Source organism: Gracilinanus agilis, chromosome 6 (genome assembly GCF_016433145.1).
Source record: "Gracilinanus agilis isolate LMUSP501 chromosome 6, AgileGrace, whole genome shotgun sequence".
Lineage (NCBI taxonomy): Eukaryota > Metazoa > Chordata > Mammalia > Didelphimorphia > Didelphidae > Gracilinanus > Gracilinanus agilis.
The window spans coordinates 235,652,197-235,724,285 of NC_058135.1; the positions used below are offsets into that span (position 1 = coordinate 235,652,197).

At 38.0% G+C, this 72,089-nt stretch overlaps 2 protein-coding genes across 2 annotated transcripts; both read left to right on the forward strand.

Annotated features, from left to right (window-relative positions):
* The first annotated feature begins 25,468 nt into the window (after positions 1–25,468).
* PSMA1 (proteasome 20S subunit alpha 1) lies at positions 25,469–39,151 on the forward strand. The gene is made up of 10 exons (XM_044680709.1): positions 25,469–25,543; positions 27,252–27,296; positions 27,559–27,660; positions 27,795–27,898; positions 33,621–33,709; positions 34,799–34,869; positions 36,179–36,308; positions 37,015–37,094; positions 38,284–38,394; positions 38,789–39,151. Exons 1-10 carry the CDS (start codon positions 25,541–25,543, stop codon positions 38,843–38,845), a joined length of 792 nt encoding a protein of 263 aa, XP_044536644.1. The 5' UTR covers positions 25,469–25,540; the 3' UTR covers positions 38,846–39,151.
* Positions 39,152–42,832: 3,681 nt separating this feature from the next.
* COPB1 (COPI coat complex subunit beta 1) lies at positions 42,833–71,635 on the forward strand. Its single transcript, XM_044682291.1, has 22 exons — positions 42,833–42,868; positions 44,589–44,738; positions 47,731–47,960; positions 48,478–48,647; positions 50,060–50,174; positions 50,411–50,503; positions 51,528–51,665; positions 52,876–52,995; positions 53,948–54,055; positions 54,135–54,281; positions 55,646–55,791; positions 56,996–57,092; positions 58,597–58,757; positions 61,350–61,470; positions 62,075–62,302; positions 62,434–62,613; positions 65,653–65,797; positions 67,066–67,185; positions 68,095–68,240; positions 69,247–69,336; positions 69,805–69,960; positions 71,247–71,635. Exons 2-22 carry the CDS (start codon positions 44,648–44,650, stop codon positions 71,304–71,306), a joined length of 2,862 nt encoding a protein of 953 aa, XP_044538226.1. The 5' UTR covers positions 42,833–42,868; positions 44,589–44,647; the 3' UTR covers positions 71,307–71,635.
* Positions 71,636–72,089: the final 454 nt, after the last annotated feature.

Consider the following 72,089-nt stretch of genomic DNA (forward strand, 5'->3'; position numbering starts at 1 on the left):
CAGATCCCCTCCAACATGTATCATATTCCTTTACTGTCATATTGGTCAATCTGATAGGTGTGAAGTGGTACCTCAGGGTACTTTTAATTTGCATTTCTCTAATCTAGTGATTTAGAACATTTTTTCATACTATGCTATTATTGATAGCTTTGATTTCTTCATCCAGAAATGCTAGTTCATATCATTTAACCATTTGTCAATTGAGGAATAACTTGTATTCTTATAAATTTGAGTAAGTTCTCTATATATCTGAGAAATGAGATTTCTTTATCAGAGAAATTTGTTATAAAATTTTCTCCCAGTTTGTTGTTTCCTTTCTTGTCTTGGTTACATTGGGATTTTTTGTAAATTTAAATTTAATATAGTCAAAATTATTTATTTTATATCTTGTAATATTCTCTCTTGTTTGGTCATAAAGTCTTCCCTTCTCCGTAGATCTAACAGGTAAACTATTCTATGTTCCTATAATTTGTTTATACTATCACCCTTTATGTCTAAATCATATACCCATTTTGACCTTATCTTGGAATAGGGTGTGAGATATTGGTCTATACCTAGCTTCTGCCATACTGTTTTCCAGTTTTCCCAATAGTTTTTGTTAAATAATGAGTTCTTATCCCAAAAGCTGGGGGTTTATCAAAAACTAGATTACTAAGGTCATTTACCCCAGGAAATTGTGTATCTAATCTATTCCACTGACCTACCATTCTTTATTAGTTAGTATCAGACTGTTTTGATGATTAGTTATAGTACAGTATCTGATACTGCTAGGCTACCATCCTTCACATTTTTTTCATTAATTACCTTTATATTCTTGCTCTTTTGTTCTTCCAGATGAATTTTGCTATTATTTTTTCTAGTTCTATAAAATAATTTTTGGTAGTTTGATTGGTATGGCACTAAGTAAATTAATTTAGATAGAATTATCATTTTTACTATATTGGCTCAGCCTAACCACAAGCAATTAATGTTTTCCTAATTGTTTAAATCTGACTTTGTGTGAAAATAGTTTTGTAATTCTGTTCATATAATTCCAGGGTTTGTCTTGGCAAATTGATTCCTAAATATTTTATTTTGTCTAGAATTACTTTAAATGAATTTCTCTTTCTATCTCTTGCTGCTGAGCCTTAATAATAACATATAGAAAGGCTGATGATTTATGTGGATTTATTTTGATTCCTGCAACTTTGTTAAAGTTCTTAATTATTTCAACTAGTTTTTACTTGAAGCCCTAAGATTTTCTAAGTATACCATAATATCATCTGCAATGAGTGATAGTTTATATTCCTCATTGCCTCCTTTAATTCCTTCAATTTCTTTTTCTTCTCTTGTTGCTAAATCTAGCGTTTCTAGTGCAATATTAAATAATAGTGGTGGTCATGGGCATCTTTGCTTCACTCCTGATCTTATTGGAAAGGCTTTTAACTTATCTGCTTTGCTGATGATACTTGCTTATGGTTTAGATAGACACTACTTAATTTAAGGAAAGGTCCATTTATTCCTATACTTTCTAGTGTTTTTAATAGGAATGGTTGTTATATTTTTTCAAAAGCTTTTTCTGCATCTATTGAGATAATCATGTGACTCCTTTTGGTTTGGTTATTGATGTGGTCAATTACACCAATAACTTTCCTAATATTAAACTAGCCTTGTATTCCAGGTATAAACCCCACTTAGTCATAGCGAATGATCCTTGTGATATAGTGCTGTAGTCTCTTTGCTAGTGTTTTATTTAAGATTTTTGCATCTTTATTCATTAAGGAAATTGTAATTTTCTTTATTTTTGCTCTTCCTAGCGTAGGTATAAGCACCACATTTGTGTCATAAAAATAATTTCATAGGATTCCTTCTCTGTCTATTTTGCCAAATAGTTTATATAATATTGGGATCAATTGTTCTTTGAATGTTTGATGGGATTCACTTGTGAATCCATCTGACCCTGGGGACTTTTTTCTTAGGGAGTTCCTTGATGGTTTATTCAATTTCTTTTTCTGAGATGGGATTATTTAATTATTCTTTTTCCTCTTTTGTTAGTCTGGGCAATTTATGTTTTTGTAAATATTTATCCATTTCACCTAGATTGTCAGATTTATTGTCATATAATTAAGCAAAATAGTTCCTAATGATTCCTTTAATTTCCTCTTCACTGGTGGTGAATTCACCCTTTTCATTTTTGATACTGGTAATTTAATTTTCTTCTTTCTTTTTTGTAACTAATTAACCAATACTCTAACTATTTTATTTGGTTTTTCATAAAACCAACTCCTAGTCTTATTTATTAGTTCAATAGTTCTCTTATTTTCAATTTTGTTAATTTCTCCTTTGATTTTTAGGATCTCCAATTTACTCTTAAATTGTGACCCAGCAATACTATCCAAAGAGATAAAAAACAAAAGAGAGGAATACATGTACAAAAATATTTAAAGCAACTCTTTTTGTGGGGGCAAGTAATTGGAAAGTGAAGGGATACTTGTCAATTAGTGAATGGCTGAGTAAGTTAAAGTATTTGGTTGTAATGGAACACCATAGTGCTGTAAAAAATGACAAGGATCCCAACTTTTTGAATAAGACCTCATTATTTAACAAAAACTGCTAGAAAAACTGGAAAATAGTATGGCAGAAGCTAGGAATAGACCAATATCTCATACCGTATAAGAAGATACAGTCAAAATGGATATATGATTTAGATATAAAGAATGATACCATAACAAAATTTGAGAAACACAGAATAGTTTACTTGGCAGATCTTTGGAGAAGGGAAAAATTTATGGCCAAACAAGAGATAATATTATAATATGTAAAATTATTAAATTAAAAACTTTTGCTCAAACAAAACTAATGTAACCAAGATTAAAAGGGAAGCAATTAAAAGGGAAGTAGGGAAATTTTTTATAATAAATATCTCTGTTATATAAAGGTCTAATTTCTCAAATTTATAGAGAACTAAATTTTATAAGAATAGAAGCCTTTTGACCCTTTTGACAAATGGTCAAAGAATATGAACAAGCAATTCTCAGATGAAGAAATAAAAGCCAACAATAATTATGTGAAAAAATGTTCTAAATCACTCTTAATTAAAGAAATGCAAATTAAAACAATGCTAAAGTACCACCTCACACCTATCAGATTATCCAATATGGCAGTAAAGGAATGTGGTTAATTTTGGAGGGGATCTGGCAAAATTGGGACACTAATGCATTGTTGGTGGAGTTATGAACTGATCCAACCATTCTGGAGGTCAATTTGGAATTATGTCCAAAGGACTATAAAACTGTGATAATAAAAAATGGGAAAGGACCTACTCATACAAAAATATTTATAGTAGCTCTTTTTGGGGTGGCAAAGAATTGGAAATTGAGGGTATGTCCATCATTTGGGGAATGGCTGAACAAACTGGGATATGATGGAATACTAGCATAGTATAAGAAATGATAAAGCAAGATGATTTCAGAAAAAGCTGAAAAGATCTATGGAAACTGATGCAGGGCAAAATCAACAGAACTGGGAAAACATTGTACATGATAACAGTAATATTGGACAATGATTATCTGTGAAAACTTGGCTACTCTCAGAAATGCAATGATCTGAGGTAATCCTGAAAGACTTGACAGGGCGCTATCCACCTCCAGAGAAAGAACTGTTGAAGTTATCTTTCACATCAATGTATTTATTTATGTATTTATTTGGGGATTTTGTTCATATACTGTTCTTACAACAATGATCAATATGGAAGTGTTTTGCATGACAATAATTAAAATGTTTTTTAAAAAGAAAAGAAATGACAAACTTTGTAAAAGCATGAGTGAAATGTAACTTAGCTATTCTCAGCAATACAGTAATACAAAACTCCTAAAATGACTCATGATAAAAAAAAAAAGCTATATAATTTAAGAACTGATAGAGACTGAATCCAGACCAAAGCAAACTTTTTTCATTTTCTTCATTTTTTATTTGCACTTCCTTCCACAAAAAGATTAATATGGGAAAATGTTTTACATAACTGCACATGTAAAATCTATATGAGACTGATTATTATCTCAAGGAGGTAGGGTTGAGAGGGAAGGAAGGAGGAAGATAATTTGAGATTCAATATTCTTTTTTTTGAGATTCAATATTCTTTGAAAAATGTTAGAAAGTATTTTTATACATGTAACTGGGGAAAAATAAAATAAAATTTAATTTTTAAATGCTATTATGAACCTCCACTCATGTACCTCTCTATTGTTTATTAGTTTATATAAATTAGCTGGTAGCCTTAATTAGCTTATCTTCTCACCTGCCTGTCTTCCTGATGCTGCTACTGCTGTAGCTATAGCCACTACCTTCTTAGCCACCACTTCTGTTTCTACAGTCTTTGCGTAGTTCTAAGATGGCACAATTTTCAAGGCACTGGAAGGAATGGATAACTTGGACTGTCTGGCAATCAAATCACTATAAGGGAGCAGCTAGGTAATACAGTGGGTAGAGCACCAGGTCTGAAATATAGAGGACCTGGGTTCAAATCCGGCCTCAGATACTTCCTAGTTATATGACCATGGTCAAGTCACTTAACTTGATTGTCTAGCCAGTGATGGGCAAACTACATCCCATGGGCCAGATGCAGCCCCCTGAAATGTTCTATCCAACAGCTTGACATTATTCCTAATCTGATGAATACAAAGAATAGGATACAATACAATGAAACTTCGAAAGAGTTGCCTTAGAAACAGATTGAGAGATGAGCATTTCCTTTCCTTTGGCCCCCTCTTTAAAAAGTTTGCCCATCACTGGTCCATGCTGCTCTTCTGTCTTAGACAGAGGGTAAGAGGATTTTTTTAATCCCTACAGGATAGTCAAGGGATAGTTCTTAATCCAACTGCTGACGGGTCACATACCACCACTATCTAGTCCTGGATAATGTAGATGAGGTTTTTTTTTCCCCTGTGGGGGAAAAAAGCAGTTTAGGTCATTGTCACAGTAACTTCAGAAGGAAGCTGTGCTGTGTAGGTCCAGACACAATGAAATCTTACCACCTACAGTGTAGGGAGAGCCTTATGTACCCTAGCCTCAAGCACCTCAGAAGCAGGGTTTCAAACCCCAAAAAACAATCTTACCCACCTCCTTGACCAGTTTCACCAGAGATAATGACTACTCAATTCCACCCAACATTGAGGCCTCGATGCCCCCAAAGTGATGATGGCTCTAAGAAGATAAACTATATTGGCAGAAACTCAAGAGTACCCACCATGGCAAGGCATTCAACAAAAACTTTCAGTTGCAGTACAGGAAAAAAATTCTTCCAATGCATTTCTTGAGGCTGAGCCTTAAAGAAAAGTCAAATGACAAGAAGCATGTGCAGAAATAGCCACCAGGAGATCAGTACGTCATCTCTCATAATTCATTGAATCTGCAGGTCAAGGCACTGAACTCCACCCAGCAGAGAGATAAAAATCACCCAGGAACTGGCCAATATTCACTTAGGAGGGTTCTCCAGCCTTAGATCTTGGCTACAGTTAATGAAAGTGAAGCAGGAAAGCTAGAAGCCTAGGAATTAATCCTTATAGAAAGCTCTTACCAGTATCAATTTTGCCCAAAGAGTTTATTACATACTTCCAACTCAAAGTAACACATTACCCGGTATAAGAAGGAACAGTTGTACAAATGTGTCACGAAGAGCTAAGCCTGGAAGTTTATTCCAGGGGAAATGGGGTCAAGTTCAGAGTACATGATACAGGAAGAGGGGTCACTCATATCTCCTGGAAGTCCTTTTCTTCCCATCATGGAGCCATTACAAAATTGCCCTTAGGCATGGAATAAGGGCTTCTCATAGAGTCCTGAAGCTGCCTTTTCTTCAATACCTCTAGTTAATCCTCAGGTCCTGATTTAGACACTATGATCATTGCTGTTTGGGGGACACTACTAGGGTGCCGATGAGAAGTTTACATCTTTTGAACCTTTCAAAATTCCTAAAGTCTTCCTCTAGTCAGGGATGGGGACAACCAACAGAGGCTCTTCTCCTCATCCCACAAGTGGTTTGGCTAGAATTGCTCTCTCCTAACTCACCACAGGAATCTGAACTTATTTGCTCTTTTTATACAAGTTCCACAGGGCATAACAGAGTCTTCTTAACTAATTTAACATGCTTCCTATGTAGTATCATTATATTTTATAAAGTGGCTGGAAGCATTCTAGTCCTTCCTAATTTGATTCTTGGTTGTTCCTTTTAGTCCATGCCCATTAACTGATTGATTTAATGGATATGTTCTCACCTGACAAAAGTCCTAAGACATAGCATCCTGTTAGCTTTTCAATTAAAGTGAAGGTGATTGATTAATTCAATCAAACTCAACCTTCATACAAGTTTATATATATATATATAAAATATTCATTGTTTATTACCACTTTGAGATTCTACTTCTATCACTCAGCAACCTTTCCTTCTTTAAAGTTCACAAAATCCAAATATATCCCCCAATTCACATCCTGGTAGTTATTATCTATGGATCCCCAAGATAATCTCCTCCTTGATCAATGAGTTTGGTGATTAGTTCTGCAGTCTTTAAATTCATTCTAGGGCAAATACTTTAGTGAAACTTTTCTTACTATGCTTTTTCATTTAATTATTTTGCTTTCATCTGTGTCCTCTAACTGATTAGATTAGAAAAACATACTAGTTGGGGTTTGTGAGCTATGGTTCTGAGTGTATAGAAAACTCTAGAATATCTTGAGCCTTTAAGTAAGTAACATTTTCTGTTTCATCCACTACATATGATGATGCCCCTTAGGTCTACATTCATATTTCTCCCAGCACATTAGGAGCTTAAAAAATGGTTGTTGAATTTAACTGGACTATGTAATTGTTAAATTTGAATTCCCTGATTACAGAGAAGGTTTTATATATATATATATATATATATATTGTGTGTGTATTATGTATAATATATATTTATAAATTATATATATATATATATATATGGCCCAAGTCTTAGAAGAGTAGTCTCAGCAAAGCCAGACCAGTCAAAAATCAAAAGTGAAGAGGCTGATCATCAGAGGAATGGGAAGGTAAAATCTCCTGAAGCTCACTGGCATCTAATCTCTATTTCCTGAGTCAATATTGGGTTATGCACAATTCTGTGTTCCTCTGAACAAAAAAAAAAAGGAGGAAGAAAGGAAGGAATAATGAGAAAAATCCTTTAAATGCTTTTCAAAATGAAAACATAGTTTCATAGTTTTAATATTTATCATACAGATAAAGATCCAGAGTCAGGTTTCCTCTGAGGATCACAGGACAGAGGGCAGAGATGACACAGAAGAACCGGTATCTGCTGCCAGCAAAAGCTTTCAGGGTTATTTTGAAAGTCTAGATCTAAATAAAGGTTTCTCTTAAGCATAGGGTTACAGTTGTGAAACATGGTCAAAGGGATTTGTGAAAGGATTCTTCTCTTCTTCAATGTGCAGGGGACATCAGATGACAAATATATATGTGTAGTTAATTACAGGAGTAGAATAATCCAATTTTTAAATTAATCCATTTCATTTTTGTGTCCTTTGTTCTTTACTGTGATGTGTAGAGATTGCTTTTAAATTTATGACCAGCTCTAAAAGAGAAGTCAAATTCTCTTTTAGGAAATTATATATGTATATGCACACATATATATGATATATATGTATATCATAAGTAACTGAAGTTACTTATGATATTTTTTAAAAAGATATTTCTAGTAGGCAGAATACTGAATCTGGACTCAAAAGAATATTATAATGGATAGAGCCCCAAACCTAGAGTCAGGAGGATCCCTGGGCAAGTCACTTAATCCCAGTTGCCTAGCTGTTACCACTCTTCTGTTTTAGAATTCATACTAAGACAGAGAATAATGGTTTAAAAAAGAATATTATAAAAGGCAAAAAAAAAAGGTGAGCAAGAGAACATCTGCAAACTGTATGCCTACTTTTCCATCAATATAAAATTTTTATGACAATCATCTATATAAAATATCAAGGGTATCCTTAATTAGGGCATTCATAAGGAACTGGGATGGTTTTGCAAGCAATACTCCATAAAATATCACATTTTTACCTCTAGAGAATACAAGATTCCATGTTGCTATATTGTTTCTTGATTATTAAAAAAATTTCTATTAGGTATAAAAAAAATCTCTTCCATCAAAACATTTCTATCCATAAAGTAAAATTAGTCCATTCTTTGAAATACATAAGAATAGAGATAGCTTTATTCACTGACCACTCTGATCATAAGTATGAGGAGAGGAGGCAATAAAACAAGATGTATGCTTGCCAAAAGTGTCCACCACTTTAATGGAGAAATTCCAGTCAAGTCCAAGTGGGAAAGGGATTCCCTATGGATACTTAAGGTCTTCCAGATTCTCTTGTTTGTGGATGAGATTATGTCGGTTGCATTACACTATGGGACATTTCAGAGTTTCATGGAAGAGATCCAAAATCATTTGAAAGAGTTTGGCCTAACTAGGTGTAACTGAAAAACCAAAGCAGATGAACAATCTCTTTTGTTCAAATGCAGCTGGTGGACAATTTATAAGCTCATTTACATGTGCGTGCACGTGTTTGTGTGTGTGTGTGTGAGAGAGAGAGACAGACAGACAGACAGACAGAGAAACGAAGGAAGGAAGGAAGGAAGGAAGGAAGGAAGGAAGGAAGGAAGGAAAGAGAGGGATAGAGACCGGGAGAAGGAGAAAGAGAGGGAGAGAGAGAGTATGTATGTGTATACACATAAATCCTGGACAGATAATATAAACACAATGAGTTGAGGCTAAAAGTTCACAGAAGTGAGAGCTGAATTAATTCCTCTGGGAAAATTGCAAAATTCCTTTAATGACCCCAAACTTCTCCCAAAAACAAAAGCCTTTTTTATTAACACCAATATTCTTCTGTTATTCTTATATGGTTCTGAGACATAGAATACTCATATTTGTAAATTCTGAAGAGAGAACTCTCACTTTGTTTATTCTTCTCATATGTATATACATGTAGATATAGATTATATATGAAACTTTACATTGTATTGTTTTCATTTGTGGACATTGAGCCCCTTGTGAGCAGATATTTTATCTTATTCATTTTTTATATATGTCTTAGTACCTAGCTCAAGCTTTTAATAGTAAGAAATTTTAAATTGTTTGCTAAGTGAACAAATTTGATATAATCTGAACTGAATTGGAAATAATAGTTTAAATCTCATTGTAATATGAATAGCACTCAGTCTGGAGTCAAAGGAACGAAGTCTGAATCCTAGCTTGGACAGAGAACTTCATCTCCTGTGCTCTCAGTTTCCTCATTGGTAAAATGGGTGAAGTAGATTAGAAGACCCTAAGATTCCACCTGCTCTATACACTCTGATCCTATGAAGTAGTTTTCTATTCAATTTCTCTAAAAAATAAAGTCCTCTATATTCATCTGGTCACATGGTAAGGGGATTAGAGTATGAAATTTCAGACAAAGAAAAAGTGATATAGAATAAGAGGGTAGAAAAGGACTTTTAAAAGCCCACTCTTTTAATATGGCATCCCATCTGGGCTGCCTCTCCAACCTCACTCTCACAAGTTTATAGATTTATTGTAGGGAGGAAGAGATTGAAGGGCACCAGAAATGGGGTTACTACTCTCTCACAAGTCCTAAAACCATAGTTTGCAAGCCCCAGCTTCCCATGAACAGTGAACAAGTAGAAAAATTAGCTCAAAGATCTGGCATTTACTAAGATGACAGCAAAAACCATAGCTAGAAAACATTCATCCCATAAATATATCCAGCATTTGAAGGAAGACTGGGAACAAAGTTAGAATGTAATGTAATGAGGCAGTTATATAGGGAACCCACATGATCTGGGCAACTCCCATCTCTAGTACTGTAAGACTTCAAAGTCTTTTCTCTACTCATGGAGTTCCCGTGCTGCTTCTGCTAGTGAAGCATCTCTGCTGAGCTCCCTGGGTGTACTCTTCTTTGAAGATTTGCTCCTACCTACAAAACTAACTCTCCCTTGAGCCATAGTTGACTTTCTTTTTTTTGCTACCAGAAGTCTTTCTCCCTGAAACTACTTTCAGAGTCAAATATTCTGCCTCTCTATGTCTGGATTGTGTGCCTCCCCTCCCTGCTGCATGCGATGTCTCCTATCAGATAGTTGTATAGTTATGATTAAAAAGTGATGTTATTAGGGGCAGCTGGGTGGCTTAATGGATTGAGAGCCAGGTCTAGAGACAGGAGGTCCTAGGTTTAAATCTGGCCTCAGACACTTCCTAGTTATGTGACCCTGGGCAAGTCACTCAACTCCCATTGCCTAGCTCTTACCAGTCTTCTGCCTTGGAACCAATTCACAGTATTGATTCCAAAATGGAAGGTAAAGGTGTTTATTTTTTTTAAGTGACATTGTAGATGGAGAAGGATGGCAAACAGAAAAAAATAAAAAACCCTTCTTCCCTCCAAAGGCATAGGGGGTTTCACTTCACAAAACTGGATCCCTGCCTAGACTGCCTCAAAGACAATGAGCTCAGTTTTTAAAGGATAACAGAAGCATGGCCAATCTTTGCCCGACCAGTGGTTATTTACAATTAAGCCTTACAATTCAATCACAGGAAAATGTTTCACACTTTGGAATAACAGTATTAACACATCTTTATACTTTGTTAACACATTAATACTTCAATACCTCTTTTGTCTTCTTTCTTTTAGTGATTACTTTAACTGACAGAGGGAAATTAGGTTGGTCAGAAATCAAATTACCCCTACACACACACACACACATACACACACACACACACACACACACATGCACCCACGCACGCACGCATGCACGCACACACACACAGAGAATTTACTAAAAAATAAAGTACTACCACCACACAAAACAAAAGAATTGCTGTGGATTTCAGAGTAAATGTTTCAGGAAAACAGCAACCAAGCATTAGTTGAAGTGATGGTATGAATCACTCATGATCAAAACATGTTCTTGCTTTGACAGACATTGCTTCACTTATAAGATGTCTATGTTCTCTTTCCAAACTGTGTTTCAGAAAAATCAATTAGCTCATTCTGCTACTTTGGCAAAAAAAAAAAAAAGTAATATAGAAGGGATGGGGATAAGTAAGATAAACTGAGAATATCAAAATCCCTTTACCCTTAAAGTCAAATCTATATTTAAAGTCTTATTTCTACTTAAATTTCTTGAACAGTAAAATAGCTAAATGGATATGGTAGCTGGTGTAGCAGAAGGCTGTCATCAAAAATTAGCAAAAATGAAGGCAATAAGAAGGTTTTGATTCTTGTTCGTCTACAGACAAGCTATCTAAATGAAAGAAAAGCTAAGAAAATCAGAGAAAGATTTTCTTTTTATTGTTAGATTTAAAATCCAATTTGGAAGAAATCCTTTGGCTTAAGATGTCAAAATAATAACTTCCTATGGATAGTAATTTGTCATTTGGGGATTTATATACACATTAATAAACAAGACCATATAAATAACAGTGCACAGTTAATCTCGTAAAACCTTTTCCTAAAAATCCAGATTCACTGATAATTTTGCTAGAAATATGCTAAATACAGATTATTGCCTTAAAAGTGATACTTTTATATTATCCTCTGCCCCTGACCCTTCTTCTGAGTCAGCAAAACCAAAACTGTTGTTTACATGAAGTTTTTTTATTGGTTCTTTAATAATCCACTTAATCTAGATAATTTTTAATAAGGATAATTGTTTTATTTCTTAATTGCTACTAAAATCTTCACTTTCAAATCAGACTCGATAGAATTAAATTACAAGAAACCTCAGAGGTCACATAATCCACCCCCTTCCCAAAGCAACATTCCCAACAAATATCATTCACCTCCACTTAGAGACCTCCAATGACAAAGATCTCACTACCTCTCTAGAGAGTGCATTATTCATTTATTGTTGTTCAGTCCTGTCAGACTGTTTGTGACTCTATCTGGGTTTTTCTTGGCAAAGATACTGTAATGGTTTGTCATTTCCCTCTCCAGCTCATTTTACAGATGAGGAAACCAAGGCAAACAGGGTTAAGTGACTTGCCCAGAGTCATACAGTTAATAAGTGTCTAAGGCCAGATTTGAACTTTGGAAGATTGACTCCAGAGCTGGCACTCTATCCATCGTACCAGCTAGCCACCCTACGCTTAGATACCTACCATTATATGTTTGGGTAGCTCTTCTTTCACATGCATGTGGATCGCATTCATGGACTGTGGTTCTTCAGTAGGAATAATATGGTTTCAGGGGCCACCACTAGGGACCGCGTGGAGTTTGAGCTGCACCAGTTCACTCAGACAGAGCCCTTGCAGAAGCATTTGCAGTCCTCTCCCTCCCTCTCCCCTATATCTGCCTTACTGCTCTGGGTTTTGTGGTCCAGTCTAGAAGTATGAATCCTGCCTCTCCTGCCCACTGATGCCCCCAATCATAAATAACTCTTTAGCTTTTCGCCTCTACTCGCTTAAGGTCGCCAATCTTACTTCCCTTCTTCGCACAGCTCCAAAGAACTCACTCAGCATATAGGTTAAATACTTTTAGGAAAAAGGAAATGAAATTGAAGGTAAAATAGAACACCTTGAAGAGCCAAAGTAGTTGAGCTACTTCCCATGAAGGCTTACTTTCTAATCCTCCCACACCCACAGACCCGCATCCTCTCTTCTACAGCTAGACCTTTGTTCTCAAAGCAGGAAGGGCTGTATGTCCAGAATCCATTTTTGAGAAGGTGAGTGCCATCCAGCATTCACACTTCCCATAAACCAAAAGCATAGACATGAGGGGGTGGACATTCTCCCCCTCCAGTCCATCCTGCCTTCCTCTGCTGGGGCTGATCATTGATCTGGACTCCTGGCCAGCAGTCTTGGAGGAGGGAGGGTGGGGACTCCAGGCTTAGAGGACACGCAGTCTTGACTGTATTCCGTGTAGTTTTGGGTCACGAAAAAGGGGAAGGGAAAATAATGCTGATCACTGTAAGAATCAGAATCCCCATTCTGGGAATAAATAACTTATATAGCAATTGAGTTTACAAAACTCCTACATTGTTATTTTTGATGTTGCCATATTTGATATGGATGTTTGATCTCCGTAACAATTCTACGAGTTTGATGTCAACGTGATCCCCATTTTACTGATCACAGAAGTGAAACTCAGAGAGTTTACAGTAGTTAGGCGGTGCAATGCAGAGAGCACGGGGACTGGAGTTAGGAGTTCAAATCCCACCTCACTTGACAGAGGTGACCCTGGGAAAAACATTAAACCTGTCTGCTTCAGGTTCCTCAACTGTGAAATGGGAGTTTTCATGGCATCTACTTTTTTTTTCTTTTTTTAAACATTTATTAATATTTGTTTTTAACATGGTTACATGATTCATGCTCCCACTTTCCCCTTCACCCCCTGTGCCCCCCCCCACAGCATCTACTTCTTGAGGTGGTTGTGAAGATCCAATGAGACCGTATTTGTAAGGTGCCTGGCACTTTATTAGCACAGTGCCTGGCACATGGTAAATGCTTATTCCTTTCTCTTCCCCTTAAGAGTCTTGGCCAGAATCAAGCAGCTAGCAGGTATTTGAGATGGGATTTGAGTTCAAGGTCTCGCACTCTCTTCAGGAGGGGCAAGGAAGCAAGGTCTTAACAGACAATCAATAACTCTCCCCACTTCCACCCGGGAAGACACAGCAGAAGATAACAAGTGCCAAAGGACTGCATTTTTGCCGGTTCACACTGAGGCAGAGGAACATGATGGCAGCCAGCAGCGAGGGGAGCCCAGGTCCAGGGACCTACAACAGGTAAGAAGTAATAAAGCAGGGAAGCTCAATGTCTCGGTGCATAGAAAGTGAGGCCTGGAGATAGGAGGTCCTGGGTTTAAATCTAGTTCAGATATTTCCTAGCTGTATGGCCCTTGGCAAATCACTTATCCCTAACTGCCTAATCCTTTACCATTCTTCTGCCTTAAAACTGACATTTAGTATTGATTCTAAGACAGAAAGTAAAGGCTAAAAAAAATCCTGTTTAGCTTTGCTAATCCAGTTCAGTAGCTATCTCCTCCATAACAATTTCCCTAGTTAGAAATCATCACCCCAAAAAAGCATTAAGGTTGCACATCTTTTACCAACTTATCATGTATGGGAGGCTCCGTGGTACAACTGGAAGCATGCAATATTAGAATTAAAAGACCTAGATTCAAATGTCATCTCTTCCTCTTACTGCCTGTGCAACCTTGAAAAAAAAAATCATCTGATCTCTCTAAGGTCTCAGTTCTTCATCTGTAAAGGGGGAACAGGCTAGGCTACATGACTGCTGAAGTTCCTTCAAGCTCTGATCCTATTATTCTATATTACATTGATTTGTGACTGTGTCATATCCCCATTTCTCATCGTTATAAATCTTCATGAGAGTGATTTACACATATAATGAGGGCATTCTTGATGAAAATTTGAAAGTGAATATGCAAGTTTCCAAAAAACTTTCCCAAAGCAGACATCTTTATAGTGTCATAATTGGCTAAAAAGTACAGGAAATATATGATCATTTTTCTTAATTATAATTCTTAATTATAAAACCACAATTGACCCAGTAGAACAAAACACAGCCTAAAAGGCTCTCCTATAAGAAGAAATCTACATATATGTTAAGATCCCACAAGATTCCTTGGTAGATGGAACTGTTGAGATAATGCTGACTAGTGACCTTCTCATTATTGTCAAGCAAAGCACAAAATGGAATAATGTATACTCACTAAGGACATTTGCCACTGTCGTGGAGAATATCTATCAAGGTACAAATGGAAGGTGGATTCCTCTTAGATGATGCTCCTGTTCCTACATAGTCTTGGGCTGTTTGTTTCAAACCCAAGAACATTACAGAGCCTCTTCAATGAAGCATATCATTACTCAAAGGTGACCAGGTCCATACCTGTCCATACCAGGTCCAACAATCCATATAGAAAAACTAAATGGATGAAAAATATCTATTATGTCCAGGCTATGATATTACAGCACGTACAGTCCATTGGGTAAGTACTTTAATATAAATATCTAGCATAGCTCTAGCAGATGCACAAGTAGATCAAGAACTGACTAGGATGGGGGCAGCTGGATAGCTTGGTGGATTGAAAGCCAGACCTAAAAACAGGAGTTCCTGGGTTCAAATATGACCTCAGACTCTTCCTAGCTATGTGACCCTGAAAAAATCACTTAACCCTCATTGCCTAGCTCTTATCACTCTTCTGCCTTGGAACCAGTACATAGTATTGTTTCTAAGATAGAAAGTAAGAGTTTAAAAAAAAAGAATTGTGGTTTATGTTGGTGATGGGATACTATTGTGCTTTAAGAAATAAGCAAGATGATTTCAGAAAAAGCTGGAAAGATCTGCAGGAACTGACACAGAGTGAAACAAGAAGAATTGGTAGAACATTGTACATGTTGTATGATGATCATCTGTGAAAACTTGACTACTCTCAATAATGGGAAAATTCTGAAAGATTAATGATGGGGGGAATACTATTCAGCTCCAGAGAAAGAACTGAGGATGGATGCAGATCAAAACAGACTCTTTCATTTCAATGTATTTATAATTTTATTTTGGTTTTGGTTTTGTATGAGTGTGCTTTTACAATAATGACCAATATAGAGATGTGTTTTACATGTTAATAATACCTGCCTGGCTCTGATCAAATTGTTTACTTTCTCCAAGTGGAAGGAGGAAAGAAAGCAAGGAGATGGTTTGAATCTTATAGTTTTGGAAAAGATATGTTAAAAATTATTACATGTAGTTGGGAAGATAAAATATCTTTGAAGAAAAACCTCCCCAAAAACTTTACTGGCAAAATAGCTGTTTGCTAGAATCTTCAGTTCCAAGGACAGATAATATGGCTGCATATAGCATTTTCTGAGGCATCAGGCCTTAACCAAAGACTGAGAATGGGACCTATAAAGAATTTTTTTAAAGAAAAATAAGCTATTATAGTAGAATGAAGCTCCCATTTTTGCATTATTTGGTAGATGGTTATTCCAATTTTTAGTGCTTAAGGAAAAATAAGCCCTAAATAAAAGTCAAGTTGTCCTTTTTTTTATGACCATGTAATACTTGTGTTACTCAACTGTCTACATGACATTCTGTAATACTTGCTTCATTTCTCGAAAAAAATTTCTAAATAACTTTACTGTCTGCCAATGGCTTTTGTACAGGCCTCTCTTTTGGTTCCCAAATGAGAAAAAACAACTTTGAAACAGTTTGCTGAATTATTTTTCTTCCACAATCACCTTTCTTTCAGAGTGACTCATGCTCTAGAGTCCTCCTCTTTGAGCCTTGCCATAATCCTGTGAGGTGAGCAAAACTGGGATTATTACAACGTGATTAAGATTTAGAGAAGTGAAGCAATTTGCCCAGTGTAAACAGAGAAGCAGACTCCATCCAGATCTGGTTCTAAACCTAAGTTCTCTCCATTGTACTCTACTGCCTCCCTGTGTTTAGAAGAGCTGACCATTTATGTTTATTAGCTCTATCTTGAAAGTTTATACTACTCCAAAGGTGGGCTATTACATAAGAAGTTTTTGAATATCAGTTAATTATCAAGCATTTATTAAGAGTTTAAATATGTGGGATAGATAGGTGGCTCAGTGGATAGAGAGCCAGGCCTAGAGATGGGAGGTCCTAGGTTCAAATTTGACCTGAAACACTTCCTAGCTGTATAATCCTTTGCAAGTCACTCAACTCCAGTTATCTAGCCTTTATTGCCCTTTTGCCTTGGAATGTGTGTGTGTGTGTGTGTGTGTGTGTGTGTGTGTGTGTGTGTGTGTGTTATGGGGGGTGCACAGTAATTCTGACAGTGGGTTGGGGAGGAGTGTGTTGACAATAGGAGGAATAAGGAAAAAGATCTTGAAAGAGTCTTGAAGGGGACTAAGGGTTCTAAGAGGCAGAAGTGAGGAAGAAGAGAATTCCAGACTTCTGCAAAAGCCTTAAGGCAAGAAATAGAATGTTGTACATGGAATAACCAAGAGGTAAGTTTGTTTGGTGCACAGAACACCAAACTATACAATAGCTTTAAAAGATAAAGTCTTTTAGAGTCTAGCCATACCAGATCACAAACTGGCCTATAAAGTGGTAATCATCAAATTAATCTGGTATTGGCTAAGAGACAGATAAGTGGATCAATAGAATAAGTTAGGTAATCAACACATAGTAGTTATCAACCATAATAACCTAGTGTTCAATAAATCCAAATATCTAAGATTTGGTGGGGAAGAACTTATTTTGACAAAAACAGCTGAAAAATGGAAAACAATATGGCAGAAACTAGGCATAAGCCAACACCTCCCACCATATACCTAGATAAAGTCAAAATGGATTCTTGATTAAGAAAAAAGGGATGACAAAGTTCACCTGTCAGACCTATGGATGACAGAAGAATTTATGAACAAACAAGACATAGAACACTAATGAAATGGATAATTTTAAGTTTCTGTACAAACAAAACCAATGCAAACAAGATTAGAAAGGAAACAAATTGGGGATGGAAGAGTTGTTTAAAGCAAATGCCTCTGACAAAGGCCTAATCTCTCAGATATATAGAGAATTGAGTCAAATATATAAAAATATATAGCATTCCCCAATTGAGAAATGGTCAAAGGATATGAACAGGGAGTTCTCAGAGGAAGAAATTAAAACTATCTATATAGTTATATGAAAAAAATGTTCCAAATCATTATTGTTTAGAGAAATGCAAATTAAAACAATTCTGAGATATCACCTCACACCCAGCAGATTGGCTAATATGACCAACAAGGAAAATGATAAATATTGGAGAGAGGGTAGGAAAATTGGGGCACATACATTCTTGGTGAAACTGTGAACTGATACAACCTTTCTGTAAAGCAATATAGAACTATGCCCAAAAGTCCATAAAACTATCCATACCCTTTGATCCAGCAATACCATTAGTGGGGTCTATATCCCAAAGAGATAAATAAGAAATAAGGGGAAAATACATACCTATACAAAAATATATTTAGCAGCTCTTTTCATAGTAGCAAAAAAGTGGAAACTGAGAGGATGCCCATTAATTAGGGAATGGCTGTAATATTTGTCTATAATGGAATACCATTGCACTATAAGAAATGAAAAATAGGACAAATTCAGAAAAACCTGGAAAGACTTATTTGAACTAATGCAAAGTGAAGTGAGCAGAACCAAGAGAACATTGTATTCAATAACAGAAATATTGCTTAATGATCAACTGTGAAGGACTAAACTATTATCAGCAATTCAAAGCCCTCAGATATCTCCAAAGGACTAATGATAAAAAATACTATCCATAGCCAAAGAAGAAACTGTTGAAGTTTGGTTGTACACCAAAGCTTGCCATCTCCTACCTTATTTCCTTCATGATTTTTTTTTGTTGTATGTGTAATATCTATCTTCCATCATAGCATGAGCAATATGGAAACACGTATTGCATGAAAACACTGGTATAACCTATACCAGACTATTTACTGCCTGGTGCAGCAGGAGGGTGGGAGGGAAAGAATCTGAATTGCAAAAAGTCAGAAAACAATTGTAAAAATTGTTTCTATGTGTAATTTTAAAAAAATTTAAGTTAAAAAAGAAAGAAAACAAAGGACAAACATTAATATGTGATATTATTGCTTCTATCATTTTCAGGAAGAGGATAATAATGAAGGCATTTCTAGAAAGACCATTAAAAAGAAACTAAAAAGACAAACTCAGAAGTTTGAATTTTAATCTAAAAGCAGTAGAGTCTCAAGCTTCTTGAGGAAAGGAGTGATAGAATTGCACCTTAGGAATACTGATTTGGCACCTGTATGGAGGAATAAGGAATTGAGAGAAGCCAATCAGAAAACTAATGCAGTGGTCCAGATGAGAGGTGATGAGGACTTGGACTGGGTAGCTATAGTCTGAGTAGAAAGAAGGTGCCCAAGAAATGAGGAGGTAAAAATCAATAAGATCTGGCAATTGATTGAATGTGAAATGTAAGAATGAAAGAGCCAAGAAAGACCCCAAGATGCAGACCTCTGTGGCAAAAAGAATAGTGCTATCCTGGACAGAAATAAGGAAATTAGGAGGAGACATAAGGTTCAAGGAGCAGGAGCATCTCCACACCTCAAGGAAAAATCAGAGAATATCAGTGAAGGACTTCCATATACGAGAATCAGAACCATAGAATTTTGAAGCTGGAAAGGGACCTTAGAGGTTATCCAGGGAAATTCATGTTAGAACAGGAATCCCCTCTAAGGTATCTCTGACAAGTGATTACTCAGCATCATTTAAAGATATTCAGTGATAGCAAACTCACTACTTTATGAGGTGGCCTGTTCCACTGTCAGGCAACGTGAAGTATAAAAAGCTTGTAAAGAAAAGAATTGTTATCTGTCATCTTTGTATCCTGCTGAAATCTGCTCTAAGAAACTTTACCAAATGTCATAATTGGAAGAGACTTCTAGAATCAACAAGTTCAACTATATCTGAACAAGAATCTTCATAGGTACAATAGGAATTACTAATAATATTTGTGTAACTGTGATGAAATGGACATTTTATATGTAGTTTATACACTAATCAATCAACAAATATTAAGTGCCTGTGCACTGGGACATAATAGGTACTGGAAATAGAGTGACAGACAGAAAAATAGATGGACAGATAGAGAGATGACAGATATATAGATAGATAGATAGATATGCATGTGTACAGATACATATATGTACAGACGTATACGAATATAAAACACATAGAATAGACACAAAGAACAAAATATACAAAGTAGCTAAAAATGTGGCAGTTGTAGGGATAGAAGGATGAGGAAAGGCTCATGTAGAGGAATTCTGTGAGGTGAGGGTAAAACAAGAGTAAATTTCAGGCTTATGAGCTAGTCTTTGTGAGGAACAGAGTCAAGTGTGGCTGGATCTGAGTTCAAGAAGATGAGTAATGTATGCCCTGGAAGAAGAATCTGCCAGTCAACTTGCCAGGTACTGTTCTAAGTACTGAGGATTAGAAGGGTGGCAAAATCACAGTTCCTGCCCTAAAGAAATTCACATTCTAATGAGAGTGTAATAAGAAAACAACTAAGTACATATAAGAAATAAAGAGAAGAAGATGGAAGATGATCTCATTGGAAAGGAACTAGTACGAGGGTTTGGGGAAAACCAGGAAAGGACTCTCAGAAAGAAAGTTCTGAATGTTCTGAAGGAAGCCAGGGGAGTTGGTAGAAAGTAGTAATAGGGAAGAGAACTCCAGACACGGAGGACAGCCAGTGAAATCCATAATCAGGAGCTGGAGTGTTGTAGCAAGGAACAGAAAGGAAGTGAATGTTATTGAACTGTAAAATTTGCATGGAGAAGAAAATTATAAAAACAAAGTCTAGAAAGACAGAAAGTGGCCAGTTTGTGAAGGGCTTTAACTACCAAAGAGGGAATTTTACATTTGATCCTGGAGGAAAATAAGAAGCAGTTGAAATTTATTAAGTAAGGCGGTGATATGGTCAGGTCTACACTTTAGGAAAATCAAGTTGGCAGCTAAGTGGAAGATGGATTGGAATGGAGAAATCCTCAAGGAAGGGAGACCAACCAGAAAGCTATTTATTTTTATAATCTATGCATTTGATGATCATAGCCTATACCAGGGCTATGACAACATGAATGCAGAGAAGCATTTGGATAGCAGAAATTCTATAAAAATTCTGACCTGCTCACTAGAAATATTAACTTGGAAGCTATGTAGAGGATGAATTAGAGTAGGAAGAGACTTAGTATAGAAAGACCAATTAGTATGTTGCTATAGTCTAAATGAAAGATGATGAAAATCTAAGGCAATAGCTGTGTCAATAGTTAATAGGTCAGATGCAAGAGATGTGAAAGTAGAAAGAGCAAAATTTGGTTATATGATTAGATATGTATGGTGAAAGGGAGTGGGAAGTCAAGGAAAATGCTAAAGCTACAAACCTGGGAGATTGGAAGAATGGTAGTCCCTTTGAAAGAATTAGAGAATACTGAAAGTGAGAGGTTTGGAGGAAAATATAATGGGTTCTTTTAGGGAAATTTTGAGTCTAAGATTATCTTGGGAATATCCACTTTGAAATTTCAAGTAGGGATTTAGTGATGACTAAAGCTCAAGAAAGAGGCTAACCATGGCTATATAGATCTGTGAGTTATTTGCATAAACATAATTAAACCCAAGGGAGGTAATAAAGTCACTGAGAGAGCATAAAGAGAAAAGAGGACCCAGGATGTAGATGAGGAGCATCTACAATTAGAAGTCATAATATGAGTAAGGAGACTGAAAAAAGGAACAGTTAGGTAGGAGAACCAGGAGAGAAGCATATCATAAAAGCTGGAAAAGGGAGAGAGTCTAAGAAGAAAAGGTGGTCAGAAGTGTTCAAGTCAGAATATAGATTTAGAAGTTGAGGACTGATCTGGCAATTAAGTGATTGTTGGTAATTTTGGAAAGAGTAATTTCTAAAGCCAAACTTCAAAGAGTTGAGTAAGAGAAGTAGTAGAAGCAATAATCCTAAATCATTTTTCCTAGTTTGACTAAGAAAAGATGAAATATAGGATCAAAGCAGGAGGAATACTGAGGTCTAGTAGAGTGTTTTGTTTTGTTTTTTTAAGGACGTGAGAGATTTGGACATATTTCAAAGTAATAAGGAGTACACAAAAAAAGGTCTAAGATTCAACAGAATGGAGTTGATAGAGGTTTTAAATCTAATGAAGAAAAGGAAAGGATGGAATTAAGGGCACATTTATAAGAGTTGACCACGTTAAGAAGGGCCACATCATGAAGAGAAGTTTTGAAATATCTTGAGATACGGAATCAATTAAAGAGGAACAAAAGGAATTAAGTTGAATAACACAAATTTATAATAAACTCAAACAGCAGTTATATAACTTCTTCCAACTCTATTTAGCATATAAATAGGAGTAAAGTAAGCTGAAGATGGGAGTAATCCAGGACTGAAGTTTGGCAAGGAATAAGGATCTAGGAGATCTGAGAATAGAGGGCAGTGTAGAGATGAACAGACTAATTGAGTAGAGCAATACTCCTTAAAATTACTAATAGGTAGAGGCACTAAAGGCCCTAAGGAGGGTGACAAATTCTTGCCCACAAACAGCCTGGACCACAAGCATTCTTCATCCACTTGGTATTTCATATGTGACTAGTTGGGCAAAAATGAAGTGATTATGGATCTCATCTAGGAGGTTCAAAAATGCTCTGGGCATTAATGCAAACAGTACAATGTCATCCACAAACAAGGGTTTCTGGAGAACTTTCTCATCTATGGGAAATCCCTTTTGACTTGGACTTTCTTTTGGATCTCCACAGCAATACTAAATTTCTCTGCCTTGTCAGATAATAATGATCAGAAGGCAGTTTTTCAAAAACTCAGAAATAATTTTGAGCACATGAGCACAGCCTGATTATAAAAGAACTTCTACAGTTAGTTCTAAACTACTGAATCAAATGCTTTTTTATGTTTGTTTTTTAAAACTTTACCTTCCATCTTAGAATCAAGATTACATATTTGTTCTAAGACAGAAGAAAAGTAAGGGCTAGGGAATGGGGGTTAAGTAACTTGCCTAGGGTAACACAGCTAGGAGGTGTCTGAAGCCACTAAGTTATTGTTGACTAAGGTCAACCTGGAAAAACATAAAACCACTACAGTAGTCAGAAAAACCAAATCTTTAATCAGGATAAGAGACGAGTTCTTAAAATTCAGCCACCAACCAGAGTCAAGGGCTAAATACCACAAAGAGCCAAAACTCTGGGGCTCTGGGAGCAGTGTCTCTGGGAGAATGCACGGCCAAAGATGATTCTCTGAAGAGTAACAGAACTTAGGGGTCTTATATACCTTTTGGAGGAACAAAGGGCTGGGAAATATGATTGATTAGCTCTACAATGGATACTAGGAACCCAGGAGCCCAAGGCGTGACTGACTGGAAGAGGATGATGCTCTACACAGCTACAAAAAGATGTTTCCAGCCCAGGGCTGGACTGGGGGGGGGGGGGGGGGGGAGGGGGATTCTTTGATTAATGGGGTTAAACTTTTAAGACAAAAAGGGTACCTAAGACTTGACTGCCTACTATTCTTATCTAAACTGGAATCATCAAGTACCCCAAAGTCTATTGTTTGGGGGGGGAGGGGGTAGCAGTTAAGGTCTGTTGGTCAGGTTAGTCAGGGGCTTTCTCCCTAAGGCAAGTTCCTAAAGGGCAAGAGGCAAACTTGGGTTTAAAAAAAAACAACACATTTAATACCAATTATCTCTTTCTTTTTTTTAAACCCTTAGTTTCAATTCTAAGACAGAAGAAGTGTAAGGGCTAGGCAACTGGGGGGGGGGGGGGCGCGTTAAGTGACTTGCCCAAGGTGATTCAGCTAAGAAGTATCTGACAACAGATTTTAACCTAGGACCTTCTATTTCTAGGAGTGGTTCTCATTCCACTGAGCTATCTAGCTGCCTTACCCCCCACCCCCATGACCTCTTATTATTAATAAGTAATAATCACAGTAGGATTTTAGTCAAATGTGCAACAGTAAAGACATCACTTAAGGGGGCAGCTGGGTAGCTCAGTGGATTGAGAGTCAGGTCTAGAGACAGGAGGTTCTAGGTTCAAATCCGGCCTCAGTTACTTCCCAGCTGTGTGACTCTGGGCAAGTCATTTGACCCCCATTGCCCACCCTTACCACTCTTCCACCTAGGAGCCAATACACAGAAGTTAAGAGTTTAAAAAAAAAAAGAAAAGAAAAGAAAAGAAAAATATTAAAAAAAAAAAAAAAAAGACTTCAACCAGCATTTAAGTCAACCAGGGCCTTCTATGTGCCAGACACTAAGCTAACAAGCAAGGCAGAAATAGTCTCTGCTTTCAAGTTCACAGTCTAAGGAGGGGAGATATGGTCTAATTTGGAGTAATTTTTGTAAAAATTTGCCTGATTTCTTCTGATACCTTCAACAAGGTTGTCTCCTCTGTTAGTCTGGGAGTTCCACATGGACAGGGACAGTTTTTGCCTTTCTCTGTGTCCCTAGAACTTAGCATAATGTCTGCGATACAATCACACTTAATAAATGAGAAGTGACCTACTCTAGATAACTCTATCGATCTCTTATCTGCTTATACGTCCAGACATATCAACAGTATATATTCGTTTATTTATCCTCTGGCTCTATGATTTCATCACTGCAAAGAATTCATTTTAGAAATACTATCTATGAGGGACTTATGAGAAAGAAAACTAGCCACATTCAGAGGAAGAACTGTGGGAGGAGAAACACAGAAGAGAAACAACTGCTTGAACATATGGGCTGATGGGGACAGTATTGGGAATGTAGACACTAAATGATAACTCTAGTCCAACTATCAATAATATGGAATTAGGTCTTAATCAATGATGCATGTAAAACCCAGTGGAATTGTGCATTGGATAAGGGGGGTTGGGGATTTGGGGGAGAGGAAAAGAACATGAAACATGTAACTATGGGAAAATATTCAAAATTAAAATAGAAAAGAAAAGAAAGAAGAGAAAAGAGAAGAGAAGAGAAGAGAAGAGAAGAGAAGAGAAGAGAAGAGAAGAGAAGAGAAGAGAAGAGAAGAGAAGAGAAGAGAGATATTATTCACCCAGGGTTGAGCTTTGGGAATTTCTCTGTCACTTATACTCTTAGAACTAAGGAGCCAAATGACCTGCCCAGGGCTAAACTAATATGTGGCAGATAGGACTTGATCCTAGGTCTTCTTGATTCATCAGGAAATGCCTCCAATTCTATATTTGTGTACACAATAATAGTGGTTCCCTATATTAAAATGTCTTACATCCATAATAGGCATAACATAATTATTTTATTTCATTGAATTAAATTTGTTAAAAATTGCTGCCATTTCTATGGCACGTTAAGGTTTATTAAAAAGCATTTATCTCCAAGTGTGTATGAACACATGTACAAGCATACCTCATCTCTCAAAATACAAAACTCTGGTGCTTTGGAACATTGCTCACTCTTTCCCTCTATTTCATTGGGAATGTAGACCTGGGAGGGGGCCCCTGGCTCATTTAGTCCTCCCTCCTTTGACAGACTAGGAAACTGAGGCTCAGTGATATAGACCAGGGAAGGCCCCTGAGTTCATCTACACCTTCTTTTGATAGATGGGGAAACTGAGGCTCAGTGGTGTGGAGGACCTTCCGGCTCCCTTAGATTTCTGCACTCGCTCACAGTCTCAATCACGGCCCTCGGGCCTCCTGAGCCCGGATGGTATACTCGGGGATCCCTGGAGGCTTCGCCCCGAACAGAGGGTACACTTGTGGGAGGTACCGGTGGAGGTGCAGGGATTTCCCGCCCAGTTCGAGCCTCGATCTCGTTCCTGCAGCAGGGAGGCGGAAGGGGAGGGGGAGGGAAAGCGATGGAGTCGATCGATGTCTCTCGCCTAGATTGCTCTTGCCTGCGCCGCGGCCGCCGTCGCCCCGCCCCGCAGACTCGCTCTGTCGTGCGCCGAGCTGCAGCCGCCTCGCCTGGTCCCGCCGCTCCTAGGGAAGTCTCCGCTCCGCCGGCGCCGCCGAGATGGTATGTCCCGGAGAGCGCCGCGGGGATGAGAGTGGAGGGTCCTTGGAGGGAGGCTATAGGGGCCCGAGCCGGCAAAGTCGCCCTGCGGGGCTGGGGCGAGCCGGCGGGCGTGGGCAGGCAGGGCGCCTAGGCCTGGTGGGGAGGCCGTGATTCAGCACGCCCGGCCCTGGCCTCGGCCTGGGCGCCCGCGGCCTGCGGCTGCCCGCCCTCGACTTGCGCTCCTTCCCCAAGGGCCTCGCCGACGCTAGCGCGGACGGAATTCCGGGGTGTCCCCGCGCCCCCCCCCATCCCGGGCCGTGCGCTCCCATCCCCCCACAGATCACCCTGCTTTACAGGCCAGCCACCCTCCCATCCCTTCGCCGCCCTTCTCTCTTTGACAGTCGGAAAAACCGAGACCCAGAGAGGGGAAGGTCAGAGTTCCTTGTAAGCGTCCTCAGCATATCTGGTCCCTTGGGCCATCACGGAATGCCGGGCTGGAGTATCCATTCGGGGACCCCACCCCCTTCCCTCCCAAATGAGATAATCTTTGTTAAGTCTTGGAGGCATCCAGGGAAACACAATAGAAACGTTAGCAATTATCATCATCATAAAGAAACCAACCAGAAAGATAAATGATTATCCCATCTACCCTCTCTGCCCTCACTGCTCCCCTCCCTCTGGGGTCCCTGAAAGCTTCTGATACCGACCACCGTAAGGGGATCTTGGTAAAGCAGAGTGACCCCAGACCTCTGGATTGTTCTTTGCTGCTGTTTCTTTATCCTTTTTCATCCACATGACCTGGCCTTCTGAAAACTTAAGAACTGATTAGGCAGCATCCTCAAACGAATGGATTCCACCCCTTGCATGTTCTTTCCAACACTCAGCTCTCTTTTGTCCAGTGTTTTGTTTTTCATACGGTTCTGGGAGTCAGAATAGAGCCTTCTTTTTCCTCCACTTCTCTTTTGGCCTGGGTGGGTGGAGTACCTATATAAGTAGCATGAAAGCAGCTTCATATTTGAAGTTAGGGTACCTGGGCTCAAATACACAAGTTACCTCCCATTCGTGAGATCTTGAGCAGGATACATCCTCTCTGTCCTGCTTCCTATCTAAAAGCAATAGGAATGAAATAGGTACATAAGATCCCTTCTGACTCTGAGTGCTCTGTACCTGTTGTTCTGTTAAATGAGTAAGGTTGGGTTATGATGGAAATTTGAAAAAGGATATGTGTTAACAAGACTAATATGGAAATTATGTTTTGCTTGACATGATGTGATTAATTGATATCATTGCTTGCATTCTCAATGGCTGGGGGAGGGATTGGAAGGAACAAAATTTTTTTAAATGAATGCTAAAAAAATGTTTAGATGTTGGGAAATAATTAATGAAGTAAATAATAATTTTAATGAATGTTAACAGTTAATCAGTTCAGGGACAGTTAGGTCCTGGCTTGGTGGATTGAGAGCCAGGCCTAGAGATTGGACTCAAATTTGGCCTCAGACACTTCCTAGTTAGGTGACCCTGGGAAAGTCAATTAATCCCCCTTGCCTATCCTTTTTGCTGCTCTTCTGCCTTGGAACCTATACACAGTTTTGATTTTAAGACAAAAGGTAAGGGTTTTTTAAAAAATTAGTTCACTAATTAGAAAAAGAAAGGCTATGTATTGTCTGCCCAATGGCTAGGATTTACAATAATGCCCTTTATACTTATGAAGTTTTTCCTTTGCTTTCAGTTTCGTAACCAGTATGACAATGATGTCACTGTTTGGAGCCCTCAGGTAAAAAAAAATCCCTTCCTTTTCACTTGGCAATATTTTGGCAGTTTTGGCAATACATTAAGAATATATACAATAAGATTCAGTTATATGGTGTAATCTCATTGAGCAAGTAGAAGATGACAGGTTTCTGGAACTTCATATTTATTACTAAAATGAAAGTTAATACCAAAAACCTATAAGAGCTAATTCATTTATAAAATAATACATTAATTTTACATTACAGAGCTATGCTTTATAAATAGTCCTTTTTTTCCTTCTTTAGGGCAGAATTCATCAAATAGAATATGCAATGGAAGCTGTCAAACAAGGCTCAGCTACTGTGGGCCTGAAATCAAAAACCCATGCTGTACTGGTTGCTTTGAAGGTAAGTAAAATAGAGTCAAATTTTTAGAATAAATATTTTACACTTTTAGAAACCACTACAACTTCAGATTTCTCTGCAAAATAAGCCATAAAAGGCTAAAATTTATTTTCTTTTTATTGTCTCTATATATGTAGAGGGCCCAGTCAGAACTGGCTGCTCATCAGAAAAAAATTCTACACGTTGACAACCATATTGGAATTTCAATTGCTGGCCTTACAGCTGATGCAAGACTCTTGTGGTGAGTATAGAATGTTATTTTAGCTATTTCTGTACTAGAATAATATCTCATTTCTAAAATTGTGTCACTTTAAGTTTGGCCAAGTGATATTCAGATTGACACTTGAATTTTTGCACAATATCTGATGCTCTTATTTAACTACTCTGGATATGGAAGCAGCTTACTGAAATATTGAGCACTTAATTTGGCATGCTCTGTAAGCTGCTGCAGAGTTGGGCCTAGATCAGACATGTTCCACACAGACCATCTACTGCCTGAATCAGATTCAGCTGTAATCAGGAAGGAGACGTCATGATGAAAGCCACAGGGATCTGCTTCTATTTGAGTTTGACACCACAGCACTAGATGATACTTCCAGCTCAAAATCCTACAATTTTATGGTCTTTTGAAGGAGTATAACTATACCTGAGAGTTCTTAGGCAGGCACTAAGTGAAGCATAGGGGAAAGACCAGAGACTTGAGACAGCTTTGAGGCCCTAGGCAAGTTATTTACTCCTTGTTTGCCTAAGGTTCATCATCCTAATAATAGTGACTGCCTCTAGGGCTGTCCTGAAGATCCAATGTGACAGTCTTTGGGAAGTGTTCAGCTGGAGGCAGTCTCAGTTTCCTCTTTGTAAAATGTGGGTAATAGCAGCTGCCTTATAAGGTAGTTGTGAGAATTAAATAAGATGATGTGTGTAAAGCACTTTGCAAACCTTAAAGTGCTATGTCATTACTAGGTATTACACACCTGTGGGAGAGTGTCAGCCCCTATAGTCAGTAGCTTTGGGCAAGAATTCAACAAGGATTTTTTTTTAACCCATGCCTTCTTAGAATCAATGCTGTATATTGGTTCCAAGGCAGAAAAGCAGTAAGAGCTAGGCATTTACAGTTAAGTGACTTGCCCTCACACGGTTAGGAAGTATCTCAGGCCATATTTGAATCCAGGACTTCCCATTTCTAGGCCTGATTCTCTCTAACTTCCCTTCAGCAAGGATTTTGAAGCACCTACCAGCTCTCACATACACACATACAGGCATTATTCTGTTCTGGGTACTTGGAATGCAGAGATAAAGATAAACTTGTCTCTGCCCTCCAGGAATTTACATTCTATGGGAAGAAAATAATTTGTAAATACAAACTATTTACAAAATTATTTCTGGGGGGAGGACACGAATCTTAAAGTTTTCTTTAACAGTAGAACAAGAGTTCCAGAGGGTGCATTGGAAGGTTAAGATACAATGAGATGAAGATATGGAGGGGAGGGAGCTGACCTGCACAGGTAAATATGTGGGGCCAGTGAATCATGAGGATTCTTAGAGCCATAAAGCAGTAAGTTTTTATACCCTTCACAGAGGTGATGCTTATCCCTCCACCAGCAAGAGGTAGAGGGGAGTGTGTATGTTTACAGTATCAGAGTAGATAAGTTCTTGTTCTGCTTGATGGTCAGTACAGAGGTTGGTGGAATCTTGGGACCAGGCTGGTTATAGAGGTAAAGGCTTTAGTAGTTTCCTAATTATATGGTAAGAAAGTTGGTGTCAGCTTACAGGTGCCAAAGGAGAGTAATATTAAGACCAAAGTAATGGTAAGTGTATATAGGTATTGCTAGGGGAGAGCTTCCTCTTCCTCCAGGTCATCTAAATAGATAATAAGAAAGTTGGGTCTTGGTTGGTTTTTTTCCCTTTTAACAATCCAAAGAAATATCAAAACTTAAATTTTAAAAATGGAATTTCCAAAATATGGTTATGTCTTGCTTATGGAATATGAGTCAACAGATAAATTTTCACATGATAATCAAGACAGAAACCCTTATTCAAATAATTCATCTTGGTAATAGAAAATTAAATAAAAGCCTGTTTGCTTGGTCCAAGCAGCAAAAGTTTTGTCTTCAACACACACACACACACACACACACACACACACACACACACACACACGTAAGCACACAGAGCAGTGTCTCAAAGGAGCACACCTTTTTATTCATCTGTTTATTTTTGTCAATAACTAGATGGATATATCTCTTAGTCTGTAGTTTATTTCTTGCAGCTGCAAGATTAGTCCAAATAGCATTTTGAGATGTAGGGTATTTTGTGTAATGCAAAATATCTCTTCTTTTTATAAATAAGATTTTGAGTCAGGCAAACTCTTCATTCAGTTTGAGGGTAGAATTGTGAGAGAGAATGGTTGTCTTCAAAAGAGTAAAGATGCTTTCCAAATACCCTTGGCTTCCCTTAAATTCATGGACAACAGATCCATGAGAGATCATCACATAAACCCTTTTGATGCATGTATGTGTATCAATAAAAATGTGTTATATATTTTCTATTTTGAAATGTTCATTTTGTCACCTGCTAAAATAGTAGTTCTTAGAGTACCATGCTGTATAATTCAGATAGTTTTCTAGAATGCAAGAGAATCTAATGCTTTCATGCTTCAAAAGTTGCTCCCTATTTTTTCTGGGTATAAATCAGAGAAGTCTGTGTTTAGTCTTTTTGAGTTTTAGTGTACTTGGATTCTAGTTCTGGAGACTTTGTTCATATTCTTTTTGACTTATTCACCTTCCCACAACTAAATTTGGCCATTTTTAATCTGACTTATGCAGTGTCCTTTAGTATGACCTTATACCTTTCCTAGAACCTTAGCATGTTAAAATTTGAATTTTAATCCAATCTCTAAGTGATTTATCCAAAATCATATAACTGTTTAGTAGCATGTGGTATTAGAAATCAGGGCTCCTGACTCTCAGTTTAGTGTTTTTTCTACCATATTACTTCGTTGATTTTTTTCAGTTGCTTTCTTCTGTTACTCCTTTGTTAAAGTACAGCAGCTAGACCTGTACATATAAAGCAGATATTCTATGGTTTCCTACACAGATAGAATAGTAGTGTCAACTGTTTTTCTTCTGGTTCCCACATTTTTGCTGATGCCCAGTATTTTCTTGGCCAGAGGCCCTGTCCTAGCTAAACTTTTTATCAGTTCACCGCCTGGCAGGCAGCTCTCAAATATGTGTGCTTTATCTTGGCCACAGCGGCACATTGAGCTCATACCTAAAGGGAACTGTCAGCAATGGTCCTTCAGTGCCTTTTCTCCATTGTAATTTTATAAATATAACGTATCATATTTTTCCCTAAGCATTTTACCTTGCAGCTGCTGCTAGTGAGGTTTATCTTCCACTTGTCTGCCTGTTCACATATCCTCATGAGATCTTCCTATAGCTTGATAAAATTCTGCAAACATTTATTAAGGATCTTCTAGGATACTGCTGTATTTCACTATTAGGAGACCTCAACTTTAGCTACACATTCAGAAAATTCATTATGAACTTTCTTTTTCTAGATGATTTATGAAAGTTAAAAATAAATTTAAGCCCAACACTAATCCCTGGATTGGGTAATCCTGTTTTTGTCACTCTTTGGAGTGGAGAAGTACTTTTGTATCTCTGCTCTTGGTTTCCAAAACCATTCTTTCCTCAACAAAATATTTTTCTCCAATCCCTTAGAACCTTAATTCACTATAGATTTTTATTCATCATCTGATCATGCAACATTTTGTATTTCTCTTTTCATATTCTAACTTGTAACATATTTATCTGTGTACTTGTTGTTTCTCCTACTAATTTAACTGAAATCCTTTGAGTCCACAGGACCATCCCTATTTTCTGTGCCTTCATACCTCTCACAGTAACCAGCTGAGGGTACATTGTGTGTCCCAGGCCCTTGATCAGCATTGTCTCTGTCCATGTTGCATATTTGTTGACTCTGTTCCACATCATTTACTAGATACCTACCAGCAAAAAGCACCTACCAAGAACTGAGGATACAAAGTCAAAACAGTCCTTACCCTCAGAGAACTTAATAAGTAAATATAAAAGCTACACCAGGTCTGGTGGTTGGGAGAGAGCATGAGCATGGAAGTAATGGCTTTTAGCTAGGTTTTGATGAGCACTAAGCATCCCAAAGGCAGAGGCCAAGAAGGAGGGCATTCTGGGCTAACAGGCAAGAGAGAAGGAGGAATGCTTGCTGTGGACCAGAAACATCAGTGGGCCCATTTGGAATGTGGCTTTGTGAGTGAAAGGGAGTAATATGAGATTAGTCTGGAAAGACACATTTCTCATCAGACTGTGAGGACCTTTAAAGACCCAACAGAGAACTTTGTATCTGTTCTTAGAGGCAATAGGGAACTACTGGAGATTTTTAAGAAGAGTAAACGTGGTCAGACTTTGATGTTAGTTTGGCATTTTTGGAAGGTAGCTAGGAGATGGAAGCTATTGTAGAGATCAGCCAGGAGAGTGTTGCTGTAATCCAGGAAAGATGAAGAAAGCCTGAACCAGTCTGAAGAAAGCAGAGGACAGGTGTTTAAGGTGTCATAGAGATAGAACTAATGAGACTTGGCAACTGTTCATACTTGGGGTTGTAGAAGAACAAAGAATCAAAAGTGACTTCTGTTTTTTAGATCTTCTGAGTGATGCCTCAGCAGAAATGAGAAATTGGGCAGAAATGAGGGTTTGGAGGAAGAAGTGATAGCCATTTTTTAATTAGAGGAGATTTAGAACTGGAAGGGACCTTAGAGGTGAAGTAATTCTCCTTGCACTGCTACCCCCTCCCCAACCTCCCTCATTTTACAGATGAGGAAACTAAGGCCTAGAGCAGGGGTCAGCAATGTATGGCTCTCGAGCCATATCTGGCTCCACCTCCCGACCTGCCAGTCCAGACAGAGCCCCAGTATGTGCCCCAGGGGGCCCTTCAGCCCCCGCCCCATATTCCAGCACCTTCCGCCTCCTTCCACAGGCATTTATGGCTCTCACGGCCAAAAAGGTTGCCGACTGTTGGCCTAGAGAGTTGTTCCTTTAACTCAGTAGGATCTAATTAGAACCCAGGTATTCCTTATTGCCTAACTACATTAACATGTTGAGTTTGAGCCTCATTCCTTTAGGACATCCGGATAAAAATGCCCAAAGATGCAGCTGGTTGATGTGGTACTAGAGCTTAGAAGAGAAACAGGCTTGATGAGTCATCAGCAAAGAGATGATCAACTCATAGGAAAGAGTGTAGAGTTGAGGGTAACGACCCCAGAGAGAACTTTGGCCATGGCACACAGGTGATGACTCAGCAAAGCCTATTGAGAATGAGAATCAACATGGCAGGAGTAAAACCATGGGAGTTAAGCACATTAAGCATATTAGTTGGAGATGATTTTTCCGTTTCAAAAAGCATTTTGCTTTTCTCTCAAACAAGGTGTTTGCTTAATTATTATCAGTCACAGCAATGAATTCTTTCAAATATCCCCTAACATTTTTTTGTATAGGAGTGACAGAAATAGCCATTCCTCTGCCACAGTGGCTCTTTGAGGCACATTCTGGCTGATTGTTTTATAGTTTCCTGTTTTAGTTCTCTTGGCACTCTTGAGGTAGAGATAGATCCAGAATAGGAGTTCTTAACCTTGTGTTGTATCATGGACCCCCTCCCATCAGTCTGGACTTATTCTTAAAATAGTGGTCTAAAATCATTGACCAAAATGCCAAAGGTCATTTAGAGGTTGGTGAAAATAAAATTAAAGATGTAATCTTTATTTGATCTAATAATTCTGACCTATTCTCTTCAGAAGGCAATTTGAGAAAAGAATCTCCCTGATTCATGTGAATGTCTGAAAAGAATCCCCCCAAATCAAGTAAAATTAAACTAAAGTATTAACCTAGAAAAACTGTCTTGTGATCTAAGATCTAGTTTTCTTGGTTGTTTTCTAGCAACTTCATGCGCCAAGAGTGCCTGGATTCCAGATTTGTGTTTGACAGACCTCTTCCAGTGTCTCGCCTAGTGTCTCTAATTGGAAGCAGTATCTTTTTGTGTTAATAGCTATGGGTATGAACATGAAGGGTAATGTACAGTAGATTGTAAATGGGTTTAAAGCTAGAGATTTGGTTGCCTTGTTCCTAAAAGCAACTAATGTTCCCTCCTATGAATCCTTTTTGGAGAAGCCACTGATCCTGCAGCCATGTGGAAATTAGAGATTTTAGATCCCAAATAGTGGATAACATCCCAGCTTCCTGAAAACAGACATCTTACCATGTAATCGAAATTAATGGCATCCTATCTAAGAAAAGTATGTTCTTAGGGATATATGCTTGGGTTTATTGAAGACTCCAAAATATTGAATTTTGCTCTAAAGAGAGGACTTAAACCAGTGATGACGAACCTTTTAGAGACCTTGTGCTATGTCCTCCTCCCTTCCCCCCCCAGACCACGTGCCATGTCTCATCCTCTCTTCCACCCCTCCCCCACAATCCCAGACAGGGGAAGGAGGAATCACTCTCATTGGACAGCTGGGCAGAGGGGCAGGTGAAGTGAGGAATGTCCTCAGGTTCATGAAGATGGGGAGGAGAAAGCTCTGCCCCAAGTCTCTCTGCCTTTGTAGTAATGAGTTCTGGTGGGCAAAGGTCATGCATGGTCTTTGGCACATGTGCCATAGGTTCGCCACCATGGACTTAGACCATTGTGTTTTATTAAACAAAAAAAGTGATTTAAGGGGCAGCCGTGTAGCCTAGTGGATTGAGAGCCGGGCCTATAGACAGGAGATCATGGGTTCAAATTTGGCCATAGACGCTTACCAATTATGTGATTCTGGGCAAGTCACTTAACCCCCTTTACCTAGCCCTTACCACACTTTTGCCTTACAATCAATACATGGGCAAAAGGTTTAAGGGTTTAAAAAAAAAAAGTGATTTCAAAAGTATAGTCTGGCATATTAAGGGGCATTTTTGTTGTTTGTTATATAAATAGTATAATTTTTTTTTTTTTTTGAGAACTAAGACAAGCCATCCCTAGAGTCAAATGTTTCCTTAGATTAAGGAAGACATCTCAAAAAAAAAAAAAAAAGTAGGGTCTGTTTTTCTATGTTAGGAAAGAGTCCTTAACTAGAATTAAGAGACCCAGATACCAACACAGCGTTATGGCCGGAGACCATATGGCGTTGGACTGCTTATTGCTGGTTATGACGTAAGTACAAATTTGACATTTCTGTTGAATGAAATAAGTTGTTTGAAGGAACTTTGTTTTTTAAAAGTGTTTTTTATATTATATTGTATTATTATATTAACCAGAGCCAGTGTGGTGTTTTGGATAGAGTATTGACTTAGTCAACAAGATTTGGGTTCAGATCCTTCCTCTTATACTTAGTAGCTCTATGACCTTTGGATAAACCACCTTACCCCAGTGTGCCTCAGGCAACTCTCTTGGACTTTTCTATTGAGCCATTATAAGGCAGGAGAGAGGAGTTCACACACCAGAAATCCTAATGTTGCTGACAAAAGTCTCAGCTCTTTTGCATGTTCAAATGTATAGTGTTCACTTAATGAGGCAAAATCACACATTCAAACTTTAACTGAAATGTTTAGTTTAATTGAGTTTTTACTAAATTGCATTTTAATTTGACAAATTTTATCTGTTTCCACCACTCCTGTTGAAAATCTTCGGTAAATGTGATTTCACTCTTCTGCTATAGTAGGTGCAGTATTGGGGGGTGGGGTAGAGAATGAGGGAATTGAATTCCTCATTTTAGCTATTTTGTTATCTTTTAACTGTCATTCTAAACTTCACTGGTAATTATATGGAATGATAATTTCAAAAGGAAATTAATAATAGCATTTTTACAGCGCTTTTAGGTTTGTAAAGCACTTTACAATTGTTATCTTATTTGATCTTTACAACAGTCCTGAGAGGTAGGTGCTGTTAATATCTCCATTTTATAGATGGAAAAAAACTGAGGCTGAGAAGAGTTGAGTGACTTGCCCAAAGTCACTCTGCTATTAAATATCTGAGGCAGACTTTGAACTTAGGCTTTCCTGACTTCCCAGTCCAGTGATCTAACCTTCTGCACCATATAGCAGTTTGAGCTGAATGTGTATATATCCTGAGAGTGAATTAGCATTGGCTGATTGTATAGGCAGAACCTTTTTTTCTACCTCTAAACCCTCTGGTGCCAGCATGTTTTATACATAAACTCTCTATAGAACAAGCACAAAGCCAGCTAAGAGTACTGGTTGAGAGTTTATTGTAATTTGTCTCCTTTAGAGACATTTGTGTTCTGTCAATAAATTATCATTTTTTTATTTAAGTAACATGGTATTTGTTTCCATCTTAAATTATAAAAAGTAAAATTACTATGTACTTTTGTATTTTGAGAAATTAAAAGTTTGTCAATCTACCTCTTAGTATCACTGTATCCATCTTTATCATAAACATCATGGAATTATTTTTCATGCATATCTAGCTTAAGTAGTTAACCATATTCCCTTCCTTTTTGCAGGATATGGGTCCTCACATCTTCCAGACCTGTCCATCTGCAAACTACTTTGACTGCCGGGCTATGTCCATCGGAGCCCGTTCACAGTCTGCCCGTACTTACTTGGAGAGATGTATGTCCAAGTTTAGTGATTGTAAGTCATATGCTTGTTCTTTTTCAACTCCTTAATAGACTATTAAGCTACAGTCTCCTTAATGAAGAGAATAACAGGCCTTTTAAAAAGGTTCCCTGTGCATAAAGGTCCTACCCCAGGTATGACGTACCTTCTTCTTTCCCTCCTTCCTTTTCCTGCCCCAGGCCTCCTCTGTTCTCTGCTCTCTACCTTGTGGCCCTTCCCAAAGCCTGAGGTTCTGTTCCCACTGTTAGCAGCAGGCCCACATTCTGATGGTAATCCGAATCTTCCCATCCACAACAAATATATATATATATTTTCTCCCTCAATTGTTGTGGATGGGAAGATGCAGATTACCATCAGAATGTGGTCCTGCTCACATATATATGTATATATGAGAAGCAAGTCCAGGAGGCAATTCTCACTTGGCAGGCTTATTTTTATGGCTCAGTTATCTAGACTATTTGTTTGATGGTCTAGGACTTCAGTTTTAATATAGCATAGTTAAAACAAACTGAAGAAACCATGAAGTGTTTTCTCCAGGAGACAATCCTAATCAATGTTTTTTTTTTCCTATGAAATACTTGTGACTAGTTATTGATTTGAGTGATTTATTTGACTGAAAAGTATTAAATATTTGGGGAAAGCATGGATTAAAATGGCAGGCTTGGTAAATAAGAAGTTTGGCTTGTAAGGTAAAGTGAACTCATTCATTTTTCCCATGTAGGCAATTTGAATGAGCTAGTGAAGCATGGTCTGCGTGCCTTACGGGAGACGCTTCCTGCAGAGCAGGACTTAACTACAAAGGTAAATGTCACTGTTTTTCAGTTATATTCCTTTAGTGTAATGATGCCGAAATAGATATTATATCCAGATATCCCTTCCACAAAGGGACTTTTACCTATCAAGTTTTTAGTATATTATGGGTCAGCATAAGAAATTAAATGGGATTTTTTGGGGGGGAGTTTTGTGGAAGTCTCAGTTGACACATGAAGGCCAGCAGATGGCACATAGAAAAAGTTTAGAAACTTTACAGCCTATGAACAAATAAGGTACTGTAAACCCCCCATAAAAGAAAAAAGTACAAATTCAGAGTTCTCTGGCATGAAGGGAAGTCCAAAAAATTTTATGCAGATTTTCCAGATTATGGGGCTGCCCCTAACCCCCACAATGTGAAAGGGATACCTGTATTTCTTTTAACTTAAGAAAGGGTAACATGGCTTCCTATTTTCTCACCATATTGTTGTGTCTTCCAACCCCAAACCCCACCCCAATTCATACTTAAACATGACCATAATTGGGTAAGACATTTAAACCTGGCCAGGCCTTGATTTCCCAAGCTGTAAATAATATTTTATGTAAGAAACAGAAAATATCAATTAAAATTAATTTTTATATCAATTAAAATATTAATTTTATCAATATCAATAAAAATTTAAGGGCTTTTATGAGAAAGGGCTCTATGCATCTTAAAGTCTTGTATGATGAGTTATTATTATGGTCTGTCTAGCGTGGTAGGAAATACCTGTTTTTTTGTTTTGTTTTGTTTTGTTTTTTTCCAGTAAGTTTGGGCTTGGTTACCTGAAATTTCTTTTAAGTGATAAATAAAAAATCTTGCTCCATCTGCTAAAATATTAATGATTTGAAATGTTTCCTGTGAAATGGTTGGCAATTCATAAGTTATGCAATATTTGACAAAATCAGAAAAAAAATATTTAATATAGTGTGGTATTTCCAAAAAGTGTAACTATAGGTTATCAGATTTTAAAAATAGATTTTTGTCTCATAAAACCATCCCTACACCATCCTCTTACAATGAATGATACAAAACCTATTAAATCCAATAAAGAATGGCATTCCTACTTTTCTTAACTAGTTACATCTTGACATGATTCGTGCAATTTATTCATCTCCAGATGTAGTAGTCAATTTGATGCCAGTACAAGGGGTTTTATAGCTTATAGTGTTTTGATATTGTTTAAATTCTCCTTTTCAGAATGTTTCCATTGGAATTGTTGGGAAAGACTTGGAGTTTACAATCTATGATGATGATGATGTGTCTCCATTCCTGGAAGGTCTTGAAGAAAGACCACAAAGAAAAGCACAGGTAGGCATCAGAGCTGCTTGCAAACAAGAGACTCTTTATCCCTCATAATCATAAGAAAATGTTCATCTGCCCCATAGAGAAAAAAATTTTTTAACCTTTTGTAGAAATATAATTAGAAGTATAATTTAAGTGATAATTAAGAAATAGGTGGCTATAAATTCTGTTTTGATAGGAATGAGTTTAAAGTAGTTTCATGTAGGAATGAAAAACTACTTCCATTCGTATAAAAAGGAAAAAAAAACATGAAAAAAACAGGAGGGGTGAGATCAATTTTGTAAAAACGAATTATATAGTTATAAAATTCAAAATGTGGCTTTGTTTTACTGTATGGAACTACCTGACTTAAAAGTTTTGTTGTTGACTTAAAAGCATTCTTTTTATTTTCTCCTTTCAGCCTGCTCAGCCTGCTGATGAACCTGCAGAGAAGGCTGATGAGCCAATGGAGCACTGATCTGTATAAGCCAGTCTATGTCTTTGTTAGTAAATCTAAAAAGAACACTTCTGTCCATATGCCAGTTATTATCTATGCTTTAAACCAGATGCAGAGTTACAGAATAAGATGTTCTGAGGAATCAGTCCCGGAAGGATTTTTCCCAAAAACCTAACTAAAAGGTTATAACTGGGTGCATTTTCTTTAAGAGGGAAGATGTAATCATTTTCTAGAAAGTATGGGGTATCAGTACTACTGTTTTTATATGAAGAACATATTGTCTTTATGATTTTAAAGGCAACTGTGAAATAAAATTGTTTCAACTGATTTGTTATTTTTTTCTTTGACAGCTTCAACAGAAACACTTTCTCACTTGCCATATCCACAGAGTTAATGTGCATGGTTTTAATTTTCTTGAAATTTGCTGAACTGAAAGGAAAAAAGAATACACCATTACCTTCATTCTCAGCCTTCAAATGAGACAGGGCAGGAAGTCTGATATCTCTTTATTAGACTGGCAGTAAGGACATAGTTGCAGATTGGAATTAAGTCTGCAAAGGGAAGGATTACCCAGTTACTTAGTGCTGATTCTTTTAAAAATAAATTTAAATTTTCCAAACTTGTTGATTTTAAAAAGGAATAATAAGGACACACAAACAGGTAAGTTGTGGTTGGGAGAAAAAAGAGACAGCCATCTGGAAGGACCAGGAACATGTAAATGTAAAAGATGAGCACATAAATTTTGAAGCAAATTAGGCAGTCTGGGAAAGAGAGGTAAGGCAGGAAAGCTTTCTGGTCGGGGGGACAGATTCTACCATTCCTAGGTGCATGGATATTTAGGTAATTTACCAATTTTTCAATGTTATAAATAACAGGGCTACTAATACTTTTGACCTGTCCTGTCTTTTCCTTTGTTGACATTCCTGGGCTGTCCCACCAATGAGATCACACACACGGTGAAAGAGTATGGCATCAAAGCTGTGGGTAGCTAACATTCAAGTAGCTTTATAGTTTGTGAAAGACTTCACCCACCACAACCCCGTGAGACAGGTGGGACTAGTTTTTGGGAATCCCATATTTGAAATTAAGAAATAGGATTAGAGAAATGAAGCAACTTGCTCAGGGTCACATAGTTCAGAAGCATAAAAAGTTTCCAGAGAGACGGGAGGCAGCTGGTGCCAGGTGGGTCATATCATCACCGTCTCCCCTCAGGCTTGAGACATTTACCCCAGTACAGAACCCAAGGGCCTTGTGATTAGGCATGCTTTCAGCCCTGGGCCCTCCACCATCATCCTAGACATCTGTACAATGTAGCCTGGAAGCTGCTCCAGCAGGGCCTTCAGCCACAGCTACTAACAACTCAAAAGGGAAGTTTCTGCCACAAAGTCCTTGGTACCATCAAGGTGTCCATCGTCAGAAACTAATACTTTATTGGTGGAAGTTTACTTTGCAACTGCTCTTTGAAGACCAAGGGGCCTGTTCATCTGATATGGTCTGAAGCCTTCCATGTGTGTTGTTTTCTCCTTTAGAATGCATACAGGGACTGTCTAGCCATTGTCTCACCAACATTTAGTCCCTGAAACACAATAAGTACTTAATAAATCGCAGATTCAAACCCATATCTTAATTCTCTGCTTTCCATCATCATGTTACCTCAATGAATGAAACTTAAGAAAATGAAATTAATTTTTTTTTATTAAATAAATCCTTACCTTCTATCTTAGAATAAATACAAGTACCAGTTCAAAATCAGAAGAGTGGTAAGGGCTTGGCAATGAGAGTTAAGTGACTTGTCCAGGGTCACCCAGCTAGGAAGTGTCCAAACTCGGGGCCTCCTGACTTCAGACCTCTCCTGAGCCCCCTAGCTGCCATGATAAAAATTAAGTCCTTGCTAGTGTGAAAAACTCAATTGTACAAGTATAAAAGAGAGGAAGCAAGAATAGTCAATAGAAAAAGATATGGCAGTTCATAATGGCTCCATCTGGCAGTCAAAAAAGCTAAGGTCATAGTGTGACCATCGTCATGGTGAGAAGATTTTAAATATACACATAGGAAATGGTCCAAAATACACGGCTGAGTTCAAAGAAAAGATTTCACAGGCTTCATCATAGCTATCTATACTTTCTCATGTTATGTTCTCGAGAGTAACGGGATCGATTTGTTTTGTCTGGTCCCAGAAGGCAAAATGAAAAACAATTGGTAAGCTGCAGAGGCAGGTTTCAACTCCATATGAAGGTATCCGTCCTAACAATGCTATTCAAATAGGGTTACCTGGAGAGAATTCTTCAAGCAGAGTTCTATGACCACTTCTCAGAGAGCATAGTTTTAAGAGTTGGAAGGGACCTTAGAGATCATGTATTTCAACACCCTCCCTCCACCTCCATTTCACAGATAAGTAAACTGAGGCCCAGGTTTGCTTTTTTTCTTTAAACCAGCTTTCTACAAGAAGCCCTTTCCAATCTCCCTTAATGTAAGTACCTTCCCTATATTATCTCCAATTTATCTTGTTTATACATAACTGATAGCAAGTTGTCTCCCCAGGAGACAGAGTTCCTTGAGCATGGACTGATTTTTGCCCTTTTTTTGACAGTAAAAATAGTATTTTATTCCATCTCCCACTCAATCCACTTTTCCTCTCTCATTCCATTCCAGAGCAACATCACAATCAGAATAAAATAAAGGAAGGAAATATGGATAAAAAGTTAAATCACAATAGGAATTTTTCAAAACAGGTTATTCCTTTGTTTTGGTCATCTTCATCTCCCCCATCTTAAAGTTTTTTTCTCTGTCCTTTCACCAGCTTCATCATGGAGCTTCTTCATCCTCTTCTTCAGCCACATGGTCTTTTTCCTTTTCCTTCTCTAGACTAGAAAGATCTGACATCTATCTCCCTTTCTGAAGATGAGAAACTACAGAAGACGCAGCCCTATTTACTAAAACCAAAGGTTTTCTCCCTAGTTCCCTGGATCCTGCTTCGGATTTCTGAAGAGAATCAAATGAGGTCATTATAAAGTACTTGACGGAGTGTGTGCACAGCAAGCGCAGTGGACAAGTGAGCTATTCTTAGTATTTCACTCATTCATCCAACAAAATCTTTTCATGCTTGCCACGGGCAGCGTGCTGGGTTTACTGTCAGTTCCTTGAGGGTCGGGACTGCCTTCTGCCCAATGCCTAGTGCAATGCCCGGCATGTCGGAAGTGATTGTTTACCAGATCGATTGCCAGGAAGGGCACCTTCTCTGTCTTCCGAAGAGTTCATTGTCTAGCAGCGGGGAAGCAGCAGACTTGGATATCAATAGCAAATAGAAGTTAGGGTGCGTTAAATACATAAAGCAGGTTACCTAGATAGAGGGAGAGCTCACTTCTGGCTGGGGAGATGGGGAAAGGTTTTGTGAATGAGCCACTTTGGAGCCGAAGGATTTCATCCTGCAGAGACGTAGGAGTTGCCGCCCTTATATAATCGGTCAGAGGTTGCCGTTTCTAATTAGAGCGCAAAATTCATAAGGACAGAACATTTATATGGTGTCAAGAAATGGCTCGCTATTTATGTTACGTTATTTATATTTATTATGATATTTGTTGTATGCGATGTATTCACTATATTATGTGGTAAATTCGTGATATATTAGGTTTACATTTTATTATAATTGTCATTAGTCCCGGCTCAGCTGTGGGTCTCTCTCCCGCGCCCAGAACACTATTCTGCACCGAGCTCGGCTGAATTGCACTGAGCTGAGTAGGAGCTCCCTGCGGCCGGGGCGGGTCGGAGCAGAACCCTGCCCTCCTAAGTAGAGCGCTCACGGGAACGTACTGTCGTCTAGCAGAGGGCGGGTTCCTGGAAAGCTCCAGCCGTTTCGCCAATCGGCTTGAGCGGGTTGGGCTTAGAGGCAGGGCCGAGGACGTGGATCGCGAAGCTGCGCTGCGGAGGAGGCGTGTCCTCTCCGAGCCTCCGTAGACGCTCGGTGATTTCTGTCTTGTCCGTTTCCACGTCAGCCCGGGATTCTGAGGAGCCGTCGCGGCTGCCGCAGTCACCGCCCGGAACCAGGTAGCGGGCGGGGGTCAAGAAGGGGCTGGGGTCGGGGCCGAAGCACCCTGAGGTCCGGCCGCTCTAATCGGTTGTGAGAGGGCGGGAGGGCGGCCTTCAGGAGTGGTCGCGTCGCTGGGCCTTCCCGGCCTCGTCCTCGAGCCGTCTCCCCAGGCCGGGGCGGGGGCCGTGGACTGAGACTCAGCCTTTGACCCCCACCCCCACTCCGGATGGACTGACACCGTCTGGGAAGCCGGGGCTCGACCTGCGGCCTTCCCCATCTGCCGTGGGCTCCGGCGGCCCTCAGAGCTCGGAGAGGAGAGGCTCAGGCCGGGCCGCCCTAGGGGCCCTCTTGGCCCTGAGTCACCCCTCCCACCTTCTACTTCGCTTTTACCTGTTCATCCCTGATTCCGTCTCCAGACCCCGAGTATTTTCCCAGGCTGCCTCCACCTCAACCCCCTCCTCCCGGAATGCTCTCCTACTTCGTCTCTTCGTCTTGGCTTCCCTCTGGTCTCAGCCCAAATCTCACCTTGTGCAGATGGCCTTTCCTTGCCCCTCCTTCATTTCGCCAGTGTCTCTGCACACAGGCTCTTCATGCACTGGGCATTAGACTCCTTAAGGGTAGGAGGTGTCTTTGCCTTTCTTCATATCCCCAGTGCTTAGTACACTGGCTTACAGCAGGCGCTTAGTAAATGCTTGTTGGAGCTCTAAACATGCTATGTATTATTAATAAAAATTATCCCTTGTTTCTATAGTACTCTGAAATTGCCTCAAAACTATCCAGTAGTAGGTAAAATAAAAGTGTAGTAGATAGAAGAAAAATTTTCCCTATTTTATAGACGAAGAAACTGAGTCTTGTAAATGTAGGAACCAGAGCATAGGGAATGGAAGTACAGGTCTCTCCTAAGCCTCAAGTCCAGCATTCAACTTTTAGCTATTACAATATGTATCATAATTGGCCTCCCAAATCTTAAATTTTATTGGGGCAAGATGGGAGATAGAAACTGGACTTGTGATTTTTTTTTTTAAATGTTTTGAAATTTCTCCTATCAAAGCTAATTGGCCCCTTCTCTGCTGCGTAGGCTCAAGTCTCTAGAGGAGTGCTGTAAGGGTCACATAGACAGTATGTATCAGAGTTAAGAATGGTCAGAAACTGTTTCTCTTTTTTCTCTTAGAGAAATACCCAATATACTTAGGGTACAAAACTGTACCCATATGTGTGATGCATGTTTAAGTGACTCCATGGTAATTTCTTAGATGGAATGGATTAGGACTATTATCAAAATCTTAGATTAGGATTATTGTCAAAAATTGAGAGGCCAAATCTCTTGTTCTTGGCCAGGCTGGAAGTACAGTGGCCATTCACAGGCTAATCTCAGCACAAATCAGCACAGAAGTTTTGATTTTGTTCCTTTTCCAACCTGGAATAGTTTGCCTCCCTCCTTAGGCAGCCCAGTAGCTCCCCCTTCCCTCGCAAAGGTTCATGATATTGGTACCAAACTTCATGCAGATCCCTATTTGACATTTGCTCCACTGAACTTCAAAATTTCTCAACTTAAGCAATCTATCTGCCTCAATTTCTCCAGTAGCAGAATTCACAGGCATGCGATGCTATTCCCAGGCAGTCTTAGACTATTTTAAAGTTATTAAACAGAGCTGAGTATATTTTATTTGCCAGTACTAGAATCATGTGTATTGGCAAATTGAAACAGTTTTTAATAAGTTTTATCTTATATTCTAGAATTTTTGATATTTATCATCAAAAATATTTATACTGTGGAGTACCCATAACCAAACACCATGACGGCTGCGGAAAATGTATGCTATACGTTAATTAACGTACCGATGGATTCAGAACCACCATCTGAAATTATCTTAAAAAATGACCTCGGTAAGTGAGGGATGGGAAATCTTAAGTTGGAGATTGGCATATATTTGTTGATGAAGCTAATTAAATTGGAAATAGTGGATTTTTATTTTATTCAAGTATAAGAGACCTGGGATTTCATCTTTGTGGGGATTCCCATTATCAACATACTTCAGAATCCTCCTTTCTAGAATTTAGTGTACAGTCTTCACGAATTGCTGTAGGTGAAAAAATTCATTACATCTTGGCTAAGTTTCTGGAGGTGTGCTTTTCTGAACCCTAGCCAAGCTGATCTTCTAATGACAAAAAGCATTAGAAAATTTGATTTTCAAACCTTTTCTTTTTGGTGAACGAGAACTTGAACCCTGTTGACATAGCCTTTGCGAACCCAGGATCACCACCACACTAAGAAATGACTTAAAAGAAAGGTTATTGTAGGGTATTGTAGTCCAAAGTTTTTATGTTGAGAAAGCCATGCATGAATAGATTGGTAAACATCTTTCTAAACATTCTACAAATGTCTTATAAAATGTCATATAAAAATGAAAACTAATATTATACTAAGACTTTGCATATCTTCTCTCTTTAAATTTCCAGCATCTGCATAGTATTTTGCATATATCAGGCACTTAGCAAATATTTTTTAAAATTGGATTGAAATTTGAAAATAAGATATGAAGATTCATCTAAATAATGCAAAGAGAACATAAGAAATGGACTGTTCATTGAAATACTCATAATATCCTTAGTTAGTCCACGGTGCATGGCACAAAGTAGGAGCTACATAAATGCTTACTCCCTTTCTCCTTCCACAAAATGCAGCCTTGATTTTTAGAGGTCATCTCTTTTTAAGAAGTGATAATTGATAGTGGGTATAAAGTTATAATATGTTAAAATGAGAAAGGGGAGTTGAAGATGACATCAAAGTTTCAAATCTTACTGTCTAGAAAATTGGAGACAGATTGGAGATACCTGCAACAAGAATAGGAAACAAGCCCTGAGTTCAGATATGGCCTCAGTTACTTCCTAGCTGTGTGACCTTGGGCAAGTCACTTAGCCCCAATTGCCAGCCCTTGCTGCTGTTCTATCTTAGAATTAATACTAAGATGGAAAGTGAGGGTTTAAAAAAAATAACAGGGAAGTTCAGAAAAGGGGTGGGTTTTGGGGGAACAATAATAAATTCTTCTTTGGACATATTGAATACAAAAAAATTTAACAATAAAAATGTGACAAAATCTTTTAAGAATTGTGTTAGAAGCATTGATACTCTGAATGAGCTAAAGTTGGTAAGAAAGGTGAAGGTTGGCAGAAAGGTATTTTTTAAGAATTCTATTTGTAAAAGTGGTGTATTGAAGAAGATGGGACTGGGAGATTGGTTAGTGATAGATGACAGCAGCAAAATGATCTCCAGTTTGGAAAAGACAGACTACAGGTGACTAATGGGGAGACAGTCTTTTTCTTCTGAAATTGCCTTCAACAGGTAGAGAGAGAGATAATGCACTAAACAGATTTTGCTATTCTTGGATTCAGAGGGTAAAATGGCCCCTGCTATTTGTTTAATATCTTTAATAATGACTTGGATAAACACATAAATGATATGTTTACAGGATTTTCAAGTGACATAGAGGAATAGAAAGTTCACTGGATGAGAGAGTCAGGATTCAGAAAAACCTTGTCCAGGTGGAATCATGAGTTGAATCTACTGAAATTTAAATAGGGGGAATAAAGTTTTACTCTTGGGCTTGAAAAAATTGGTTTCCCTGGCATAAGATATAGGGGAGGAACATAGCTAGACTCTAGTTCATATGAAAGGAATTGAGGATTTTAATGGACTCAAGTAGATTTTACTTAACATGTCATCGGGATGATATAGCAACCAAAAAAAATGAATTCTCTCTTGGACCTTATTGGGCTGTGGAGATGACAATCCCAATGTCAGAGCACATCTCGAATATTATATGCAAGTCTGAAGGCCACATTTTTGGAAAGATAGACTGGAAAATGCATCAGACATGGAAGGTGAAGGGCCTCACAATCATGTCATACAAGGATGATTTCAGCTAGAGAAATGTAGATGGTGTCTGAGATTCTTTCCAGCTCTCTAGCTCTGATCCCATAATTCTGTGGATATCCTGAAGAAAAGACTTGGAGAGGGAGGTAGATCATCAGAATTCAATTTCTGTGTTTGGCAGGGGCAGTTTTTTGTTCTTGATCCTCAAGAGCAGAACATGGCAAAGGCAAGCCTAGACTTGGTCTAAGTGAGAGAACTTCCCAACATCTTTCTCTCAGAAATTAAACAGTAGGCTACTAATGATTTTTAAGGAAATTTGCATGTTAGGTATTTACCTAGTTCATAAATAGTAATAAAAATTCAAGGACAAAAAAAAGAGACATAAATTATAGAAAAACAAAGAAATTAGTAATCTTTTATGGACATGGTATGAAGCCAGTAATTTCTCATGTTCAGGATAATAGCTAAGGGAAGGGGAAGGGAGAAGTTTATTAAATATTGCTACATGGAGCTCTCTTTAATCATTTAGTCTCAGTTTCTGAGCAATGATTATCAGCAATTTATTATCTTCGCAGATTTCTGAAAACTGAGGATTAGCCCATATTGAAACAGAACTCTCCCCAAAGTCACAGTGTGTTAACACTACCAAAGGGAAACTAAGCAGTCATCTATTCTAGTCCTCCCATTTTACTAATGAGAAAGCTAAGACCCAAAGAGGGAGGAGACTTACTTAAGTGAAACAGTTGGAGCACTAGAGCTGAGATCTCTTAATGTAAGTCCCATTCACTGTTTTAGGGGGCCCTGTCAATAATTGGTTTGTATTTTCATTTCATGTGACTTTTCCCAATTTGCTATTTGTCATAGATCTTTATAGCTTGAAATTTTCAATGAACAGAGATTTAGGGCTTTGGTAGATTATTTTTGATATTTTAATTTGGTTATTACATTAAATTTTTTCTTCCTAACACTCTTATGCATTCTTTTTTAACTCATGCTTTTAATCAGAAAAGGGAGATGTGAAGTCAAAGACCGAGGCTTTGAAGAAAGTGATCATTATGATCCTGAATGGTGAAAAGCTTCCTGGACTTCTGATGACCATCATTCGTTTTGTGCTGCCTCTCCAGGATCATACCATCAAAAAATTACTCTTGGTATTTTGGGAAATTGTTCCCAAAACAACCCCAGATGGTAGACTTTTGCATGAGATGATCCTTGTGTGTGATGCTTATCGAAAGGTAAATATATTTGTTTTAGGACTAGATTTTGGGTTCTGTTTTTGCATCCATTTCTGAGGGATGTTTTTAAAAAATTAGTTGTTGTTTCTATTAAAATTTTATTTTGAGCAGAATATGAAATTATATTCAGAACTAGGTTACCATTTGTGAAATGAAAACATTCATTTTATTCCAAAATGGATTCATTTTTTTATCTTTGCTAAGATTCCCTGTGTTTATATTATGAATGAAAAATGAGGCAGTTCACATACAGAGATTTTATAAAATTATCCTATGCAAAGGACACATGGATATTAAAAGGATAAATTGATTCAGATAAGAAACAAATACAAACAAGGCCAACAAGTTCCATTTGATATGGAAGCAAATGCTTTTTTTTTTTTTTAAACACTCTTCCTTCAAAATATTGAAATGCCAAAAATGTCTGTGGTGATTTTAGAATTTTTAAAAAGAGGCTTTGAATCTTAAAAAAGAGACTTCTTAAAAAAAGTATTTGCTGTTTGAATTTGTGTTTCAGGATCTTCAGCACCCCAATGAGTTCATTCGGGGATCCACTCTTCGTTTTCTTTGCAAACTGAAAGAAGCAGAATTACTGGAGCCTCTGATGCCAGCTATCCGGGCCTGCCTGGAGCATCGACACAGCTATGTCCGGAGGAATGCTGTTCTGGCCATCTACACCATCTACAGGTACATGTGTGTTCATACTTCTGCTGAGGCACAGGAGTAAGTAAGTGGGGGAAGGAGCTGATACACATGTTTCATTTCTTTGCTTCTGGGAACACTGGACAGTCTAAGATGTCTTTCTCTGCCCACACAGAGCCTGCCTGGTACAGTCTCCTTCCCTCCTTAAGTAATTTTTAAATGAGTTTTCCTAACACTCAACAAATAAAATTTGGAGAAAAATCTCCAAATAAAATGTAAACTATTTGCATTGAAATAAAAATATAATTTAAAATATATGTTTTTAATAATAGGCACACATTTCACACTGAGAAGGATGTTTGTTTCACAAGAATATAATGCAGTTCTTACATTTGCCTTATCTGCTGTATTTTACAAAACCCTATATCTTCAACCCTTCAAGTACTTGAACTGGGTGTTAACTTGATTCTTGTCATTTATGGGTATTATAGATTTAGATGGACCTGCTGGATACAGAAAACCCCCACAAGCTGGTGCCATCAGTATTCTGACTATCAGTTACTCCCTAAGGCCCTGTTGTGTAGCACAAGGGTGTTCTGGTGACACTCAGACAGCTGTTTGTCCCTCTCCTCACATCCTATAGCCTTTGCTCTTGGATTTTTCTGCCTCTTGTTTTGCTGCCAGGCTCTCACTTTTTGCTTGTTTGCTTGCTTGCTTGCTTGCTGTGAGCCTCCCTTTAAGAGTGATAGTGTGTGTAAAATAAGAGGAAATCATTTCAGAGTAGGGTTTGTGCCCTGAGGGAGGAGGTATATAGGGACTTTCATTTTCTTTGTGGTCAGGCCTTTTTCTCATCATTCCTATTTCTCTGCTGTATCTATGATTATGATTTAATTTGGTTAACTCATTACTGGTTTTAGATATATTGCATGAAAGGTAATTGAGCATGCTGTAGTACTATCCATTTATCATTATATTCATAGATTGTATGATCCATGAAGTTTCTATTGATAAAATACTAGTTAAATTATTTTTTACTGTTAAAATCTTTAACATGTTTTATTAAAGAACAGTTTTTAAATGAACAAAGCTTGCTAGCCTAGTTGAGAGAGCATCAGACTAGAGGAGAGGTTTTGGTGTTTATTCTGCCTCCATTTCCTAGGAATATGGCCTTGGAGAAACTATTTCCAATCTCTGGACCTCATTACATGTAATATTAGGGTGGTTGGAGATCACATCATCTGCTGAGATTCTCTCTAGCTATAAAAATTTGGTGGTTCCTATGCAAGATGCTCTGATAGGTTTATGGCACCTGCTAGTGACTCAGTTGGAGCAGACATTTAGAGGCCTAGCAAGTACACTGACTATTAATGCCTTGGAGTCTAGTACTAAAACAACAGAATGTAGAAGGATTTTCTTCTGGAGTCTTAGTGTTGTTTTTCTACCATTTTACTTAAAAGGAATTTTGAACATCTTATACCTGATGCTCCTGAACTCATCCATGATTTCCTGGTTAATGAGAAAGATGCAAGTTGTAAAAGAAATGCATTTATGATGTTGATCCATGCTGACCAGGTAAAATACTTTTTCTCTTGTACTCAAATGAAGCTTTGAACCAAAAGCTTTAAAATTGTTTCTATCATTGTGGTTTATGCACTAAGATAATCAAGATAATTTCATTTGCTGCATAAGTTTTCTGTCATTTCAATGACTGAGATCCCAATCTGAGTAAAGTGAAAAATTATTTTTCTAAAATGGTGTGCCCTTTCTCTGAATTATGGCATTGTGTCATTCCTTCTTTAATCATTTAGGATCGAGCTTTGGATTACCTAAGTACTTGCATTGATCAAGTTCAAACATTTGGGGACATTCTTCAGTTGGTCATTGTTGAACTAATTTATAAGGTAAGGGAGAAAACCTATTTTGTGTTAAAGCAAACTCTCAAAGCTTAATTTAAAGCATTTTAAACAGCCTGCCTATTCCTGCATTCAAATTATAATAGTTGACATTTTTTAAAAGCTGTCATATTGCTGCAAAATTGGCTACTTTCTTGACTTTAATACCCAATCTTTTGGGAACCTTAAACTAATTTCTGAACAGCTTTGTGCTAGGGTTTACGTTTTGGTTAAGAGAATAAAATATTTGCCAGAAACACTTCACTTTACTAATTTAACTTTGTCAATTTATTGTTGTAAAAAGTAGAACAAGGTTAAGTTTGAATTTTAAAATGAAAGGCTTAGTTAGCCCTAACTTACTGAAGAATTTAGAAAATACCTATGCAAGAATGGAACAAATTTCAATTTATCATATTTAAATTGCCAAAGTCTTTTGTTTTATAGCAGTGATGGGCAAACTATTCCCCTCGGGCCAGATCTAGGCTGTAGTTTGCCCATCACTGATAGAATTGAGAGAACAATGGGTCAGATACTATAAATAGCTGTTTTTCATTAACATAATGATAGTTTGGGGAGCTGGAAGATTTCCTGAGAGTAGAGTTCCCTTCTGTCTTGAAGCCTTCTCTTTGCCTAATAGAAAATAATTTCTAGACCATGGTGGTCTAATGGAGTTTTCATTGGTGTGCCTTACTTAAAACCAAACAAATTCTGAAATATCCAATATTACAAAGCAGATGTTAGTAGATGATTATTTGTTCTAAATAATGTTAGTGTTTACACAGATTTGCTTTTTAATGGCCTGTATACTGCATTAAAGTCTTTGTACAAAGTAAGAAGTGTTTATATCTTCTTTAAGAGTTACTAAGTATGTTAGTTGCCACAATCTTTTAACTATGTTGGCCATTCTGCTGTCTTTATATAAATCCTATGTAATGATGATCTTTCATAGGTTCAAATCCTATGGGAATTTCCTGATTGTATAAACAAGTATTACTACTGTCTATCAAAACTGTGCTCTTGTTTTTTCTTCTAGGTGTGCCATGCAAATCCATCAGAAAGAGCTCGTTTTATTCGTTGCATCTATAATTTATTGCAGTCATCTAGCCCTGCAGTAAAATATGAAGCTGCAGGCACCTTGGTTACCCTCTCTAGTGCCCCGACAGCAATCAAGGTACTGAAGTCATTTGTGTCTTTGGGAAGATGCTGGGTCAAAAATGAAATGTCTTAAGGATTTTGTGTTTACAATCACTTTGTATTCATGTGATAGAATGATTAATGGTTAATTAATAGAGCCATTTCCTGACCTGATGTACTTCTTTCCACTTTCTTTTTTATGTTAGTTTTTCATTTAAGCATTGTTTCTCTCCCACTCTTTCCTTCCCACCTCCAGGGGGAATAAAAAACACAAACAAATGTATAAAGATAAAGACAAATGTATAAAGACTAAAGTTAGGCAAATAAAACATATTCCCACATTAGTCCACTTTCTTGAAGAGAGGGTGTCCTCAGAGTATACCAACATTCCTCCTTACTAGAAGTGGTTATAGTTTCAAAAACTTTCCTTAGATGGAATCCAGAAAGGGTTGCATTGGTTGGCTTAAAGCCTGGGATAGTCTCTTTTTCAGTTTTGATTTATGATCTTAGCTAATCTCTTTCATTTCTGTAGCACTAGAATATTTGCAAAGCTCTCTTCTCACAAAAACTCTTGAGGTAAGGAGTAGAAGTGTTATTGCCCCCATTTTGTAGAGGAGGAAATAGGCAATTTAGTGACTTGCCCAGGGATTCTAGCTAGTGCACAAGGAAGGCTGTAAAGCTTGGCCTCTTCCACTTGGGTAGCCCAGGATTTCCTCTGCCAGGCTATGTCTGTCCCTTAGAGCCTCAGCCACTCAAGGAATATGTTCAGGCTCTGTTGAGGTTAGAAAAGCCTTCTGCCTCTATACCAGGGGAGCCTAGCTGGTGGGCTTCTGCCAGTCTCTGTATATTGGCTTCTCATAGTTTTTCTTTTTGCACCCTTGTTCCCAGACTGTTAGCTGTCACTTCTTATTGCTAGAGCAGTCCTGTCTTCCCTTCTAATTTACTGCTGCCTATCCACGATCAGTGAGAAAGCACATTATAGCAGCAGCTAATATGTAGACCATATGGCACTTAGAAAGAAGTTTGCAATACATTTTATAAACATCATTTCATTTGGAAGAAGATGCTGTTATGCCCATTTACAGACAAGATGATTGAGAGAGACTGGTGGGTGAAACTCTGGGCCTGGTTTGGTTGCTCAGGGTCTTTTGTCCGGCCCTCCTGGTGCCAGGGGGTCAGACTGGCTTGTTTTGGTGTGTGTAGCTGGGGGTCACCACGGTATGTTCATTTGTCTTTTTGTTCTCTAGGCTGCTGCTCAGTGTTACATTGACTTAATTATTAAAGAGAGTGACAACAACGTAAAACTCATTGTCCTGGATCGCTTGATAGAGCTGAAAGAGCATCCTGCTCACGAGCGAGTGCTCCAGGTGGGTGTGGGCTCAGTGGTCCCTTGGAGTCACAGCAAAGATTGTCAGTCAATCAATAAACATTTATTAAGTACCTTAAGTATGCAAGTGCCCTGCTAGGCACTGGAGAGATACAAATACAATGAATCAAAACAGTACAAGTTCATAAGTATATTCAGAATAAATAAATAGAAGGTAATTAACTACAAGCCAGTTTGGTAGGAAGAAGGTACTCATGGTTAAGGGGATCAGGATAGTCTTCATGTAGTAGTAATCACTCAATTCACCTCTGCTCATAGAATCCTTCCTCCTTCATGGTGGGGGTCATCAAGCCATGTCTTGAAGGAGGATGAAAGATTCTATGAGACAAGTGAAGTTTAAATAATTATAAAATCTATCATTATAAATCCTAGACTAAGTTGAACACCCTGAGGGATGAAAGTGTTGTGGCCAATTCAATTTGGTGGTTGTGAGTTGATCATTCACTTTCAGTAGAAAGTGGCCTTCCTTTCTAACCACAGGCATGCATGTCTGTTGAATTGTTGTGAAGTCATTTTTTCAGTCATGTCTGAATCTTCAGGATCCCATCTGGGGTTTTCTTGGCAGAGATACTGGAGTGGTTTGCTATTTCCTTCCATGCCTCATTTTACAGATGAGGAAACCGAGTCAAATGGGGTTAAGTGGCTTGCCCAGGGCCACATACCTTGTAAGTGTCTGAGGCCAGATTTGATTCAGGAAGATGAGTCTCCAGGGCCATTACTCTGAACTCCTAATCCTTTGTCTATATGGCATTGCTTCTTTAGTGAAAAAGCTGTTAATATTTTGAAATTTTTTGAAAATACTTACCTATATTGGTTCTTTTAAAGGACAAAGAATGCTTACATACTAAAAATCTTAGTTTCTATATTTGATCTATGAACATAGAAGTTTCTTTTAAAGAAAAGCCTTAAATGGAGTTTGTTGTTCTCTCTAGGATCTGGTTATGGACATTTTGAGAGTACTGAGTACTCCAGATTTAGAAGTGCGCAAGAAAACTCTACAATTAGCACTGGACCTTGTGTCTTCCAGAAATGTCGAAGAGGTAAAAGAAAGTTCTAATTGCCCTTGTTCCATCCACCATTATGTGTGACTTGGGAACTTATTTATATTTGGTCTTGTAGCTTGTGATCGTCCTGAAGAAGGAAGTGATTAAAACCAATAATGTTTCAGAGCACGAAGATACTGACAAATACAGGCAGCTCCTTGTCCGCACATTGCACTCTTGCTCTGTTCGGTTTCCAGATATGGCTGCGAACGTCATTCCAGTGGTAGGTTATTGTCTCAGAAAGCTATCTCCATTCTTTTTCCAGTGGGCACATTGTCAGACTCCTCTGATTCAGCAATTAGACATCTTTCACGTTGCTTTTTGGGGGTCACAGATTGCAATCTAGAATTCAGCCCAAAAAAAAACCCCAAAACAATTAAAAAACTTGAAAGGGGAACAAGGAAAGTACCTGCCACTAACCATATGTCTGTGCTCTTTCTGGAGAACACAAAAAGGAAGCAATCTTTAAGCCCCAAAGAATTGTCTTTACAATTAATCTTATTGATCATCCCATAAGTTTGATTTCTCAGCCTTCAGCTCTTCCTAGATTACATTGAGCAGCATACAAAAGCAGCAGTAAGCAGGGAGCCAAGAGGCTCTCTAAGATGCTGCTATGAAATGACAGTCCTGAGAGGCTCCTGAGAGCACCCAGAGGAACCATATAACATTAGAACTGGAAGGGACAACCTCCTTCTTTAATAATAATATTTCACCACATTATGTTGAATTATCAGCAGATGATTGAATTGTACTCAGCATCCCATTTTAAAGGTAATAAATGGTACGGATTTACTTTCATATTTTTAAATTACATTTCCATAAAAAGATGTTTTTTTTTTAAATTTAATACTTGAAACTGAGTCAATAATCTGGAAAATTCACTCTAAGAATCTATGATTTTCCAAATTTTTATTTCTCATGTCTTGGGATTTTTATCTCCTTAGGTGATTTCATTTTCATTTATAAAATTATAGAAATTCTTGACTACTTGAGTTGTAAGTTGGCCGCTCTTTTATAGAGAATAAATGGTAAAATGAATAAAAACAATATTTTGCAATCACTAGTTATGTCAAGCAAATCTCTCTGAGGATAAAATATGAAATCCTTATGAGATCTTCTCCACTAATGAGAAGCAGCATTGGCATGTGGTCAAGAGCAATGGCTTTTAAGGAAAAAAGACCCAAGTAAGACCTCCAGCACTTTGCTGTGAGTACTTTTGCCTTCTTCAATTGATAAAGTGTTTCTTTTGGAGCCAAAAGACCTAGATTCAAAATCTGTCCCTGCCATTTACTGTCTGTTTACCCATGAGCTAATCACATCACTTTTCTGGGCCATGGCTGGAGACAGTGAATGATCTTGTGTTAGTCTTAGAGACTGAAGGGAGTTTGGAGATGGGAGTTGGTTACGGTCACATGAGACTAGTGAGCTGTCTGCCCACTGCTGTGGAACACAAACTTGATACACAAGAAGGTGCTTAGTAAATGTTTGCATACCGATTCTTTTGAAAACTGAGCTTCTGTCTTGGACTGTCTTTCTTCCTGAGCTATACAGTGACTGCTGTTTTTTGTTGATTTTTTTTTTTTTTAGCTAATGGAGTTTCTCAGTGATAATAATGAAGCAGCAGCTGCTGATGTCTTAGAGTTTGTCCGGGAAGCTATCCAGCGATTTGATAATCTCAGATTGCTTATTGTTGAGAAAATGCTTGAAGTCTTTCATGCTATTAAATCTGTCAAGTAGGTTTAAAATCTTAACAGAACTATAACTTAATATTTCATCTTTTTCTTTTTGAAGATTTTAAGAATTGAAGTAGAAGATAGTAAATTCAGTGCAGAGAATGATTTAGATAAAGAGTAAAATAAATGATTTAGAGTAAAATGACCAGGGTCTTTTTAGTGAATCCATAATTTCTACAGGGAAAATTAGTCCGTTGTGTCACTATTTATGTTGGTGGATAAATGTTGCTTCCATGACAAGGAAAAATATCATAGCCAAGTACTCCCCGTATAACACTGTAATATATTATCCAACTCCTGTAGTTTACCTATTTCCTTTTCTGATCAGGCATGATAAAAGTGTCAATGAAGATTCTCTATAGCCAATGTGTCACATTGGCAGACTTGGCTTCAGTTCCTGCCTCTGAAAAATGAACATAATTTCTGTAAAATAGATTATTTCTCAAGTTTCATCCAGCTGTGAATTTTATAATTCTGTGATGATGATATACTTCTTTCGTTCAGATTAACAGGTGAAACAAATATATTATAGATTTCTCCCCTTCTGTATATTTTTAACAGTTTTTTTTAAAAGCTGTTACTTTACATTCCCTTATCTCCTGTCCCATTCATAAAATCAATTCCTTTTGGATAACTGCAGAAGAATAATAAATTCTTTTTTTGGTTTTAAAGCAGGATAGCATTACCTCTTGGAGTGGTGAAATATAATAAGATGATGGAACTAAAAGTACCCTAAGTACTGTCCTTAATAGGATTTAGAACTATAAGGAACCTTAGAAATCTTCTAGTCCAACCCCTTCATTTTTCAAATGGAGGAACTGAAGTCCAGAGATTCATTGAACACACAAATAATAAAGAAAGGAAGTTCACTTCAGAAAACGTTTTGATGTTTAAATTTTATTTCTGTGTTTACCATTTGCACTAATAACATTTTAGAATGAATTTTTAGTTCTTAATTGTGAATTAAAACATAATTTCCTTATTAATGTTATGGTATATGGAAAGACTCCAAAGAAATAACAAATAACAATACAATCTGCAAATGCCTTTACAGTATCAGTTACAATTCCTCAGAATCATACCATCTTATGTTTTGGTTTTGAATTTGAAAATCTTAAGTTGAGGTTTTTGAGGTCTTCGTTACTGGAACTAAATTCAATGACTGACTCAAGGTTCATAGTACACCCATTTTTTCTTCCTTTAGAATTTACCGAGGAGCATTGTGGATCCTGGGGGAGTATTGTAGCACCAAAGAAGACATACAGAGTGTGATGACTGAAGTCCGCAGGTCCCTGGGGGAGGTATGTTTATGCTTAGTAATTGTCAGATATAAAACTTTACTTTTGTACATTCATCTGTGTTTTATCTAACTTATGCAAAAGTTAGAGAACAAAAATGGCCCTGTAATTTCACTGGTCTGGGGAGCTTCTGGTAAGGAAGGCCCTCTCCTGATACAGGTCAACATCTTCTCTGTAATTTTTCGTCCTAGGGAGTAGTGGCCTAAGCAGGGCAGGAAAACTCATGGCCCATGATGCAATATGTGCAGCCTATTATTGTGACATATTTAACAAAATTCAGTAAAAATACGATGTAACACAACTGCCATGATTTTTCAAACTGAGACCATATTCATCTTGCAGGGGGTCACAGAGCGAGACATAAGACTTTAAACCCATGTTTTTCACCATGTTGCCTTTCTCAGGACAGATGTTATGATACTAGAAAATGAATATGTAATTTACAGACCATTAGAAACTGGAGTTCTGAAGTCCATATATTAGGATGGAAAGGCAAATGCTTTTTAATAAAGCCAAACATAGTATCAATGTCAGTGTAACAATGGTCATGAACTTGATGGCTCCCTGCACAATGGAATAGTTTTAGCTAGGAGCTGGGAAATCCGTGTCTTCATTTCATTAGTTGTATGACTTTTAGATAAATCTCTTAACTTGTAGACTTCATCTTCCTCATCTATGGCATAAGACAAACTAAAAGAATATCCAATGATCCCTTCAAATTTTTATTTCTTGGATTCCATAAAAATGGAAAATAGTGTTTAATATTCATTTTGTGTTAGAAAGATTTCTAGAGTTAGTTAAAAACAAAAAAGACCTGGGCTTAAGCTGATCACATTTAACAATGGCAAGCCACTAATTTCTCTTAAGTATTCTTATCTGTAAAAGAGAGTGCTGGGCTAGAGGACCTCTAAGGTTTCTTCTAACTCCAACAATCTTAAGTTTGTGAATTCTGCTACCTTTGGTTATGAGTTATATGACATTAGAAAAATCCCTTACTCTCTCTCCTTATCAATAAAATGAGAATAATAATACTTAAACTACCTAAAAGAATTATTAGGATTAAATCAGTTATTATCTATGAAAGCATTTTATAATCATAAAGCACCATATAAATATAAGCTGTTATATAAAGTGAATAGGAAATGCTCAGAGGATGAAGATGACAGCAGGACAAATTGACTTTGCTTGAGGCAGGCAAAGTATTCCTTATGATTAGTATTTCAATGGAAGGAAAGCAAATGAAGTGAAATTGTAAACTGAAGAGACATAGGAATGGGTATAGTTGGAGGATATTAGCATGAATAATAGTTAATAGCAAATGACCTTTTTCTTCCATGTAAAAAAAATTGTCCCCTTTAAAAATTGAACTTCTATCTTAGAGTAGAGCTTAAAATATCTGAAATGACCAAGTAATAAAAGCATCATCTAAAATGAGGAACAGAACTCCAACCTTGTTATTTCTATGATTAAAATTGTTTCTAGAATCATGTTTCTGGTTGATTCTTAGATCCCAATTGTGGAATCAGAAATAAAGAAAGAAGCTGGTGAATTAAAGCCCGAAGAAGAAATCAATGTGGGGCCAGTTCAGAAACTGGTAACTGAGATGGGTACCTATGCTACTCAGAGTGCCCTCAGCAGTTCCAGACCAACCAAAAAGGAGGAAGACAGGTAACCAAGTCAACTGTGCACCAAGAATTCTGAGAGACATATTTGGGTTTTTTATTACAAAGAACTTTTTAGGCAACATCTCATTGGATTTTATAATAACCCACTGTGCACATGATCAGACTGAGACTCAATGAAGTCGGTGGCATTTGTGCCCCTCTTCAGTATCTTATGGAGATCACTGATGGTGCTCACTATCAGGCTGATGAGCCAGGTGGCATGAGTCCAGTGAGGATAGCTAGAGTCTGTTTGACCCTCTCATTTTGGGTTTTATCTCCTTTTTAACCTTTTTTTTTCTCCCCAATCCTTAATCCAAAGATAATACTCTTTTGAGAAAGGCACAGACAAAATGAGAGTTAAGTAGTTCAGCCAGCTTGCCATTACCTGTCATCATCTCATACTCCCTAAGCAGCAGTTAGCCCTTCTTTGATCCTCCTCTTGCTCCCATCATAGCTTTAAAACAACCCTTTTTTTGCTGTCTGAGCATTCATTGCCAAGCTTAGTCCATTCTGAGATTTAGCAGTCCTGATGTCCAGGATTCTTATCCTCTTTGGCATTTATTCCTAGTTAACAGCCTCTACAATCATCTTGTGTACATGTCTTTTCCAGATCTGAATTAATCCCTCTCCAGCTACATCAGTTTCTTTGCATAGTTATCGATTTTCATTCTCAAGGGAGTCATTCTGTTTCACATCTTTAGAATTGTATTTTTGAGAGCAGCCCATCCTTCTTCAGCTTAATTCCTTTGTAAAATAATAGAACATTGAAACTTTTCTAGCCTTTCTTTGAACCATTTGAAAACCTACTCTTTTAAGATCAACTCTAGCCCCTTTGTGCAACATTGATAGAAATTAGGATTTAAAGAAAAAAAGAAAAAGAAATTCGGTTTTAGCATGCTTTTTAGGTTTCTTTTTTGTTAGTTTTTTCATCATCATAATCTGAAATCTTTCCATATCCATTTGACTCTTGCAGTTGATATGCAGTTATAGAAAATAACATTTCTTCTGTGCTGTTTGTCAGAAAAAAATTCTAATTGTAGCTAATTTACATTTTACTTCAAAAGCTCTAAAATGCTTCACATATAATTTATAAAGTGCACATATTTCTTATTTAATCCTCCCATCCATTCTGAGGCAGATAGTAAAACTTATTTTGATTTTACAAATGAAAAAAACTAAAACTTAGACCATTTCCAAATTAATTAATGATCAAAGGCTATGAATAGGCAATTTACTAAGGAATAAGGAATAAATTGACATCAGAAAAAAATAACTAAATCACTAATAGTCAGAAAAATTCAAATTAATGCACCTCTGAGATTCTACCTCTCACTGGCCGTTTTGGCACAGGTGACAAAGAAACTGTTGGAGAGGTTGTAGGACAAAAGATGCATGAATGAAGGCACCAATAATGGAACTGCAAATGGTCTAGCCCTATGTGGGCAAACCTAAGGCATATGTACTGAAGGGGGCTACTCCCCTCCCCCTCTCCATGTGTGCCTGAGGACATTTCTCCCATCGCCCACCCCTCTGCCCATCAGCCCAGTAGGAGCATTTCCTCCCTTCCCTGTCTGAAGTAAGGCAGGGGGCTCACATGTGGGCTATAGTTAGCTATTCTGGAGCTATGCCCCCAAAGGCACTAAATGATACACGCCCTTTGCTCATCTATATTACCTGTAAGCTTGTACTTCCAAAGGGATGGATGAAAGGAGGTAAAGACCCATAGTTACAAAAATATTTAGGGTAGGTTTTTTTTTTTTTGTGGTGACACAGAACTAGAAACTTGGGAGTTGTCCATTAACCTAGGTCTGCTTGTACAAGTAATGCCTCTATGCTGTGAGAAATGTTGAAGGGAGTGGTTTTAGAGAAGCATGGAAAGATTCATAAGAAATAATGCCGAGTTCAGTTCTAGCATCGGCTACTTCCTAGCTGTATAACCCTGGGCCATTCACTGAACCCCAATTGCCTATCCCTTACCACTCTTCTGCCTTGAACCAACACTTAATATCAATTCTAAGACAGAAGGTAAGAATTAAAAAAAAAAAAAAAAGACATGATGCTAGGTGAAGTGAAAGCAGAACCAAGAGAACAGTTTATACAGTAGTGACCTTTTAAAGATAAACTCAGCCTTGGAAAGACACCAGATCTCTGACCAAAGTAGTGGCTAACCATGATTCCAGAGAACCATTGATGAAGTCTTTTACCTGCCCTTTGATGGACAGGTGGAAGTCTCAAAATTCAGGATGAGAAGCTCTGCAGTATCTCTGTTTCTGGTCAACTTTGGAATTGGTTTAGTTTGATGCTGCCTATTTGTTCCAAGGTTCTTTTCTTCCCACTCCTCCACTATTTCAGAGGGGCAAATAAATACTTAACTAATTGATAACAAAAGTCAAAAGAAAACAAAGGCTCCACAATTTCATTATTGAGGATTTTGCAGAACCTGGACACAAATATCAGTGCCTATGCTCTAGCTTCCTTCTCTTCTGTCTCAAAAAGAGGAGTCACAGGAAGTGAGAGCCTTGCTCCAAGGGTTTTAGGTTGTGTTAGTGGGCCTGTTTTGTGCCATCTTCAGGCTCCCTCATTGCTTTCCCTGCAGGCCTCCACTTCGAGCATTTCTCCTTGACGGGGACTTCTTCGTTGCAGCATCTCTTGCCACAACTCTAACCAAGATTGCCTTGCGTTATGTGGCCCTAGTTCAGGAGAAGAAGAAGCAGAATGTAAGTCTAACCCACTGTGGTCATAGTGTAGGTCAGCTTATCCAAAACCCTAGTCCCATCCTCTAGGAGTTCACAGAGTAGAGAAGGAAACAAGTAACTGTTGGAGAAGGCAGAATATGACAAGTGTCCAAAGGAAGACAGGCAGAGGAGACCCATACTGCTTCTGGCTAAGGTAACCAGAGAAGCTGTCTAAGGTAGGTCTTAAAGGGCTGATAGGAATTGTACTATCAAAAATGACAAAAATAAAGAGCGTTTCACCTGAAAGGAATAGTATGAGCAAAAGTAGGAATGTGTGGGATCTGGTTAGGGAATGGCAAGTGATCATTTAGAGACTATTTAGAGATGATTAATTAGAGAAGGCCTAAACATGAAGGAGAACCTTGAATGCCAAGCTCAAGAATTGGGCATTAATCCTCTAAGCAATGTGTACCATTTCAAGTTTTTGGCAATTGGATATGGATAAAGAAGAGGCAGAGAGTTAAAAAGTTTGACTTTGTTTCCCAATATGATTTGTATTTTAATGACATATAGAAAAATAGAGATCATATAGATCAGAAGCTCTTCTTTGGAAGTGAACAACTAAAGCAATTTTTTTCCTCTATAGTCTTTCATTGCTGAAGCTATGCTGCTCATGGCCACTATTCTTCATTTGGGCAAATCCTCCCTTCCCAAGAAGCCAATTACAGATGATGATGTGGACCGTATCTCCCTGTGCCTCAAGGTCTTGTCTGAGTGTTCACCTTTAATGAATGACATTTTCAATAAAGAGTGCAGACAGTCCCTTTCTCACATGCTGTCTGCTAAACTGGAAGAAGAGAAGCTCTCTCAGAAGGTAAGGTGCCTCACAGAGTGTTAGTGCTGTCCTTGGTGCTCTGACAGGATGATTTTTTTTTTAAATCAAAATCACAGAAAGCAAATCTCTCATGATACTGAGGAGAGCTCTGTATTGCTTGCCCACCCTAGAAAGAGTCTGAAAAGAGGAATGTGACTGTCCAGCCTGATGACCCCATTTCCTTCATGCAACTCACTGCCAAAAATGAAATCAACTGTAAGGAAGACCAGTTTCAGCTGAGCCTGCTGGCAGCTATGGGGAACACACAGAGGAAGGAAGCAGCTGACCCTCTAGCATCAAAACTTAACAAGGTAATAGAAAATTGCAAACTCTCTGAATCGTTATTTCTTTAAATCTCTCATTTATGGAATATTTTTTTAAGTTTTCTTTTATGTTGTGAATAAAATATTTAGAAGTCCATAATTTTAAAAAGAACACAAGCACTAACTTTTGATGTCATTTACTTTGTTAAACTGTCCTTCTTGAGTTGGCAGGGAGACCTCTTGGTAAGTTTTTAATGCAAAAAACAAACAGGCTTTTGTTTGGTCAGGTTTTTCAGGGAGTTCAGTGATTCATAAGTTCCCTCTCCTTAACTTGTTTTCTAGTTCACTTTGTTTTGGATAAGTATGTATATGTTCTGATTGATTTTTTTGTTTGTTTGTTTTTGTTCTTCTTGTCTCACAGAATCACTGAGGAGTTCTTGCTCCATTCTACTTTCCAAGTAGTTTAGTACACTTTGTGGGGAAGCTACTTATTCTCCAATTTTTTTAAAGAACTCCATTTCTAATTTTTATCCCTTCATTTTTATTCTGGATTTGCTTGTGAGTTTCTCTTAACCCATGGTACTTTTTCATTGTTTGTAGAATTTTCTATTTACTCATATCTCCAGCTTCATTTCTTGGATTAGGCCTATGCGCCAGGGTCTGATTGCATCCTTTCTACACTCTTATATGGGGTGGGCAGACCCTGTCCTTTCTTTAGTCTGGATTGCTGCTTCTACCACACAGTTCTGGTTCAGGTGGATGGGATTAAGTCCTACCCCTGTTTGGATTCTGTCTTTTTCTTCTTGTGGCCTACTGCAGATCTTAGCTTTGGCCTTGCTTTGACTCCTTCTTACCAGTTGGAAGTTAGTTCCATCCACTTCTCTGGCCCTGACAGACCCCAGTCAAATATTAAAGACAAGAGATTGTGCTAGTCTTGAGCCTTGTGAAAGATCCCTTAGAACAGTTACCTGAATACTGAAGCTGACTTTGTCTCCTGCTGTGGCTCTATAAGGACTCTTAGTCTCAGGTTCTTACAAGAAGACTTCTAGCACAACCCTAACCCTGTCTGCTTCTGTGGCTCTGAGTACCCCAAGGCTTGCACTGGGCAGCTCTGTCTCCCTGAGGAGTGACATGTAGAGTTTGCACCCTCTTCTGTATCTTCTAGCTCATCCCCTCTGTAATAGTTATATTAATTCTGGTAGGGTAAATGTTGTGAACATAATTGATCTGACTGCTTTGGTATTGAGTATTGATAGCTTTGATTGCTCAGCTGTATTGATAAACTAACACTGTCAGGGTTATCTTATTGCAGACGGTAAATTGAAGGCCTGAGGCAGTCTAATACAACTAATTTATTTGTCTCTATGAGGAGAGGCAGGGACAGGAAACAGGATTTAAGAATAGGACAGGATAGGAATCTCTTAACCTTAAAACTAAGGTTTTTATATAACACAGCCTCCACCAACTGCTTCTCATGAAGCTGCTGCTTGTTCACCAAGGTGAACCTGCACTTACTGCGCTCACTGTCTAAATAGTGAATCCTATCTTACTATCTTATACTAAAGGATTAACCTTAAATTTATATTTAACTCCTTAAATAATATATATTAGATCAACTATCAAAATATGGCTGTCAGGTTCTTTTCACAGTGAACCTGAAACAACTTCTGACTCTCCTCTGGTCAGAGATCCACCAACTGCCTGTGACTGTTTCCACAGACAGCTCTCTGCTTAGTCTTCTTATTCTCTGGCTCCCTCCGGACTTCCTCTCAAGAGTAGGCCTCAAAGTTTGACCTCTTCCCTCAGAGTGTTGGAAATGGAAAAACCCTCAGTCACTTCACTCTTGATTACAAATTGGTATGTTTCTTTCTTCTACCTCCTAAAATTTCTTTTTCTTTTACTTCAACTGCCAACAACTTGTCTTTCAGAGCAAGAGCTCAGACCAGCCACTCCTCTTTGACTGCCAGAGAACCAGGAGCCCAGAATTCTTTTCCACTGGACCTTTATGCTCTTCCCTTAAAGGGCCAGCATAACTCTCTGCTTAATTTTCTTAAACAGGACAGTGTAGAGTGGACAAAAACCCTTTCTCTGGTCTTAAATCTGTTCTTAATTTGTTCTTATCACAACACCTCTCCAATTATATGCAGGCTTCTGGATGAAGGAGCTGACTGGTATTCCTCTTTGATCTTCTTCCTGTTAGCTCTTTCCTGGTGCAGTTATGGGAGAAGTGGGTTTTTCTAGGACTTTTCAAGTTGCTAATTTAACTGGAAACCCACTGCATAACATGTGTCTATCAAAGTAAGTTAACATCCTTTTGTTTTAATATTCACAGCCATATTGAGGAACCTGTGCCTCTTGGTGCTGTTAACAGTTCTTGTAGACGCACTGTCTCAGTATGTCCAGAAAACCTGGAGATGAAGCTCAGAAGTTGTTTTCACAAATTATTCTGGTTAGAATCAAAGAATATTAGAGTTGAACTAGACTTCACAGATCATCTAGTTCAAACTTTTAGTTTTACAGGCAAAGAAATTCTGGGACCCAGAGACAAAGTTATTTGCCCACAGTTATACAAATAGTGGCTGGTTGCAGACTCAGAAGCAGATTTCTTGCTTCTCACTCACCTACACCTTTTTTTCCCTCAGAAAGTGAGAAATGATAGTGATGAGGAGGAAAAAGTAGGTTAGAATGTTTAAACTTTTTTCCTCTATTGTTTACTTGATATGTGCCACATCTTTTAGCTGATGAGCTAAAAAGGGTCACAGAGGTCTAGAAATCCATTTTAAGATTAGAATTAGAACATTCAAATTACAGATTTGTTTAAAATTCTGCTATAAATGTTAAATAACTTAATTCTCTCCAGGTCCCCATGGAGATCGATATTAATTTCTTGCATTGGTTTCCCACTCAGGTATTCTAGAGCAATTTTATCTGGGGCATTGCAACAAGCCCAGAGTGACTTAAGATCCAAACAACACTGTGTCATATGGCTACAAGGTGTAATCATTTGGCACACAGATACTTGATATAAAATTGATATACCGGAAATCCAGTCATTCAATATATAACCTCTTTGTTTGTTTTTGACAGGTGACCCAGCTGACAGGTTTCTCAGATCCTGTCTATGCAGAAGCTTATGTTCATGTCAACCAATATGATATCGTTCTGGATGTACTTGTTGTAAACCAGACCAGTGATACTCTGCAGAACTGCACATTAGAACTAGCCACACTAGGTGAGGACATCATATTGACAAGAAAATTATATAACATGCTGTCATAACTGTAAAGCTAACACTTAGCATTAGCACTCATCTATTGAGTAGTAGAAATGATTATTCAAATTAGTGAATTTCAGATAACTACTTTTTAGACTCCTAACCTGGGACCTTATTTTTTTTTAAGTATTAGAACTCCATTTTCCTTAGTCTGAACTCTATTGCAAGCTATTTGTCATTGTCTTACAAAGCTATACTTTCTAAATATATTCTAGTCATATTTTATTTATTAAAGTGACATTACTTAAGTGAACAAGAAAGTAAAGCTCTAACATAACAATGATATGAAGTCCTTTTAAGAGAACATTTGGGATAATGGGTTAAGTGCTACACTTAACAATCAGAGCTTTGCAATTCAGGTTTCCTTTGGTCTGTCTCTTTTACACTGGCTCTCTTCTTCTATTTTTGGCATCTGAAGCTGAGCAATTCATTAAACCTGATAGTTCTGGAAAGTGTAGATTTTTTCAGGTGTCAGTTTAAGGAAGAGCTAAAATAGAAGACTATTACTGTTACTGCACTCTTTTAAAACTGTTCATTTGCCCAAGGTAGAACTAGGTACCATAACTTAGGTCTGGTCAAGCAGGGGTTCATTTGTAATATCCATCCCTTTGGTGGGATTTCTTGTTCTTCCTCTTGGTGCCTTTTTTACCTCTGCCCTTACCTATTGCATATGTATGAAGTAGATCACATCTTTACTTTCTTTCACATTTTGCTTTGAAAAGCAAAAATGTAGAATATTCCTAGGGGCCATTTAGTACCCAGGATGACCATCCAGGTCAAAGGAAAATGGAGGAAAATTAGAGTCTTAAAATAACAATTCTTCCTTGTTTTCTTTGGGGCAACTTGGGATCTGTATAGAGACTTTTGTAGAGAATCTTGAGTATAGACAAATTTGTCCTTGCCTTGTATACAGATAACTCCCTTAATTTGGAATGTATTACATCCTTAATATGAGGACATCTTTGTCAGAAGTTTGAGTGCATGTATTGAAATGAATGATCCACACCCATTGTTCTGAGTCTTTCAGGTATTCAGGTGAAGAATCACCATTAAATTATTCTGAGGTTCCCAAGTTTTAAAATAAAGAAAAATGCACAACTCCATTTTTAAAATGAAAGGCAAACAGTAGCACTTTAAATACTTCCCCCTTTCTAGTACTATAATAAGCAGAAAACAAGCAATTTAATGTTTTGATGTATAAGACTACCATTTTTCTCCTTCCTCAGGGGACCTAAAACTTGTGGAAAAACCATCTCCTTTGACTCTTGCACCTCATGATTTTGCAAATATTAAGGCTAATGTTAAAGTAGCTTCAACAGAAAATGGAATCATTTTTGGTAATATAGGTAAGATGCCATGCACGTTGTAGGCCAGTGGTGGGCAAGCTTTAAAGAGGGGCCAAAGGAAAGGAAACGCTCATCTGTCAGTCTGTTTCTAAGGCAACTCTTTTGAAGTTTCATTGTATTGTATCCTACTCACTGTATTTGTCAGATTAGGAATAATGTCCTCCTTCGGATAGAACATTTCAGGGGGCCACATCTGGCCCACGGGCCATAGTCTGCCCATCATTGTTGTAGGCAATAGCATATCTGGGGCATACATCAAAAAAAAAAAAAAGATTCTAGAAAGGGTCTTCTTTAATAAGTGGTTGGTATTATGAAATTACAGATTCTTTGAGGTCATAAACTTTGTCTTATATGCTACTTTTTTATCCCATCAAAAAAAAATATCTAATAGAGTACATTAGTATTTAAAATATTTCATTGTCATGGCCACAGACCCAAGTCATAGTCATTCCATCCTTATAACTGTATTCATAAATGATAATCCCCAAAAATCATTTCATGGGGTCTAGTGTTCTGGGGAGGAGCCTTTCTGCCCTTAGCTAACCTGGTCCTCACATGACAGGTACACAGGCCCTTATTCAACTCCTTTCCAGCACAGGTGGGAGCTGCCAATGCTTGAGCTCTCATAACCCAAGCTTTGAGAACTCAAGATTATGTCCAGACTAGAATTGGGTATCAGAGGACATCAGTGAAAGGACATTACACAATATGAGGCACATAATGGGTGGTTAATACTACTTGTTGAATTGAATTGTTTGTGAAAAATGAAGTTAACGTCTAATGAAAGAGAAACCCTCTTAAAAATGAGATCTTAAAGTATATTTTGTTTTTACAAATGCTGAAGTCTTTTTAAATTGCCAGTCTCACAGTTGTGTGACAGTTTGTATGTTTTAAAAATTATATTTGCAGTATATGATGTGTCTGGAGCAGCAAGTGACAGAAACTGTGTGGTCCTCAGTGACATTCACATTGACATCATGGACTACATCCAACCTGCTTCTTGCACTGATGCTGAGTTCCGCCAGATGTGGGCAGAATTTGAGTGGGAAAACAAAGTTAGTACATGGGAAGGTGGTGGGCTCCTTGGACTTCCGACCCTACTTTTTGGTTAGTCAGAAGTTTTCCAGTGAAATCTTTTCCCCTACAGATATAGAAAGAGAACTTCCAGCTTCTTTTGCCCATTCATACAATCTAGAAATTAGCATTGTCAATTTTACCTAGAAAATTGTCATGTGGTTTATGTTTCCCCCCCAAACCACTTGGTGTTCTCATGCGAGAGATTAGCAGCTGCATAGTTAATTTAACTGATCAAAATGTTATAGCTATATCCCATATAGTCAGGCTATGAAAGATGACCGAATCCAGTTACCACAAAGGACTAGATGAAGACATTTGCCTCTGGAAACATTCAGTCATTACTTCCATTTTTGGCAGCTATTGCAGATGTTCAGCAAAGAAGCATAATTGATTTATTTCTGTGAGGTCATTCTCTATCCAAAAGTATTCATTCTGGCATCCAGTCTGATGGGAAATGGAGAGGAATCCAGTTACTCCTAAAAGCAAAGGTTTCTTTTTTTTTTCCCTTGAAATAAAATTAAAATGTTATAGTTTACTTATTAGCAATTATAAGTTTTCCCTTTTTTTAAGCCCTTATCTTTGACTCAATACCAAGTATTAGTTCCAAGGCAGAAGAGTGGTAAGGGCTAGGCAGTTGGGGTAAAGTGACTTGCCCTGGGTCACACAGACTAATCTGAGGCCAGATTTGAACCTAGGACATCCTGTTTCTAGTCCTGGCTTCCTATCCAATGGATCACCTAGCTGCCCTTAATTATAACAATTTCTGTAATACTAAGAGAAATTATTGGAAGAATTTTTTTTCTTTTTAAAATCATAGCATTTTACATCTGACTCGAAATTATCTTAGACCCATCTACCTTTTTGAAAGATGAAGAAACTGAGGTCCAGAGGTCATATAGCCAATATAGACCTAGGAATAGAACAGTTTCCCTAACTACCAGTGTAATGTTCTCACTGATCTTTTTTTTTTTTTTCTCCTTGCAGGTGACAGTTAACACAAATATAATTGATTTAAATGAATATTTACATCATATACTAAAGTCAACCAATATGAAGTGTCTCACTCCAGAGAAGGTAATAAATATTTCCTGGGATGGCCTTCTAATGAAAATCTATTATAATAAGGATCTGCTTAAATTTACCATACTGAATGGCCAGTCTGTGGCGTTTTTCTAGTAATAATTTCTTCTCTCATTTTTCTAGAGGCTTCAGCCAGAACAGTTTTTGAAAGAAATTATTTTTATGCTTATCAGGAAAAACAATTTTTCTATTTCCCACCACCTACCTCTTCCCCTCTCTCTTACATCTCTCTGTCCCAAAATCCTACCCATTTGCACTAACGCTAATAAAAACCAGAATAATCTGCTGATAAACAGTGGTTTTTGTTGCAATATAGATTTCATTGGCTTCTGGTTGATGTAGCACTGTAAGCACCTGACTCCTAAGGCTCCAGGCCCTACAGATAATAGCTTAGATGGGATACCAGACTTTGTACACTGAACCCGTGAGAAAAGTATTGAAGTCATTGTTACTTTCTTTCAGGCCCTTTCTGGATACTGTGGCTTTATGGCTGCCAACCTCTATGCCCGCTCCATATTTGGAGAGGATGCACTTGCAAATGTCAGTATTGAAAAGCCAATTCATCTTGGACCAGAAGCCCCAGTTACTGGCCACATACGAATTCGTGCAAAGAGTCAGGTAATGATTGTCTCTTCTTTGAATGGCCGTGCTTTCTGCTTTTTAAAAGTGGGAAAGGAAGCTGTCTCTAAAAGCATCTTTTTCATTACTCTCTGCTTTATGCTATGTGATAGTTCTGCCTGGTTTTACAAATATGCAGTGGGCATGCTCTCCTAAGAGGTGAGATGGCCAATTCCCTCATGTTGTGTCCCTTTAGGGACTGTCATTCTGGACATTATGCCTAAAGCTTCTTGTCCTTTCATATAGCTTATGTGGAATAGGTCTTTTTCCCATCAAGATTGTTTAGTCCAAAGTTCATCACAAACTGAGAGTCTGAGGATCTTAGAGGTGGTGTAGCCAACATCTCCCCCCATCTCAGCTTCTTTCTTATGGATGCTTCCTAAAATGAGATTCTCCTACTAGGGCACAGTTCTCTAGATCTCTGGGTTTGGTCTCCCTGCAGCAGACTTGTGGTTGTTGTTCAGTCATTCGGTCTTGTGCGTCTCTTTGTAACTCTGTGGATTTGTAACTCATGGGGTTTTCTTGGCTAAGATACTAGAGTAGATTGACATTTCCTTATTAAAGTAAATGACAGTAAGTGACTTACTCAGGGTCATGCATCTGCAGTCAGATTTGAACTCAGATCTTCCTGACTCCAGGTCCGGTACTCGATCCACTGAACCACCTATCTGCCTTATGTCAGAGAACAACTGGACTATTGCCTCTCTTTATCTGGAGTCTATACCATTACAACCAAAGATCAATTTAACTATTTTAGCTACTTAGGTCATACTTTGATTTATATAGAACTTGCATTCCCTAAGTACCTCTTCCCCTTTGCCCCAGGCACTTTTATATGAATTACTGCCTAGACATTTCCCAGTCTCTCTTCCCTTTTGGAGGTACACAGAAGAAATGATATCCTCTTTTCAGATGACAATCCTTCAGATAGTCGAAGCTAGTTATATGTCCTCAGTCTTCTCTCTTCAGACCTAAAATACCTCCAGGTCCTTTAATCATTCCTCATCATCCTGCTCACCTTCTGGTTTTACTCCAGTTTGTCAGTGTCCTGAAACAGCTCCAGAATTGGACCTAATAATAATGGAGTCTAATCTGCCTAGAAGTAGGCTGTGTAAATCTATGCTTTCTGTGAATGCATCTCAAGGATTCTGAAAAGTGGGATGGAGTTAGATGGCAGCTACCTCCGAGTCTGCTGATATGACTGTAAGGGAATTGGGGCACCGTACAAATAGCTCACTGGCTTTATATGATGTCTGAAATGTAAACGTGCTTTTTTTTCTTTCCAGGGAATGGCCCTGAGCCTTGGAGATAAAATCAATCTGTCTCAAAAGAAAACTAATGTATAAAAGTCAGAAAAGACATTTTCAGATTTCCAGATTTAGGTATGTGTCTCCTTGGACTCCAAGTGACTTATATTCCTTCATGCTCTGTGTAATGTAGAATCTGAGTTTTTGCTGAATGCATTCCAGCAGATAATTTATAACTTTTACCCTAAATCAAGACTGAATTTAAAATTCCAGTTTATTTTTTCTCTTTCAGTCTCAACCATTCTGTGTACCGTCTTTAAAATGTATAACATCTTTCACATGTACTAAGACTGTTTCACAGTACAATAAATCTGTCTATTCTTAGGACTTTTGTCATTTTATAAATAAATGCATAATTTGATTTGCTATTTATTTGTGTTTTTTTGTTTTGTTTTGTTTTAAATGGATCTTATGGTAGGGTTTGAGTTCAAGTCCTGAAATTATTCTTTGGTTTTTCATTGGCTTACAGAAGGTTAGAATTAGAGAGCAGCCTCAGTAGGCTTCTAGACCCTGCAGGTCACAGAACTGCTCAGCAGCAGAGATGAGACCTACCATCTAGGTATGCCACCCACCTGTGGTTGTGGTACTATGCTATAAATGAATAGAATCAGGTGCCTGTCAGCTCATCAGAAGATAACTATTTACTAATCAAGTTATCAGTGTGATAAAGTGTATTTTGCTTATGAATAGGCATAAATCTTTGAAGAGAATGTGAAAGGGTGGAATAATCAAGAAAGAGGCCTTCATTTAACTGCCTAATTGTCTTCATTTAAGAGGCAAACTCTGACATTGCTGAAAGCACCACTAAATCTTGTCACACAC

Coding starts and splice junctions, on each gene's coding strand:
- PSMA1 (XM_044680709.1), top strand. Junction 27,661..27,794: donor CTGTACTGGTTGCTTTGAAG/GTAAGTAAAATA, acceptor CTATATATGTAG/AGGGCCCAGTCAGAACTGGC. Junction 38,395..38,788: donor GACCACAAAGAAAAGCACAG/GTAGGCATCAGA, acceptor TTCTCCTTTCAG/CCTGCTCAGCCTGCTGATGA.
- COPB1 (XM_044682291.1), top strand. CDS start 44,648: ATGACGGCTGCGGAAAATGTATGCTATACGTTAATTAACGTACCGATG. Junction 48,648..50,059: donor GCCATCTACACCATCTACAG/GTACATGTGTGT, acceptor TTTACTTAAAAG/GAATTTTGAACATCTTATAC. Junction 54,282..55,645: donor CTGCGAACGTCATTCCAGTG/GTAGGTTATTGT, acceptor TTTTTTTTTTAG/CTAATGGAGTTTCTCAGTGA.